Genomic DNA, 71,243 nt, shown 5'->3' on the forward strand with positions numbered 1-71,243 from the left:
ATGAGGAAATACCATCGCCTGTGTAGGGGGGTCTTGGCATCTTAACTTTGACTGGAGTTACAAAGTTGGAGATAGCATCATGGTTTTAGAGATATGAAAACAAACAGTATTTATTTTCTTAATAATTATTCATAAATTATTCCCCAACACTGAAATGAAACATTTTGTAAGGCCTTGTCCAAGGTCCTGAAAATGATTTTGCCATGACTGCTCCATTTAGTTTTTTTCCAGGCCTTTTATGCCTTTTTTTATTAGATAGGACAGTTGAGAGTAGACAGGAAAGTAATGGGTGGAGAGAGGGGGGCAGGATCGGCAAAGGGCCTCAAATAAACTCGGGTCGCCGTGAGCACAGTTGTGCTATATGTCGACGCACTAACCACGGAAGACACTACAGATCCAGAAATTTCAGGCATCTCTACATGTTTTCATAGTACAATGAACTCTCATTTCAGAAGACGAAGGAAATTGATTCCTCATTATTTGAGATACTAGATATCTAGTATTTAGCAATCAACCAAATATTCAGACAACTATGAACTTTTAATAAGGCAAATAACACAATAAAACATTGTCAGCTGCTTCAATCAACACTTCACCCTCAATCCACAATAAAAGGATGGTTTATATCGTGATTTACCAACATATAAATGGCTACAAATACTGAAATCAGAATATCTCTCAGTTATGTTTACTAGTTCATCATTCTCTTCTGGTTATAAACCAGTTGGACTAGTGTTAACTTCACTAACAGGATAATATAGATACAAAACAGCTTATCATTTCACACAGTAAACTGTGTTGAGGTTGCATTGACAGCTTGCATGAACATTAAATGTAATACTAAAAGTAAAGGCAAGAAAACCACTTTGTTTCAGAGTTTTATCAATTGTTACTGGACTCTGAGACAGCTTAGTGTTGTGTTAGCCATCCTTCCCAAAGAATAAAAAATGAGAGTGGTTTAATGTAGATGTACCATAATACTTGCTTTTTCTCTTAAGTACATGTTAGTTTCTAACAATTCAAGTAAGTCAATTCCAATACTGATAATGTTACTTATTAAAATCCTTAAAAACCCTTATAAAGGCTCATAATACTGAAAAGAAGAAAAAAAATCAGAACATCTTGGAAAAAAGTATTTGAGGTCAGGTGGTATGATGGCTGTTGTGGTTGTGTACTCGATGTCGCCTTGTCCTGATCTCCATTTCATCATCCTGTGTAAAAGTTAAAAATCATAAGTATTATGATTAACCATACAAAAAAATTAATAAATAAATAACACGTATCCAGTTATCTTACTGTATCAGCTGTATCTGCTGTCTCATCTTCTTCATCTTCAGTATGCTCACTGTGTTCACTGTTGGGATTGGACAGATCAAATTCGGATAGCACTGCATCTTCATCATAGTCTGTCTGGTACTCAGACTCCTCTGTGCGTGTTAGTGAATGTAAGAAACAAAACAAAGATGAGCAAACGGCATGGAGAAAGGGCATGAGTGAAGATCATCCATTTCTCACCATCCACCACGGCCTGCTTCACTGGCTCTATTCTGGACACTATTTCAGCTAGATCAGTGAAAGAAGCATTGGGACAGGTCACCTGGAAGGTAGATAATCATGGAATTAGTTTGTGATGCTGCATAAAAATGAGCAAAGCTCCTCCAAACCCCCTTACATTAGTGCTCCTGGATTTGTGGAATTCCTCTTGATGTTGGTCTTTGAGCATTGTCTCTCTCACCCCGCTCCGACACCACACATCAAACACGGTCTTCCCATGCTGGTAGCCAACGTCCTGCAATAACAGAAAAAAGTCATTGCTGCAGTCAAGGCCAAGGCAATAAAAAGTTTCTATGAGATGATGACAGCCCACTCACAGCAATCTCATCAAATTTGCCAAAGTCCAGTGTGCCATAGCGATCTATGGGTGGTCGCAGATACTCGCAGTAGTCGCTGTCTTTTACCATCTCCAGCTGACGCACAGAACACACATAAGCCAGACGGGTCTGAATCTCTGCCATGTTCAACACCTAAAGGATATGAAACCATAAAAATGCAGATTTTTGGATGAAACAGCTTGAACCAGTGAATGCAAGGGAGTAAAGTAATGATGGGAAGCAGTTAGGGCTTATTTTAAAATATAATTTATTCCTGTGAAGCAAAGCTGAATTTTCAGCGTCATTACTCCAGTCTTCAGTGTCACATGATCCTTCGAAAATCATTCTGATATGCTGATTTATAATCAATGTTGGAAACTGTGGTGCTGCTTAATATTTTTTCTGTGATACTTTTTCCAGGATTCTTTGATAAATAAAAAGTTACAAAGAACAGTGTTTATTCAAAATAGTAATTTGGTGTTACAATAAACACAACTATTTAAAAGTTTAGAGTCAGTAATTTTTTTCTTTCTTTTTCTTTTAAGAAATTAATACTTCTATTCAGCAAGGATGTGTTAAATGGATAAAAAGTTATATTAAACACTTCTATTTTGAATAAACGTTGTTCATTTTAACTTCTTTATTCATCAAAGAATCAAATAAAAAAGTATCATAGTTTCCAAAAAAATATTAAGCAGTACAACAGTTTAAGTTAGAAAGATTTCTGAAGGATCATGTGACACTAAAGACTGGAGTACCGGCTGAAGAAAATTCAGTGCTGCATAACAGATTAAAATTATGTTTTAAAGTATATTAAAATAGGAAATCAATATTAGAAATTGCAATAAGATTTCACAATATTACTGTTTTTTCTGTATTTTTGATCAAATACATTCAGCCTTAATGAGAAAAAGAGACTCCATTAAAAAAACATTAAAAATCTTATTGATCCCAAACTTTTGAAAGCCAGTGTATATTATGCATATTATTATTATGTCATATAGTAATTATATTATTTGTAGAAATAGACACAAACAAACGTTTTGTAATTTGTAATGGAAATGGTTTGTAATTGAATAACCCATAAAAATCCATTTATTGAACCATCACCATATATCTTCTGACCTTTACTTTTTCTGACAGAGGGTTCAAGCGTTTCCATAGCAGCCACCATCCAGATAAAGAGTCTCCATAATTAGTCAGATCGGTCTCATCCTGACTGCCAACATCAACGGCAATCACCAACTTGGCACCCATCGAGCGAGCTGTGTCAGCTTTACAGAAATTTAATGTTTAAAATACCTTACAGCATTTTAACATTTCACAATTAGCAGTTTAGAGCCGGGTGATAGGACATTCTACAATTGGCGAAAATATAAATGATTATTAAAGGATTAGTTCACTTTTAAAAAAACTTTTGCTGATAATTTCCTCACCCCCATGTCATCCAAGATGTCCATGTCTTTCTTTCTTCAGTCGAAAAGAAATTAAGGTTTTTGATGAAAACATTTCTCAATATAATGGACTTCATTGGGACCCAAACGGTTCAAGGTCCAAATGACAGTTTCAGTGCAGTTTCAAAGGGCTTTAAATGATACCAGACGATGAATAAGGGTGTTATCTAGCGAAACGAATCGGTCATTTCAAAAATAAAGTTTAAGTTTAAGTTTTATAAGCACAAATGAAAAAGCACAAAAAAAGTTTAAGTTTTATAAGCACAAATGAAAAAGCACAAAAAAAGTTTAAGTTTTATAAGCACAAATGAAAAAGCACAAAAAAAGTTTAAGTTTTATAAGCACAAATGCTCGCCTTGCTCTGTTCTGTGATGCGCGTTCGTGACGTCACATAATACGCAATTACGTGGAAAAGGTCACGGTTGAGGTAGGCGGAAGTACGAGTCAGTAGGCTTTTTAATATTAAAACACCCAGGATACGCACACGAAATGGGCATTTTAAATGATAAACTGACACAAAGACATTTGAATATGTGTATATGGTCCTCCTTCCGCACATTTGTAAACACTGACTCGGTACTTCCGCCTACCTCAACCGTGACCTTTTCAACGTCATTGCGTATTACGTGACGTCATGAACGCGCATCACAGAACAGAGCAAGGCGAGCATTTGTGCTTATAAAACTTAAACTTTTTTATTTATTTTTGAAATGACCGATCGTTTCGCTAGATAAGACCCTTATTCATCGTCTGGTATCGTTTAAAGCCCATTGAAGCTGCACTGAAACTGTCATTTGGACCTTGAACCGTTTGGGTCCCAATGAAGTCCATTATATTGAGAAATGTTTTCATCAAAAACCTTAATTTCTTTTCGACTGAAGAAAGAAAGACATGGACATCTTGGATGACATGGGGGTGAGTAAATTATCAGCAAAAGTTTTTTTAAAAGTGAACTAATCCTGATTAAAAACAGATGAAAATTTTAAGTGAGGTAAAACTTGTAAAAGTAATACTTATAATAAACTCTAATTTTGCAGCCTTAGAGTACAATAGGACACTTAACCAGGTAGGTTATTGATGTAGCCTCCATCCATGAGCAAGTGTCCATCTTTAGGGTCACACAGAGGGGGAAGGTACCCAGAGAGAGACATGCTGGCACGCACGTACCTCCACAGAGAACCTAAAAGGGCGTACGTGTTAAAATCTATGACAAAAGATGAGAAATAAAGTTGACATGTTTTAGAGATAAAGAAGTTACCATCAGTGTGCACTCTCATGGAGGAGGCAGTGATGTCTGTGGTGATGTTGAAATAAGAGATCCAAAGGTCCTACCATAGAAAGACAGACATATGTTCAAGATTTAGACTTAAATAAGAATATAATGTTTAAAATAGCCTGTATTGTGCAGTGTCAAGTGTCAAACAACTGAACCTCAATTTGTTTGTCCTGGAAGATTCCACTAATGCTGGAGTTAAATGATGCTCCAGTAAACATGGATGTCACTGGGTACGTCAAGTCTGTGATCTTCTTAAATATGGATCCAAAATCCTGTTGTGCACAAAAAAGACAACTCAGTGCATGGTTCTGCATGTACAGCATGAATAGTGTTCAGGTTGAAGGTCTCACCATGGCCCACTGGCGTGCCCTAACCGTCATACGGCTGACGCTTCGCTCTTCAGCATAGAGGGCTCCTATCAAGGAACCAATGGAAGTGCCACCAATCAGATCCACAGGAATCCCTGCCTCACTCAACGCCCGAATGATTCCCACCTGAGAGCAGCCTCTGTGGGTATAGTGTGTTTTCATATTCACACATTGGCTTAGAGTACTTAGTTGAGCATTGTGTAATATTAGTATTTTATAATAAAGCATTTTAAAGGTAAAGTGACTTTCTTTTTAAATTTCTCATCCTAGTTTCGTGTGTAAAAACTAAGTCAGTCATTTGTAGTTTGATTTCCTCAATGAATGCGAACATTGATCCTGTTATGATTTGCAAACATTGACATGTCAAAGACTGGATCACCCAATCACATGATTTTGGGGCGGGGCTACCAGTCTGACTGACAAGAGGCAGAGCAAAAGGAGGGTTTGGAAAACCTGTGTTCTGCTAGTCACACAAAAATTATACACTTCACCTTTAAACATACTTCATATGTAAGCAAAATCTGTATTAAAGATTTTAAAAGTCTAGATGATGAGCAAATATGGCCACAGAGACAATTACATGTAACATGCTATTCATATCATTGCAATTACAGAATCACACAACAGAAAAATTGTCACCAATATGTTAAGTAGATTAGACATTTTATGCCCTGTTATATATCATGTTTGACCCACCTTTAACAAGTCGCTGATTACGACTGATAGCAGGCAGGGACAGAGAGTAGACAAAGAGTCGCTATCATCGAGAGAAACCACAGACATGCTGAGAATTTGAACCCCAAAATAACACTAATGGGTTAGAATTCGCTATATTAGGATTAGTTGATGAGCACAAAATTACAAAACGTAAATGGATACAAACTTCTAATAATGCAAAGGATAAATAATTCAAGAGACTACTGAACTACAGATGATTGAAGAAGCCAACATCAACATGCTTTTGCTAGATTATGTATGTGAGAAATGTTGTTGGCAGCAGGCCACATGGATTGAGGAGGAACAGAATTACTGGTGATGAAGGGGAAGACAAATTCGTACCTGGCCCCCCCTCCTCCCAGTACCAGAGCGATAGCGTTGCCTGTCAGGATCCGAGCCAGACGCGAGAAATCAGAATGCCGGTCGGGAGGCTTCTCAAATACCCGCTGATACATCTCTCTCTGACAGGAGAAGAGGAAAGTGGGAGTTTGCACGGATATGAGATGATGAGTAGATTAGGTCACACAGGAAAAAAACTTTTGAAGAACGATCACTTAATAAAAGTGGATGGGGTCCAGCTGCATTACAGAAATTTCTTTAGTTAAGATTTGGAAAGTTCTGTTTCTTCAGTGAAAATACCATGGTTACTAAACAGATAGGATATAATTCAGAGTTAGAATGTTTCTGTAATGCAGCCCAAGTAAATCATAAATTTGTCACAGTAGTCTATACAACTCATACACTATGTTACAAGTCTTCTGAAGCCATTCGATAACTTTGCTTGAACTGTGTGAAATGTCTCGGTATTCACTTCAAATCTGGTCTTAAAATTTAGTTTTACAGTCATAGTCCCCATTCCAAAGGAATGGGATTCATTACCTACTGCATTAGCAATAAGAAATAGCTCCAAACATACCTTTTTAGTAAAGCTTTTAATATGTATTATTAGTTATATGTATGGTGAGATTAATTTGCTAAGGTGTTTTCCTGCCTATGGCCCTGGACTCCAGCATCCCCATGACCCTACGTGTGATTAGTTTATATCACTGATATTGATGTTTTTTTTTTAGTTAATTGTAAGGGAGCCCCGCACATGACATGCAGGAAAAAACTATATTGTGCACACAATTTACTAATTCATTCCCTCGTTTTAAGTAAAACTTGCGCTTAATATAATAATTTGTTCCCTCCTTTTAAGCAAATCGTGTGCACGAAATAAGTCGTTCCACTTCCTATCTGCATTCTCATAAACCGATGCCTCTCACTTAAAATGATTCCATGCAATGCTGCAACGCTTTTGAGAATGTGTGTATAACTCATTCCCAGCTCAAAATAAAAGTTAAAATTAAAGTGTTTCCATCAATAACATAACATCAGTACATAACAGCAGTAATGAGAATGCAGGCAGGAAGTGGATCAAATTATTATTTCCCAAGCACGATTTACTTTAAACGAGTAAATCGTGAGCATGATTTAGTCAAGTCATCTTTATTTATATAGCGCTTTTAACAAAACAGATTGTGTTAAAGCACTTAACAGTATCACATTGGAGGATACAGTGTCAGTAATGTATAATAATAAGATTAAACATTCAATTTTCAGTTAAAGGCATTTCATTATTGAATTCAGAGATGTCATTGTCTAGCTCAGTTTAGTTTAAATAGAAATCTGTGAAATCAAATTGATGATAATCACTAGAAATCAAGTGTCCCCAACTGAGGAAGCCAGAGGCGACAGCGGCAAGGAACCAGAACTCCCTCTGTGACAGAATGGAGAAAAAAAAACCTTGGGAGAAACCAGGCTCAGTTGGGGGGCCAGTTCTCTTCTGGCCAATTGTTTATTTATTGTTTTAATTAAAAATTTTAATGTATAAATGTATTTATGTCTATTTTATATTGTTGCAATAAGTTATTTAGTAAACCGAGGAAACGTAAATCATGCGCACAATTAGTACATTAGTAAATCATGCGCACGATTTTTCTTTTTTTTCTGCATGTCATGTGTGGGACTCTGTAAATTTTCATTTTCTTTTAAGTGAGTAACTGTTTTATGGTTTTAGTTTTAGTAATCTAAAATAAATCTGCATTGCATTTGTGGTTTGGAAACTTGATGGATTTGTCTCAGGCTTGATAACAGCATTCACATTTACAACAATAGAATGTTAACATTGGTACCAGTTTAGGCAGACTCCTCTTGGAGAAGACCCTGTGGGGACAGGACAGATGCAGATGTCTAGAGATCCAGCTGCGCATGTTGAGCCATTCTGCTGTTCCTCTTGGTGGAGGCCCGTCCTCACGGTGCAACAGGATCAGCTGCTTCTGAGCTCTCACAGCACTGCTCTCTAGCATTCTCTCTAGCTGATACCACAAACAGATCCCAAAAGCTCAGTTTACCAAACAATTGAACAGAAATGTATGTACAATCATTAATTCAATGAATTAGGCATGTCAGCCCCTGTCACGCAATCCCCTCCATGTAAAATAAATCCGTTTTATTGGGATATTGATATGACTGGAGTCTTCATCTCATGCGAGTTAATGCTTTTAAAAATAAGCTTAAAAAGCAGTATTTACCTCTTTATAGGCAAAACTTTTTTTAATAACAATTCACCTCTCCCACAGTGGGCTCCAGTTCCCCCACACCCACTATGATGATGCAGTCTGCCTGTCTGATGCAACGTTGAGTCCAAGGAGTCAGAGAACTGTCAGACTGATACAGAACAATCCGGTGGATGTCCTCTTGTTGACCCAACCAGCTTGACAAACGATACTCATGAACACTGAAAAGGAAATAATAAATGAAATAACCAGTACATCAGAGGAAACAAAACACAACATTTGACTGGAATTTTTTTTACAATGCATCCCAATTTGCATAATACCCATCTTAAATGGTATGCGAGATTAGAATGAATGCTCCCCAAATCATAGTCCACTGAAAATTGAATATATGATTTCTAAAGGCAGTAGAAATTTTAGTCTCTTTCAGTTGCAGAAAAATGGTAAGGAATGCAAAAGTTGCTTCAGTGTTTTTGTATGCATTAGTGTAAAAGTTCAATAGGCTATAAAGATTTGTAAGGTAATGAATTTAGCTAGAAGTTAACACCTACAGTACATGCAGATGCTAACGTTACAAAGGAAGTCTGTGAAATTGAAGAGCATTTATGATGTGGCAGTGCATCCCAAATCTGGCATACTGTCTTTATACATTTCTTTTAAATAATATAAGTATGTTTTTCTCATGCATTTCCCAGTGCATAGCATACAAGTGTCCACCTTTTTCTTCCTGTAAAAATGGGCTAGCCATTTGTAAAGTCTGTGGGTCTAGCTTCTGGTCTCATCCACGTCCAGCTATTTTTAGCTGTACAACATAGTTTGTTTTGCTGCTTGATATTGAAAATTGGTGTGTCTTACCATATTCATTTAGTGTATTATCTTAATAATGAACACACTGCTTTGTAGTGCAAACAGTTTTACCATTTAGGCTTCCGAGTTGAAGAAAAAGGTGAATACAACTCCAGTCTCACCTGTCCAAGGCTGCAACACCCAGGCGCTGTCTGATGATGTCACTGGTTAGGAGCAAAGTGGGGCCTAATTAAAAAGTTAAGACAGTCAACTTAGTATTACCTTTACTTTGAGGCAAATTAAGGAGGGAAACGAGATCAATAGCTGACCAATAGCACTGAGAGCATGCTGCAGCTCCAGCGTGAAGGCGGTCAAAGGCACCTCCTCAGACACAGGTAGTATGGCGACCGTAGACAAATTGGCGGCTGGGTTACCTGCTTCCCACTTACTGCTAGGTGTTTGAAAACCCAGACTGCGCACTGTGAAGATCATTCATGTGCATTAGGGAAAATACAAAACACAAACACAGAAATGTTTCACAAACACACACCTGATAGTGGACCATTCACTTGCTGCATGTTGCCCAAGATTTTCTGCCCAAGAAGATGAATCAGGCGAGTCACAACCTATGAAGGAGTGTGATGTGTTAATGTATATGCAACAGAATATCATGATGTGTTAATGATTTAATGGTCTTTAAATGGTCTAACCTGTGGATATTTCCTCTTAATAGAGTTAAGAGCTCCTTCAGGCAGTTTGGCCAGTTCAGAGTCTCGGACTGCATGGACTGTAGTGGCTCTGTTTAAATGAGTCAAAGCTTCCACCTAACACCAGCACACACATTTTTAAAAGATGGAAACTGCAGAAGGATTTTTTTATTAAACACTCCACAAAATTATCTAAAATATATATTAAAGGGTTATTAAATCAATAAAATGATTTATAATGTGCATTGTAATACATTATATCCTTGTAAATAATTATAATAAATAGTGTAACAATGAATTTATAAGTGTTATAATGTATTAACTGTAGAATTACAATTATTCGTGCAACAATGCATTATAAGGTGCATTACAATGCATAATTAATGCATTAAAACTACTTTTATAATGCATTATACATAAAGGCTTTAAGTAAAGTGTTGCCAATATAGCTTCTAAAAATATATTTGATCAACTTTTGAAAGTACACCAGTATATAGACACACGCACACACTCCTCCACTTACCACACCAATGAGGTCTCCCCGTCCATACTCTCCAGCAAGCTCTTTTTTCCCATCATCCTTCATGATGACAGAACGCAGACGTCCACTCAGAACAATGAAAGTGCTGTCTGACTTATCACCTTGTCTGAGAAAGCCAAAAGAGAAAAATTAAAGTATTACCTGAAATATATTTTACATGCACTTTCAAGTTCTTACAACATCGGAAAGGAGAACAGTGACCTTAGACATAGAGATCTGGAACTGAGAGATTGTATTGGAAAAGTGTGCTTACCTATAGACAGCCCGTCCGGCCTCCAGTGCCATCCAGTCCAGGGCAAAATCAATCTGTCGGACAAAGGAGGAGACCCTCCGTACCACTGTGTGAGCTACATTTAACACCATCCGAGGCTCAGCACGCATTATCCTAGTGGATAAAACACACAGTTGACATGTTAAGCAGTGTTCTGATACACTATACTTAATTTTATATAATTTTAAACTAAATCTTAAATTCTTGCATAATTATTTTTATTTTTATTTATTTTTATTTTGTTTTTATTGAATTATGTCCCACAAAACAGCCAAATTCTGAAAAACATTTACATAAAAAAGCTGTCTACATAGGGTTTAATAAACCCAAAAGGCTTTGGTGTCTTATTTGGTGTCTGTGCTTCATTTTCAGAAGCAGTTTATAAATACTGGAAAGCATGAAATTATGAATTTTTCTCAACAAATGATGAATTTTTCTGCATAATAGTCTTGGATTTTGTTGGATTTGTCCTTACAGCTGGTGGGGAGTACATTTGCTAGAATTTTTAATCGCCTTAAGTGAAATTTGGTGCACATCACATACTCGTAGAAGTGTGTTTTGGAGATAGACAGGAAGCAGCAGTCACGGTGTGCACGCACAGAAAAAATGAGAGGCTCTCCTGTGAGAACGGCCAGGTGGCCCACCATTTCTCCAGGGTGAGTCACAAAAAGACACGTTTCTTTCTCTCTGTCAATCAGTCTCTGGTACACATGGAGAGCTCCTGAGATGACAAACTGCACGCTCACATCCTGTCACAGACACAAAGAAGAAATGGATTCACATGTGACTTGAAATTGATAATTACACTATAGTGTAGTCAAAGTCACAGGTAACTTTCTACCTGATCTCCCTCGCTTGCAACCACAGAGCCCGCCTTAACTTGTCTCAGAGTCACCCTATCGTCCAGAAGACTGGGGTCCTGGAGCACAGTTACATTTTTAAGTTACATAAAAATCCAGGGCCAACATTATAACTACATCAAACTTCTTACTTCAGTAGATCAATTCATAAAATGCGGCGTGACCTGAAGCTGAAAAATTTTAAGCAAGTCCTTCTTGGCAGCTTGAAAAATGGCATTAACTTTACAATGGTGCATGTGGCTGGAGTGCCCCCCAGTGTCTGAGTAGTGAAACACAGCTGAAGGAGAATGTTGCATTGTCACCGACTTCTTCCGTATAGACTGGACGAGAAACGAAGGCACAATTAAGGTATACAAGAAAAAGAAGGACAGTTTATGGCATTTTTATGTGTTTTATAAAATTACGCCACCTTATGAATGGCAATAGGACTTGTAGGGGCTTCCTCTTTTGTAAAGCTTGCCCTGTCAAAGGCCATACTGTGGTCAGGAGAACCAGCTGGAAGATAAGCACACATTAGCACATGTTCATTATGAATGTATTCAACCATTTTGTACAAGGTCAAAGTCAGTACTGGGTATTTTGTCAAAGGTGCATGGTAAAGCACTACCATGGGCGCCGTCGAAAGGTGTTGACAGTGAGCGAGACTTCCTGAATAAAGCGGTAGGACTTTCTGTAAGATGCTTCCCACCATCTTCCAAAAAACAAAAGAGAAAATAAGACCTAAATGCTGTTTTAGTGATTGTTTTTGTTTACTTTAATTAGGATAATATTAGGAAAGTTTGAACAAGATTGTACAGATTAAAATTCTGCTTTAACATCACAGCAAATATTTAACTACATACACAAACATACCCTCTCCTCTGTGCATCTGACTTGTGTCACTATAACAGTCTGTTGACCTCTGCGGGACCTTTTCAGAAACTTCCTCAATTGTCTGTGAGTGCCTGCGTAGTCCTTTGCCTGGACTGGCTTCTCCTACAACAGTAGCCACTGAGACCAGTGGAACAGCTTGACTTTCCTACATGATATGATAGTAATGGTCTATTCGACATATGTACTGTAAAAAATATTGTAATACCTTAACATATTTTCCAAAAGTAGAGCATGATTTATAAACATCTTACCTTATTGAAAAGTTCGGTGGTCAGGCCCAGATAGTTGTGTAGGGCAAGAAAGGTAACTCTCTGAAGACGCACCATGATGATCTAAAAAAAAAGAAAGAAAAAAGCTGTATCCTATCATAAGCAAAACAAAACTAGTATTTCTAATAGACCATTTGACTGAGTCTCATATTTGACTTACTTGAAAAAAAAAAAAAAAAAGCTGTTCTTTTTAACTTTGTTCATCAAAGAATCCTGAACTGTGATCAACATTGATAATAATGTTTCTTGAGCACCAAATCAGCATATTACTATAATTTTTGAATCACGTCACTGCTGAAAATTCAGCTGTCATCACATGAATAAAGTACATTTTGAATCAAATAATTGCAACATTTGTGACCTAAGAGACAAAAGCATTTAAAAAATTTGATGGATTTTAGGCTTTAGGTTATACCTGAGTAACTCGGACTAGGGTCTCTGGGTATTTCTCAAAGACGGATTGGAAAGCCTGTGCAGGAAGGCGGAGAACAGTGGTTGGGGCTGCTGCCCTGGCTGAGACAGTTTTATATGGAGCTGGATGTCCCTGCAGAATAACGGGTTCAAATATGAGACACATTTTAAAACTCTGTGAGCATGAAAACAGGTCAGATGACAGACATTTGCATATCAGAGTGGGCAAAAATGAGGCCAGATGGGTTTTTACAGTGATAACGTCGAGGATGCTGAGAAGACTGTGAACACTGTCTCCAGGCAAAACGTGCTTCACCACAACCTCAGTCCCATCCTGAGCCAGGGAAACAAAAATACAAATCTATATAATAGACTGAAAACAAAGACATTTTCAGTAGGATAGATTAAAAACAGGTATTTTGTTTGGCTCTTACATTCTCATGGATACACAGATCAAGACGCCCATCCTGCACCACAAAGATGCTGTCATCAGTGTCACCTGGCCGGAATAATCCTTCCCCTTGCTGCAGCTGCACAAACACCATGTGGCGACACAGTTCCAGGAACAGAGGCTTCTCAAAATGACCCAGAACCCTGAGAAACAGACAGATCGCAACACATTAGCTTCTGAACAGCATTGCCAGACCATTAGAGCTTGGATTTTATGCGTTGTTTATTATGTAGGATAGCATGACAAGGTACCAACCTGACATTTTTCAGCATATACAGAACCTCAGAGGGCAGGTGAGAGTTCTGCATGTCAAATTCAGTTAGATCTGCTTCCAAGAGTGAAGGTGGAGGCTCTTTTGGCTGCAGGGCCGGTGGCTCCCTTCGGATACGCAGGATTCTGATAGGGAGATGGAGAGGAAGTTTAGATGGTAATGGATTGGCTTTTAAATGTTTGATTTTTCTTGGTTTGTGACTTTTCACGTACTTGCGAGCTATTGATAGAACTTTTGTTCTTTTTCTGGATCGCTTTTGAGATACCGGACCTGAGGTGACAGGTGAGGATAAGGTCTGGACCTGAATGGCCACAAATAACAACACTGCGATTTAAAATCAACCCATGACCATCACATTAATCATGTTGTTGAAAGTAACACAAGAAACAAGGTATTTTCCATATGAAGTAAGAAGTTCTGGTACCTTTCTCATTATCTTCCTGCCATAAAACATCACTTTGTCTCTTTTTCTGAAACGATATTTAGGACCTTCAGCTTGCTCTTCTGGAAAATCAAAGGAAAAATGGTTGATGAAAAACACAAAATCTGAAAACCTGGATATCAGGCATTTATATTTCACAATTTTATCACATAGCACCTACATTCTATCCCATCTCTATTATGTTTATTTTTTATATTTATGGAGCATTTGTGAAAATCATTAACAATCTCACACTCACCAAACTTGTATCTTCTGTGCAGAAAAAAGGCAACAATACTGATAAATGAAATTGCAACAGCCGCTCCAATCAGCACACCAGTCCACTGTGTTATGAGATGACAATAATAGTCATGACAGTAATAAACTTTGTCTGCAAGACAAACAATACAGACTACTCAGTCACTAAAACATAGGCAAAACTGTCAAATACCATGGTACTCTGTAACTGATCCTCTATGAAGTGCTGCACTCGAGCCTTGATCTCATTCCCAGATGGCAGCACTGCCTAGAATAAACAAAAACATAACAAAATCATCATTATAAACCACACCTTACTGCAAATGACCTCAGTAGAAGATAAAGATGATAAATAGTAAACAGCAGCATGGCTTTATTTATGTATTTACTGATTCAAAAACACTCAGGTACACACTTTCAGAAAATTCAAAAACATATTTTTTATATGTCTTACCGGAAATATACTGCATGTATCATCTTGTTCTTTTTCTTCCATATCTTACATTGAGGAGAAATCAGAAATCAACATATTTTGCACAAATCCAATTACCTATATCATGCTTATTTTATAACTCGTAATGTTCTTAAAATACACAATACCTATTAAAGAGGCATGAAGCCATTTCTATGTACATGCTTATGTTAATTATAACATTAGAATAGTTACATAATACCTATTTCTACTAAATATGAGTTAAAACCTCACACAACTGCAGCTCACTTTCCAAAATGTGTCATAGCAACAAATGTGATGGGAAAGTATTTGCATTGCCATCAAATTTATTTATTTATTTGACCTGTATTTCATAATATTTCTACAGTTTCCAAAATGTTTAAAAATGGGAACATTGTTTTAAAAAAATCTACCAAACTACAAATGAAAATGGCAGTGGGAGGGATTCTGTCTGCTCCAACCTGAGTCAGGGGATCATGTGACACTGCCTGTCACCCCTCACTGCAATCTGACACCCTGTTGATGTGATTCATGAGACCCTCAGCCAGGGGATAAAGTCAAACTCTCACCACAGGGTGAAGGTGACGCTAAAACTTCAATTTTAAGTGTCTTTCACATAATGGAAAAAACATTGGAAATGAGAATTTGATTGTTTTAGGACGGGGTGCATGAGGAGGAATGTGGCTCTGGGTCAGAGGTAAACACGGTTCTGTTGTTTACGCACAAGCCGGGGCTATAAACACGCATTTGTAATCAATTACACTGTCAATCACTGCATTTAACAAGATTGTAAAAACAATATGAGGTTGTATAACGCGAAGATGCAAATAATATCAATAGATAAATGGAAAATACCTTCTGAACAGCGTTTCCAAACTGTTTTGGTCACTCTCAATGCAGTTCGGAGTCTCCCAGGGATTCCATTCACAATGATTACACGTGTTGCCAGATCCTCCCCCAAAACTGTCTGATTAAACACCCAAAATAATCTTTTGGATTATGGAGGACGGAGAATTGCTTAATTTCATTGATCAGATGTACTCATCATAAATCATGTTTACTTTTTATTTATAAAAAAATATCGACCCTCTAACAGCGTTCTCTATTCTTTTTCTATTCTTTCAACTTATTTGATTTTATTTATTATTAAAATAAATACTTTGTATACTACGTTAGACTAAGCGATACATTGGTTCACTTACATATTATTGCTCTTTTCTTGGTTTGCATTCTGATTTTAAAAAACAATGCGACTCGCTAGAATTTATGAGTTTATTAAAACAAGCCCAAAAAAACTTTTAAAAAACGGATATGGCAACACTGCTGAGAACCAACGCAGAGCCGCTTTTCAGTATTCGCTACTCCTATTGGCTATCTCCAAGCTGATCTGACCAATCACAGTTGAATTCTTTTTCACGCTGAACGTGGGAATACAGTGATCCTCTTGAAAGCGCAGTAACACACTGTTCAAGGTTAGTGTGTCTTTTTTTTTATTGATTTCTACATATTTCATTAACTTATACTTTATATTCGGCCTGATACGTTTTCATTATTTTATCGCGATATGTGTAAAAGTGATTAATAGCTTTCATTCTTAATTTTGAAGCAGTGTTTCTAAAAACATTGAACTAGAATGCAGACCTTTAAAAGATGTCAAGATATTCATTTTGTTGTCATTCTTGCTTGATATACAAAAATACATAATTTAATGACGGTTGTAAATATATAATGTTTAGTGTTCATGCTAATTACCAACCCACAACTGCACATGGAGCATCGGTTCATTTGCTTCCTTCGTAACTTACTCTTTATATACGATTTTTGTTACTACGACTGTAAAATCATAGTTAATATATGTGTATATATATACACACATATACAGTTAATTATATATAACACTGTAATATAGTGTAACATTGTTAAAATATAATTAATTTCCAGAAGTAATGTTATGAAGTTGTTTAAAACATAATTCAATTGAACTGGTTTCTGAACAGGTTGTTGCTGCAGTTAAATCACTGTAACATGGGGGTGCTGACAGCGCTGACGCGGGGGCTTGTGAGAGGAGCCGACAGAATGGCAGAGTTCACAAGCAAGCGTGGGCCCAGGACATTCTACAAGAGCAGAGGTGCGAGACCCACTGGAGTCCTCACCTCCAGCAGGAAGTTCATACCTGTACAGGCCATGATACCAGAGTTTGTGGTGCCCAATCTGGAAGGATTCAACCTGAAACCATATGTGTCGTACAAGACCCCTGCAGGGACGGAGCCGCCCATGACTCCAGAGATGCTCTTTAATCAGGTGGTGGCCCCACAGATCGAGAGAGACATTGAGGAAGGGGTTTTCAATGAGGAGACGCTTGAGAAATATGGATTAGATAAAACAGAAGAGGGGAAGCTGTTCAAGCTACATCCCAGGAACTTTGTTCGTTAAATGACTTTGTGTTTCAGTGGTTTGCTTATGGACTGTAAACAAGTATGTGATGTTTTCTTAAACTTCTGAAGAGAAGTCATGAAAAATTAAAACCATTTCATATTTGGCTCTTCATCTGGAAATGATTAAAAACTACTGAAATGAAAAGTTTCAAACTGATATATTGCAAAACTGATATATTGCCCGTGTGCATAATTTTGTAAAGCAAGGTTTTCAAACTGGGGTTGGGGGTTAATGGAAATGTTCACAGAATTTTTTTTAAATAAGATTTAAATAAATAATAGAAAAATTTGATATAAGCTTTTGATTAAATAAACAGATTCAAATAAAAAGTAGATAAAGCTATGATTAGGAAAAGAAAACAACTGTAACTAAAGAGAAACTACATATTTTCCAGATAATATTTTACATGTATGCTAAAGATTTGAGTAAAATATAGTTTAAACAAATAAACCCACTTTTGATTTAAAAAAATAAAATAAAACAGTACTACAATTATAAGGAAAAGAAAATACAACTGTGTAGCTAAATAGAAATTTAATATTTTCCAAATAATATTTTAGACATAATTTTTCATTATGTAAGTATAAACTGCATGGATGCCTTTTAAATTTTATGATTGGGGACCCTTGCACAATAATAATCATATTTTGGGGCATTTAAAAAATGTAAAACCCCTACCTTAGAGAAACAGTTTTACAAAAGAAATACATGTAGACACTTGTATTTATTAATAGGGTTATGGTTTATTTGTTATAAAAGGTCTTTGTCTGGTTCTCAGTGTAAAACTAGAAAAGATCCTTTACATTTTCTAGCTAAAATATATAGTCAGAAAATCACACTCGGATGAAATAAAGATACAGTATCTCAAAATTGCATATACTGAATACGAAGGAATAATGTATATGTTACAGCAACACGATGCAGTGAAATGTGCAGGTCCAAATAACCTCAACGTAAAAGGATTTTAAAGCCCATAATATCAGTTGTGTTCAGGAAGAGGGAACGGGTTCAGACGGCTTCTGTTTGTCCTCTGGGTTCCAGTCCCATCTCCACACGTGCATCATGTGGTCGTAGAAGGAGCAGGTAGCCATCAGGCAGGAAAGAGACTGGGAGTCTCTAGCAGGGCTGGTGACGGGGTCTGGAACTGAACTTTTTTCTGGTAAAGGACACTGGTCAGGTATGTACCGCCCCGAGTCATCCTCCAGAGAGGTGTCGAAGCTGGCAGTGGGCGATTCATACTGGATCCTGAGATGGCCTCCAGACTCTGAGAACCCAATGCTGGTTTGGGGAGGTTCTTGAGGAGAGGGGGGTGTGGAGTTGCTTAAGGGGAGTCTGGACCAGTCTGCTCCATATGCTAAGGAATTATGTAGAATATAGGAGGCCAGAACTGGGCATGGTGCATCTTGTCCCTCTACAAACATGAATATTAGGGAGAAAAACAGCATAAAGTGGAATTCAAAATCAAGAACTGTTCAAAACTTAGGGATTAGTAAGATTTGTTATGTTTTTAAAAAGAAGACTTTTACGCTCACCGAGGCTGCATTTATTTGATCAAAACTACAGTAAAATCTCTAATATTGTCAAATGTTATTACAGTTTAAAATAACTTTCTATTTTAATATATTTTAAAATATTATTTATTCATGTGATGGTTTAGCTGAATTTTCAGCAGCCATTACTCCAGTCTTCAGTGTCACATGATCCTTCAGAAATCATTTTAACATGCTGATTTGGTACTCAAGGAACATTTTTTTTTTTTTTATTAATAATGAAAATGTGCTGGTTAATTTTTTTTTTGTGTGCAAACCATGATACATTTTAGTAAAATAAATAAATAACAGTATTTAATTAAAATAGAAATAACATGTTTCTTTTGATAAATTTACTGCATTCTTGGCATATAAAAGAACTCATTTCTTTAAAAACACAACAACAACAAAAAAAAAAACACATTGACCCCAAACTTTTGACCAGTAGCATACATTTTGTAATTGACATATAAAGAGTAATTCTTACCCATAGCTTTCTGGCAGTGGAGAATATGGAAATCATTATGCATGCATGCAGCGAGCAGCAGGTGCTCTTGTCTGGGGTGCCACTTGAGTCTCCACACACCTCCACCCACTGCAGTCTCACTCAAGGGCTGCTTCATGTTCCTCTCGTCCCAGAGCAACACGTTCTCATCATAGCTGCAAGAGGAACAAACACATGTACAGTACATTTGTCATACGTTTCAATATTGTGTGGTCAAGCGAATTCACCCAGTTGGCCAACAGAAAACTGTTTGGCTTGAAAGTAATGTCTCTGTGAGTTGTGCTTCATAAACCACATTTGTTTCCCATGACATTTCACAAATGTGACCACATTTGACATATTTCTTTCTTCTTAACGCCATAAACCGTTTCTCTATAGTTTTTTTTTTTTAAATCTATTGGAAAGTCATGGAAACCAATAATGGATTTCTTTCTTGTTGGAGCAAATCGGAATGCAAAAGGATATTTGTTATCGTCTCCCATGTACCCCAGTCGAGGGTTTTTTGACTGAGAAGTACTTACCTTCCTGTAGCTAGTATGTGCTCTCGATGGGGGTTACTGTGCATGCTGCATACTCCCATAGTGTGTCTGTGACAGGAGAGCAGTATTTACAATTGTCATTTACAATGACAGTATAAACAGAATGAACAATCATATAGAACATAAGTTAAACAGTGACTCAACAAATACTATAAGTAATGTTGCTGGCTGAAAAACCATAGCTTGTGTTTGACCTCTTGCTTGTGAAGGTAGGGGAAGAGGGACCCATTCTCAGATCCCAGCCCTTTAGTTTACAGTCATCACCACCTGGGACAGCACAAAAGTTATAACGTTCAGATAAATACTTTTACATAAAAACATAAATCAATGCAGTTTTATTTTATTTCAAAGAACAAAAATGATTTTTAATAGGGTTTAAATTACCCTGAGTAAATAAGTATACATGCAACAGCACCACAAACAACTCCTTTTGCTTGCTCGTTTTCCTCATACCTGAATAAACAATCTGTGTATCCCAGTAACTAAATGCTGAGATCCAGGCTTCAAAGTCGTGAGCTTTCCACTGACACAAAGCAGTTAAACTGGCTTCCCCAAGAGACAGTGCTGTGAGAGAGCCACTCGAGTCACTGGACACCACACGCACATCACTGCTGCAAAAACAGATTATATACAGAGACGATGCGATGCCAAATCATCAGTACATCAATGACGAGCGCACCTTACCTCTCACCTCTCCCTGTGGACCAGTCTAAAGACAAGGCCAGTCTGTCAGGACCCAACTCTGTGCTCAACTCGTACTCCAGACCACACGTGCCCTGCTACTGGAGACACAGTCCAGACAGGCAGAAGACACTTAATGAAGTACAAATACAACAATAAAATACAGCGTCCAATGTCCACAGTGTTTAAAGCAGTGGCTCTCAACCAGGGTACCTCAAAGGAATCCACAGGATGACTTTAAATTTTTATTTATTTATTTAACCTTTATTTATCCAGGTAAACTGTTTGAGAACCACTTCTCATTTACAAACATTTAGATTAGATACATAGATTGATGAATAAAAGTACTGACTGAGTGGCATGTATGAATTTCTTTCTTCTGTTGAACATAAAAAGATATTTTGAAGAATGTGGGTAACCAAACAGCTGTTGGTCTCCATTGACTTCCATAGTTTGAAAGTCAGTGGGGACCAAAAACAGTTTGGATACAAAACATTTTTCAGCAAAAGAAAGCAATTCATACAGGTTTGGAACAACTTGAGGGTGAGTAAATGATGACAATTTTCATTTCTGGGTGAACTATTAATATGATAATTAATAGGATTTAATTAATATAATATAAATAATATATTTAATATGAATATTTGAACATTAAACTTAATTATCTAACCTTATTAAAATGCTGTAAAAAATTTAAAATCATATTTATTCTAATTAACTTTTTTTTTTTTTTTTAAGTGCTTGATATTTGGGATTAGTATTGTGATTTGTCACCTGAGGTTCCATAAGCTTGTACAACTGGATTTCTCCACTTGCAGTGGCCATACCCAACATTGGGCGCTCTGATATCGGCAGGTGACACCTGACAAATTAAAACAAATAAAAACACTCATAATTCATGTTTATTGGCCAGTTACATAAAGCATTTGACTCTGCATCAACTGGCCATCTGTCAAGGGTGTTGCCTCATCTACACATGACAAACGGTGTGGAAAATGGATGGATGCCATCACATACAATAAATAACATACATAATATATACACAGGCTGTACAAAATACAGTACAATATGCATATGGAGTATGTAAAGGTGTAGGTGAAGAGTGAATTGTAGTGAGCAGAATGAATAGTGAGATTCACTTACCATTTCAGGTCGAGTATAGCAGGAGTGTCTATCCTCTGAGCCTCAGTCAGTGGAGGGATGAACGATGGTTGCGGATTACAGTCAAACAGATAAAGTCGACCGATTCTGCTCGGTGCAGTACAGCTTTCAGCGGGTTGCTGTTAACAGAAAACACCGAACTGATACCACACAATACCATAAGCTAAAGCCGAAAGATATATGCATTACCTTCTCATCGCCTTTTTGAAGTTGGTAAGTCCCACATGCCAGAACATGAGACCACTGTGGTAATGGGCACCACTCCACGGTATCAGCGCTTAACTCCGTGTCAAACACCTGCAGGGTTCGGGTTCGAGACTGCCAACCCATTTAAGCGGCTCGGCATAATATGAAGCAACTACAGTAACTGACCAAGAAATGACTGACTGTAGGCGTACTGTCAGTCTGTGACCCCTACATGCATGCAGCACGCTTAAAATGTTTTATTTAAAATTGTAATTTTATATCATTTTTTTATTTTAAATGAATGGTATATATTATAACTTAGTGCCAAATATTAGTTTCCAGGTCATAAACGTTTTCGTGTAACTTTATCGTTTTACGAGGTAAACAGGACGCGGATGGCACAACAACTTCCGGGTTGCTGAGCGTTTAAATCGCGCCCTTGTTGATAACGAGAAGCATGTAGTTGTATTTATTTATTTTATGTGATTTTACGTTAAATCAGTATGGATAAAAACTCCGAGTCAACATCTGTTCTTTGCACATTGCTGGATAAAAACGATCAGTCCAAATATGTGTTTTTTACGCAAAAGCGATCAGCGGGAGACATAAACATAGGGTGAGTTAATATGCATACTCCTTTTAAAACTAACTTACTTTAAATAATACATACACATTTAATTTTTTTGTCGTGTGTGCAGTTATAAATAAATTGTGTTTTAGTATTTTTAATATACTTATTCATATTTTTAATTGTTTTATATTTTCAGTTTTCACTTTAGATTTAGTATTTTTACGCGATTTTGTCATTATTATTATTATTATTTAAATATTTCTATTTAGCTTTAATTCATTTAATTTTTAGTTTTTGTAATTGAAGTAGTTCAGGTGGTTGCTTTGGACTTCAGGTTTTTTATGCAACAGTTGTATTTGATTTGATTTCTATTGTATATAATTAATTCTATATATTATATTCAGCTAGCCTAAATATTTCAAAAACACTAATGTTGTGCAACATATCCTAGACTTACAAAGCTTTAATAATAAAGTTGTAAAGAACCACTTTCTCAAAAAATATAACATTTAACACTTGAAAATAGTAGGTTAGTTTATGTTACATCTTTAATCAGCATCATAAACTAGTGATATTTGACTAAATAGGCTTGTAATAGGAGTCAAATGGTGTAACCGGTTACACCGCTTGACATTTCAATTTAAAATCAAATTTGACATGCATTATCATGGACACCTATGTAAGTACATGGCCTTGGTGGGAATATTTCAAATGTCATTTTTAAAGTTAATACTCATTTTCATAATAATGATGAATTATCAATGAATTTCTGTGGTCATACCATTTGACAAGTATACCTAAGAATACCTGACCATACCCTAAAAATGTCAAATTATCTCACATTTTAAAGAGAGTTACTAACCTTTGCATGCAGAGGTCCTTCTCTGGAATATAATTTCCTGTCACATGATCTTCTTGCAAAATATTAACAAAATGGCTCCTTGAATGGTGGTTACACCACCTTGACACTTAAGGAATTTGACTTGACTCCCATAATTCCCCAAATTAATTATAATATTCAGAACAACGGTGCTCCATTTACTTTTATTTACTATTAAATAGTACTAATGTATGATTATGCCAAACTAGCTGATCAGGTGTTTTGAGAATTACACCTTTTTTAAACGAGATCAAGGTTTTTACGGTTACACCACATTGACATTTTTGCAATAATCCCCCAAATATTCTCTAAAAATGAATTAAAACCAGAAATTTTATACTTGGTCCACAAAAAAGAGAATGTATGTAATTAATTTGCACATTTATTTTGAAATTTTAACCCTTTTAAATTTAATTAAACCATATGGACACAAAAATATTAGCGTCACGTCATTGACCCATATACTTTTTCTTGTTTTTATTTTTTGTTAACAGTGACAACACTAAATTACACACTCATATCAGTTGGCTACAACATTTGTCATAATAATAATAATACATAATATTATGAATTGTATATATTGCTTATAATTATATATATCACGATGTCCCGTTTCCTGTAGATTTACCAATGGTGAAGATGTTTGGAAAACACATCTTTCAGAGGAGATTCTGTCTCAATTTGTAAGGATTTTTTTTATTTTCTACATGACAGATATTTGTTTCTTATAACAATAATATGGGGGGGGGGCAGTCGTGGCCTAATGGATAGAGAGTCGGACTCGTAATCGAAAGGTTGCGGGTTCGAGTCCCCGGCCGGCAGGGATTGTATACTCAATACCACAACTGAGGTGACGACTTTACTTTACAATACGTCACGACTTTACTTTACTTTACTTTAATACAATGCTTTTAATCTTTACAGTTTAAGACATTTTCATTGAAGTCCACAGAGGATTATACCTTCAAACTCAAGTGAGTGGGAATCTGAGGGCCAATTAATGAATCAAAAATCTGATCTCTCGCTTGCCAAAATCTACTGTCCTCTCTGAGAACAGTCTCTTGTGTATGTGGACAGATGTGCGTGTAAAGCTGGCAGAGCGTTTGTGAAGCTGCAGCAGGACAGTGCTGTGCTGCATTTCGGAGCGGAGCCCTCAGACCTCAGTCTGTCCCTGTCAAAACTCAAAGACTCAGAGGGAAGGACAGAAGTCAAGGAACTGCTTTTTAAAATGGCTGACAGCTTGCAACAGCTAGAAAGTCAAGGCAAAGATATTTTCATTTATTCTACTCACTTATTTTCAAAATAATAAAACCCTGTTATACTAAACGTTTGCTATTTTATAATTTTTAGGTTCTTCATCCTCACTTAGTCCAGTCAGGAGTCCTCAGAAAAGGAGTTCTGGTAAGTTAATGCAGTAACTTTTAAGCATGCTAGTTGTCAAATGGATTTAAATAACTTGTTAAACATCCAGGGGATTCTAATAAGTCTTACAATTATTTAGTTATATTATCAATCTTAATTAAAACAGGCTTTTTTTAGTTCATTCTTTATTTTATTACAGCAGAAGTATCAGAGGTGTACTGTATATCAGCTTAATTTATACCAGAATTACTTGTCTAATTGTCCAAGCTCATTTATTGTTTTAGAATTTGAACCTAGGAAACAGCATAAGGGTCCAGTAGTAGCAGCAGTCAGAAAACGTCTTCTTGGAGATTCTCTGATCAACCCAGGAACAAAAAGGTGAATATTTTCATTGACTTCAGTCTCCTAAATAAATGAGTAACAATCTGTGAATACCTTACACAGGGTATTCTGCTCACTGACCATTTCTGTTTTGTTTATTTTATAGAAAGAAACCTGCAACAGGTGTGGCCTTTGACGACGAAGATGATGATGAATGAAGTCAACACGACCACTGAGTTTTATAAAAACATGATTGTACCTTTTTAACCAACTCAACACTATCTGTTTTTAAAATGTAACTTGGACAGAAATCAGTGTGTACTGTTTCAAGTCATCATGTACTATTTAAGGTTTTAGTAAATGACATTACTAAATGATTTCTTCATATTTTGTTCCTTTTGAAATGTGTTGCTAATAAAAAAAATATATTTTTAAATAGCTGTGTTCACTGAAAATGTTATTTTCAGCAAAAGAGTAGACAAAAAAAAAAAGAGTCCGAAAATCAATTTAACAATTTATTGACTTAATTTTTCTCTTTTCTCCCTGTTAATATTAAAAACATCAGTTCACCCCAGTTAGCACAAGATTATGGAAACAATAAAAGTAATTGAAAACAAGCCGAAAAGGTCCAGTCAATCTTGTTACAAGGGAATCCACCTGAACATGGGTATTACTGGATGAAAAAAACGTTCATAAATATCGAATCATATTCACATGTACTGAATTTACATTCCAACGCACTTACAATAAAGATAAAACTAAATCACCTCCTTAACCATAATGCTATTTTATATGATACAGAACCACACTCATGTTTGCTGGTGTCTTAAATCACTGTACATATTAATTTCCAAAGTGAAAAGCAGCTCGCACTGATCTTTAGTTAGGCTGTTGAGGTTCTCCGTTAGCAGGAAATATATTCTGAAGTGGCCCAGACGCCTGATCGTTATGTAAATAAGTGTTCAGTAGGTCAGTTTTGACATAGCTGGTCACAATTAATTTACACATTTCAAAAACTACGCTTCATTTCCCTTTGGTCATCGTACATGAAAATGCACTGAGGGCCTCTGCTTTCCTCTCTTTGAGGAGCTCCGAAATATCAATCATACTCTTTTACGCAGCGATGTCAGAAAAATAAGACACCATTATAGTACTAAGTGCCAACAACTGTGCAAGATTCAGAGATTAAGCACGGTTAGACTGTCACTGAGCGATAGGACCTAACCAACATGTACAGCACTGACATGAAGGAGTAGCATCATTTCATTTCAAATGAACAATATGATCGAAAAATGTACACTTGTGTTAAATTACAGTGCAAAGGACAGGTTTTTAATTCAAAACCTCCTGCTATTCAATAAAGGGTTCTCAGAAATACAGTAATCAATAGCAATGACCTGATTTCTGTCTATCTGTAATAATAGTGACTAAGAGTTCACCTTTGGCTTCACAGTGATAGCGTGACAATTATTATGAACTTTCTACTGACATCTAGTATTACTCAGCTTTTTACCATAATGCAACGTACATTTTCCACCGAGACAGACACCGCCGGTATCAATTACAATTCATTTCAGAATTCATTCATCAAAAAAAAAGAGAGAACCCCCTGGTTCGGGAGACACAAAAGTCAGCACAAAACACTTAAGCCGTTTACATTCAATTACAAGACCATAAACATTTCCATAGCAGGCCTGGTTCGGTACGGTTCAACTAAAGGCCTTTGAATCGGTCACGAGTCATTCACTATTGAGTGTCCGATTTCAAAACTTCAATGAAGGTGCACAGGTACATTTGCATTCTTCAACAAGAACAACAGGTCTGTTCAAAACATTTAAGCATAGTAAAATTTCTTCAACCCACAACACGACAGGCTTGTCTTTTATAGCATGCTCTCAATCAACAGAGTAGGTCCGAGTAAAGAAAAAAAGATTGGTTTCAATTCAACGAGAGGATAAACAGTCATAAAAAGAACAAGTTGCAAAGGCTGAACCCATTCGAGTCCTATTCCTTGAGGGATGATTATGTTATGACATCAACACTACAATTAAAACAATTCAACATGTGATCTGTTTAAAGATAGTACGATCATATTCAAATTTAAAGCGATACCAAAATAAACCATACGGCCGGTTCAAAGCCTATCTAAGAAATACATTCTCTTTAATTCCCATCCAGCAGGCTTGAATATAAAGTAAAGTAATATACGATTCCATAAACCATCATCTCCGAAACGCAGGAGGGGAGGCCCGATCACGTCCAGGCACCGACTGTGTCCGCATCTCTTTTCAGAGTTCCCAGAAGAGCCGTTCTCTCGCTCCGCTACTGAAGTGCAAATGGAAACAAGAACAACCCACTCACTGGGCCAGAGAGATGGATCCTCTCCAGCGAGAAAAAACGCACAAATGTCTTTCACCATACAGACACGGGTCTGAATTTGAGGCTTATTTTTTAACATCTCTCCGTCTGTGAGATTAACAGCTGTTTCAGCACAGAGTGTCCGTATTAAATGACAACTGCACCTGTGAGAAGGCAAAATAAACATGACAGAGAAATATTTTAAATAATGTAGTTTAATAATCTGCTCTTTTGAACTCTTCTCTATTCATCAAATAATCCTGAAAAAATAAGTCAGTTTCTGCAAATATATTAAGCAGGAAAACGTCTCAATTGTGATAATATAAAAATGTTTCTTGAGCACCAATTCAGCATACACTCTTAAAAATAAAGATTCTTTATTAGCATCAAGGGTTCCACAAAGAACCTTTACCATCCATGGAACCTTTTTATTCCACAAAAGGTTCTTTACAGTGGAAAACGTTTTTTAAGATTATTAAAATAGTCACACTAAGAGAAAATGTTTCTTTTAAGAACTGTTCACTGAAAGGCTCTTTGGGGAACCAAAACTGTTTTTTCTATGGCATTGCTCTGAAAACCCTCTTTTGGAAATGTTATTATTCAGTGTAATTAAAATGATTTGTTAAAGCTGCAGTCTGTACATTTTGCCTCTTTGTCGCCATCTCTGTTTGAAAACCTGGAATTGCAGTTACTTGCGGAATTATCTTGCTTGCGTGGGCTGCAAGATAATTCCGCACGGCTCCAGCGTGGATAAATATAATGTTTTGAGGTGAAAGTGTGGCTGTTAGTCACCGCACCGGTGTGGATGTTTACTGCATTTCGCAATCACAGATTCTATCCTACGCCTTGGAATATATGACCCAAATGAGAATTTTCCCCGTATATTGCCATCTGAACAAGTAAGTAACAAGTCTGCCACATTTGTTCTGACCAACTGAGGAAAAAAGCATAATAAATCACGCTACCAATGGTGATTAAATCTAACAATCGGTTAGATCATATCACACCAAACCGTGCAAAGTATTATTATTGTTATACTTTATTCTCAAATTATTAATGTTAACAACATCAGCATTGCGTGACAATGAGTATAGTGTGTATTAATGTGCAGCTTTAAATTTCTGTACAGTCCATTCGAATTTCATATTAAGAAATTCTTCTAACCCAAAAAGCAATTTATGCTCCCTTCTTACTGGTTCTCTTTAAAATACAAATCTTGTGTAATCCCAGGGTATCTGTAATCAGAAGCACATTTAAAACTGGAATATAATTTCATTCACATGTGTTTCATAAACACACAATCCTTTCTGGATTACAAATCGCCATCAAAATGATACATTTAATTATTCTAGCTGCTGTGAGAAAAGGCTAAACAATCCTCCACCTACAGGATCTTCACATGCGATAACCAAGTAGCCAGGACAACTTCTTTATGTTCACAGACGTGACGTAATGACACAGTGCCATGCTCGAATTCCCCACGAAAACCTACCCATACCACTCAAATTAGAAAACATTATTATAAGCTAACCGTTGTGAATCGGGCTAAAGGAAGGCGATAGTTTTGAATACTGGCTGGTTATGTACTTGCTCAAATATTGATTTCGGATCATTTTTAACCAAAAAAAGTTACGGACTGCAGCTTTAAGGTTCATGTGACACTGAAGACTGAAGTAATGGCAGCTGAAAATTCAGCTCTGCCATCATCAACAGTTATATTTCATAATATTACTGTTTCTATTGCTTTTGTAATTTTATTTTAACGAATAAATGAAGCTTTGGTGATAAGAAACCCATTTCAAAAACATAAAATCTCCAAACTTTTGAACTGCAGTGTAATATTTTGTTTAGTATGTAGTAAAATTTTTGCATTCTTCCATCGTTTTACAAAAGTTATTGTTAACTTGTGAGATTATTAAACATAATAATCCATTTAATTTACTTTTTGTGACATTCCAACAGCCACAGCCTGATTCTGAATCCATAAGAAATTTTATTTGCTCTATCATTTTTTAATAGAATAAAGCTTTCTAATAACAAATGTCTTTATAAAATAAATCATAACCAAAGTCTCTTGCAGACTTAATTGAATTATCTCTTCAAGTGAAATATAGTTTTTATGTGCCTGTGTCACAAGTCTTACCCTCTCTTCCTCAAAGCTGATCAGTCCTTCATCATCATCACTCTCAAGTTCTTCTGGCTCTTCACTTACGAGGGCATTGAGTTCTGTGTTAGTGGGACGCGGCCGGAGGATGCTGAGCAGCCGCTGCAGTGGCGACTGACCAGCACTAGATGGGGAACTTTCTTGTTGTTCTAAGTTATCGCTTTGCTTTTTTGCAAAGTTGACAAAGACCTAAAAAAAACGAACAGAAAATAAGAAAATACTACTTTTATTGTTACAGTATGTAGCTTTTGAATTCATATTTAACACATTTAGTTAATCGATTGCATCAATAACTAATGTCTGTTCACTTTCAATATTGACATTTTTCTTTCATTATTAGTCGCTGAGGTATACTTACGTTGTCCAAAGTCGTCTGGCTGACAGAATAATCTTCGATGCTCAGCACTTCGACCACCTGCTCCATTTTGCTGAAGACCTGAGCCAGAGAGATGCTCTCTGACTTCAGCTGGTACTGAATCTTTGTGTGGTGCCGCTCCTTATGTGAAAGAATACGCAGAAGTTTACCATTTTTACTGCAAGCAAAGCAAGCTCAAAATATACGCACGTGTACACTTAGTTTTGTCAGCACGGCATAAAAACACCTTGTGAGAGCTTCTTGCGACTTTGAAAACTCATTGTCTTATATATTACAATCCAAACTGACAACGTGGAAGTACTTGTACGGCCATCTGTTTTGGAGAAATTTCAGCTGATGCATGGCAAATATGAAATATTTGCATTTCCAGTCAAACTCTTGTCCTTAAACTTACCTTTACATATGTATTTCCAGTCAAAATCTCCCCAATCTCACCTTTAGGATGGCCTCTGGAAAATTCCTGTTGAAAAAACGTATCACTTCCTTGATGCTAGCGGTGGTCTTAGTGCGTACTGTTATCATGTATCCATCCCCAAATCTGAAAAATAAATTAATTAATTAAAGAACAAACAGTGAGTCGGCATTTTATAAGACAACTGCACTCCTGTATCACATATTACAGTGCCTGAGACTTTTCAAACCTGTTTTTGAGATGCTGGATGCTTCCTAGGCACTTGAACCTGCCGTTAACCATGATGCCCAGTCTCGTACACAAAGCTTCACACTCCTCCATACTGCAAACAAATACATCAGCACATTAGTGTTATTAAAACTAAATGTAAAACAGAAATTAAGATTTATAGTTACCACACCTGTGTGATGTCAACACCACAGAGCGTCCGGTCTTGATGATGTCAAGAATCAGATTCCATAAGAAACGACGAGCCTTTGGGTCCATACCCGTGGTGGGCTCATCCTATAACCAAAAACAACAGATCACGGAAAAATCATGTTTAGACCATTTTACAGTAATTAAACTCATCTTAGCTGCAAAAAGTCTTGTTTTAAGGATGTTTTGATATTCCTTACTGGAAAACATTCAATTGCTTGAAAAACTTTTCAATCCGCTTAATTCAATACCTTGCATTTTTAATACTGAAAATGAATCCGTAGTGCCATTAGCATAGCAACACAATAACATCAAAATGTCCAAAATAAACCATAAAATAGCACAAGATAATGCTTGTTTATTTATTTATATATTAATTACACATACATTTACCAACATTTGATTGAGGTTTATGCTTAAAGAATCACAAATAGTGTAAAAAAACAATAAACTTATTTCGAGATAAACTCTGCATTCTGCCAAAAATACCTTGCATTTTAAGCAATTCAAATTAAGCAATACAGTCGTTAGCATACCCTAGTGAAAAATAAATATACTAAAATGTATTTTAAATACATTTATTTCATGTTAAGTATAATACAAATATATTTACATATGTATGTGCTTAATAAAAATACACTGCAATTGTACTTCCTCTCAGGATCCGTCTCTCTGGCCAAGCGAGTGAGACATTTTTGTTTTTAAAATAGTGTAAAAATAATTAAGAAGGCTTATATATATTTTTAATCATAAATCAAGACAAAATACTGATTAAAAATTATTTTTTGCAGCAGTGAGTGTGGAACAGAATCAGATAAAAAATCTAACCAGAAAGATGAGTGAGGGATATCCAATCAGAGCAATAGCTGTGGAAAGTTTGCGTTTGTTGCCTCCACTGTATGTGCCAGCAGGTTTGTCAGCATACTTGGACAACTCCAACTTCTCCAGAGCCCACTTAACCACCTTCAGGACACAAAGAGAGAGTGAATAAGACAGTGAGATCTTTTATTCTTAACTACAAGAACGATGAATTTCAAACTGCAGCTGACAATTATAGATTGCTGAGTGCTCTTGCACTTTTTAAACTGATTTCAAGAGAGCTTTCAGGAGCTCTTATACACACTTGACTATCACTGATAAGTGCAACACAACCTTTAACAGAATGCTGTGTGACTACACTGTGTGTGTGCTTGTGTGCTCACCCGTTCTTCATCTTTCCAGGGGATGCCGCGGAGGCGTGTGTACAGCTCCAGATGTTCTCGAGCAGTCAGGTCATCAAATAAAGCGTCAAACTGAGGGCAGTAACCGATGCTCTGCTGCACGTGTAAAAGCTCCCGCAAGATACTGCAGGATAATGAGAGACTCATTCTGACCAAGCCATTCACATTAGTAGTATATATGCAAAATAAAGAAGAAAATTAAGCTTTAAATCAACAACACAGAACTGCATTAGGGATAAGCGGTAATAAAATTTAGACAATAAGACTGGTTTGAAGTATATTTATTTTTCTTAAATCTTGGGAGAAGAATCCTTCTTAGTATATATATATATATATATATATATATATATATATATATATATATATATATATATATATATATATATATATATATATATATATATATATTTTTTTTTTTATTTTTTATTTTTTATGCTTAATAAATTACCAATTGGGTAAAAACAATCAACTTAATTTAAGACATATTCTATATTCTGTCAACGAATAATTTGTGTTTTTAATACTGAAAATTAATCAGCAGTGTTTGTTATCACAGCAACACGCTAACATCAAAGTTTCCAAAATAAAACACGAAATAGCCTACGATAATGCTTATTTATTTTATACACATAAATTTACCAACATTTATTGGGGGTTTATGCTTGAAGAATCACAAAATAGGGTAAAAACAAACTTATTTCAAGATATACTCTACATTCTGCCAAAAATACCTTGCAAATACCTTGAAGTCCAACTAAAGATATACTGAAGTATATTTGATTGTGCTAAAGTGGAATTATTGTAAGTACACTTCAGGTACACTTTAAATATCTTGCATTTAAAGACCGATATTATTCAAAAGATCATAAAATCCTCATCAACAGGGACATTAAAACACATTTTTCATATTAAGAAATGTGCATTGTGCACAAGAAGTTCATAATGATTTTTATATCAGTAAGTCTCAAACAATATGCCAGTAAATATGTTAATAGATTTGAACTATACTTAGTATGCAATAAATGTATTTTAAATATATTACCTTTTTACTAGCTAACATCAAAAACATTACAAATAATTTACTTGAGAAATTAAATTGTATAAGCTGAGACTTTTTTTAAATTAAGTTTATTTTTCTTATGCCTTGGAAAAATGTTTTTGCCTTGTTTTAATATATAAACAAATATAAACAAATTATTGGTTTATGCTTAAAATATAACACAAAGAAATAAAAAGAATTTGATATATATTCTATATTCTGGCCAAAAATGGAGAAGGATGAGGAAGAGAGGGAGGATTTAGAAATTTGTTAACACATCAAAGCTGGTCTGAATGTAGCACCTGTGTCCCTGAATAAAAGCCTCTCCCCCTGTTGTGCTCTCATCTCCAGTCAACATTTTGAAGGTGGTGGTCTTTCCTGCCCCGTTCACTCCCAGCAGCCCGAAGCACTCCCCAGGACGGACCCCAAGACACAAACGGTCCACCGCCAGGATCCGGCCCATCTTGCGAGACTTGTACACCTGTGAGGAAACACAGGCTCTGAGGATACTTTGAGGACTGAACAATGGGTTCAGGTCAGATGCACTGGGTTAAGGGAAAGTTTTAAAATGTCATGGAGTGTCTGACCTTGGTTAGGTTGTCGATCTTCAGCATGTCATTGTCAGCATCTCCCCTCAGTAGTCTGCGTCTCTCACAGGCCACATCAACATCATCGTCCTCAACTGGCTGACTGTTGACAGGCACTCTCCTTCAGTGAGATGAAAACAGTGACCTTTAGAACATTTTCATTTTAAACTGTCAAAGGCACACACATGCTGTAAACAAAATCACACTCACTGGGCTTTCCTGAGGAAGTTGTACTGGCACAGAATTGTAATGAGAAAGCCGACGAAACCCTCAATGGTCATTGCCACCAATCCCCGTGTCACAATGTCCCATTCAAATGGAGACTTCACCTTATCAAACTGGCCTGCAGGGAAGAGAAAGCATTTAACCATCTGAAAAGAGCAAATAACAGCCCTCAACGATGCCTTGAGATGAAGAATGCATAAACGCACCTATCTTGGCGTAATACTCATTGATATACTCATTATAGGCCATCTCCATTAATCCATGACCCAGGTTATAATTGGGAAAGATGAGAAAACAGGACTTCAGATAGCTGTTTACCAACTTTAGATCCTGTGAGGTAAAAACAAACAAATAAATGTATATTAGTGATAAAATGTTACATTGTTATATGATTTTAATAAATGGATACAGTTGAAAAGGTCAAGATTACTGAGGTGGGACAGGCAAAAATGTCCATTTAAAGGGATAGTTCACCCAAAAATGAAAATTCTGTCATTGATTACTCACCCTCATGTTGTTCCAAACCTGTAAGACCTTCGTTATTTTTGATGAAATCCAAGAACTTTCTGACCCTGCATAGACAGCAACACACGTTCAAGGCCCAAAACGGTAGTAAGGACATTGTTAAAATAGCCCAATCGAAGACTGACACAGAAGAGAAGAAATTGTTAAATAAAGTTATTATTACTTTTGTTTTCTTTGCGCACAAAAAGTATTCTCGTAGCTTCATAAAATTACGGTTGGACCACTGATGATTTGAACTTTTCTGGGCCTTGAACGTGGTAGTTCTGTTGCTTTCTATGCAGGGTCAGAAAGTTAGTTAAACTTTATTGTTCGTTCTGCTTGTCACAGAGTGGAAATTTGTCTTTGACATTCGTGACATAGATACATACACGTTAATACTTAAAAAAACACATCACACATTAACAACACAACGTAAAATTACACAACTTTGGGCAACTGGCTAAAAATAAATAAATAAATATTCCATTAAATCCATTAAACACTGTACTACCAACCACTCTCTTGCATCTCCTTCAAACAATAATTCGATTTAAAATAACAACTGCCATTGGGACAAATTTTTTATAAGCATTTCTTCTGGCCAGAGGAATTTTAAACCTACACACTGATGGATGGAAGCATTTCAAAAGTAGAGTGGAGGGGATGAGTATGATCTTTAAAAATCCCAATTGCTGTTTTTTCCATAAAACAATCAAATAAGACCTGAAGTGAATGTTGTTTATAGCCAGTAATCTTATTTGCCTGATTAATTATTTGTGAGAGTTTGTTCTTCTGTTTAATGAGACAATAATTATATGTAAGAATGCTCTCAATCATTGACCTATATACACATAGAGTCTGTGTACTAACATTAAAGCTCCTTAATTTCCTAAGAAGACCAAGGCGCTGTCTTGCCTTCTTATCATGTCATGGTCTGTGATTGAATCTCGGTCATTGCTGCATTACTAACAGTGGACTCATTTAAATGATCAAATCTTGAATAAAAAATATTAAGATCATTTGCAAAACCATAAGAGTCCTCACATTGTTGCCTACCCATTAATGTATTCAAGCCCTTCCATGCCTCTCTTATATTTCCTGTTTTGAATTTCTCCTCAACATTCTCTTTATATTCCCTCTGTGCATCTTTTATCTTACATTTAACTACTTTATTTAACTCCTTTACCTTCTGCTGATCATTCTGCAAGAAAGCAATTTTCTTCATATTTAAATAATGTTTTAAATCTTTGTTTATCCATGGCTTATTATTTGGATAAATTGTGACATTCTTGGTTTGAACAACCGAATGTACACAGAAATGAACATAGCCAGTTATTGTATCATTCAACAATTTATAATTACTACAACAATCGTGATAATTAAAAAATAAGTCCCATTCCGTACACTCAAAGCAACCTCTTAATTGTTCTATTGAGTCTCTGGACCATATCTGAACCTGCTGAACGGCAGGCTTATTCTTCTTTAATAGTTGCCCATATTTCGGTAACAGATGGATAACATTGTGATCCGAGCATTCCAGAGGTGGATGTAATCTTGGCACATATGCACCTTCCACATTACCAAAACATTTATCCAGAGTCTTAACCAGTCTCGTCGGACAGGTTATATATTGCTCGAGATTTGGATCTCAAGAGTAGATACATCACATTTATTGAAATCTCCAAGCAGGAAGACTGGATCACTCGCAGAATTACACAGCGCAATGTTGTAACTAGCAGCTATGCCTTCGGCGGCCAGAGCAAAGTTTGGTCCCGGCACATAGACTAAAATAACTGTTATTTGTCTGAATTCACAAGGTAAATCATATGGTCTGAATGAGACAGTCAAAAGTTCATAATGAACTGAGCAATGTGTTTCACGTACCATAAAGTTCTTCGCCCACCTACTGCTAACGAACATACATAATCCTCCTCCAATGGCTTTAGTTGATTTGACACAGTCACGGTCCAGACAAATGAATGAATATCCATCCAGATTTATATCGTCAATCGCCTCCGTCAGCCATGTCTCCGTGATGCAAATCAGGTTAGCTCTGTTGAAGCCTCTGTTATACTTCACCAATGCTGTAAGTTCGAGCATTTTGTTTTGGAGCGAACGAGGATTAGTTAAAGTTATAGTTGGAAGAGGGAACCGATTGCCACGATGTTTAAGTCAGTTTCGGATTCCGCCTCTGGCACCCCTCCGCTTTATTTTCTTCTTTCCATAGGTAGTTTGTGTGCAACAAATTATTTCAGAAGGGGCATATAGTAACTTTAGTAGAGTTTTAACATTATATCGGAGTCTCATCAAATCTTCACGGCTGTAGAAAATCGTCCGCATCAATCCGTTGTTCCTTAAATTTCCCAAATCCACTCCATCGCCCAATGCACAAACACAATCGATGATGCATTTTAAAATCCAAAACACAACAAAAAGCTTAAAAAGCATATTGCTTTTAAAACATAGACTTTAAAACAAACAAACAAACAACACGAGCACACCAGTGTTTGGGGTCACCTTCGCATGCACCCCCGGAAGTAAGAGAAAGCTCTCGGATTTCATCAAAAAAATCTTAATTTGTGTCCCGAATATAAACAAGGTCTTATGGGTAAGGAACGACAAGAGGGTAATTAATAACAGAATTTTCATTTTTGGGTGAACTAACCCTTTAAGGTGGTGGGAGTGAGATAAATAAAGACATAAAAAAAATAAGTTCTTCTGTAGAGCATGAGCTCAAAAGAATGTTGTCATACAGCTTATACACACAATTTATACACATGCCATGCCTTCAGTGGTAAAAATTTCTCTGTCTGACCTACCTTGTCACGCTCAAACAGCTGTAGGAGGAAAGTGGCTACCGTGGCTGTGATGCCAATGAAGAGATTGATGACTATGAGGAAAACATAAGCTGTGCTGGGCACCTCAAACCAGAAAGAGGCTGGATACATAATGGGGGTTATAGACCAGCTAGAAAGAGAGAGCGAATTGTGACATTTTATGTAGCATTTTAAGACCTGAATAAAACTGACAAAAAAAAATGTATTTATTGTCTCTCCACGTCTGATTGAGTCTTCATACAGAAAGAGCTTACCCATAAAGGAGGAAGAGAGAAAGCACTGCTGGGAAATTTGTAGGTGACGTGTACGCAGGAAGGTCAAACACAAACAGAATTAGGACACAGCACGTTGCTGGAACCAGGTAGTTCAGCTAACGAAGAAAAAACAAAAGAAATCTGTGTGTAAACCAATTTAGCCCTCAGGACTGTTCTTGTTTGTGAATAGACACCAAATCCCATACAGTCTCTCCTTCACCCTACCATGTCCCATATGTAGTTTGCTAGCCAGTAAGTGACAGGGTCACATCCGCTGACAAACTGTAGGTGTTTGGCCTTGGTGGATTTTTCTGCTACCAGGAAGACTACGAAGCTTGCTGGCACAAAGGACATGGCTACAATGATGAAGATGGCAATAACCACATCAGTGCCCTGGAGCCTAGAAGAGCGGATATGAAATCAGAAATAAGCAATGAGTGTTTGAGGGCTGGAACAGGAAGAAAAGAGGAGAGTAAGACTTACAGATAATCCAGAGAAAGACTGGCACTGGTTCTGTTCATGGGATGATTGGTCACTGTGATGCCTGTGAACGTTTGCACATATAGGATTTTCAGTACAACTAAATCTTTATGACAAAAAACAACAGAATGAAGATGACTTCTTCATAGAATTCAGTAAAACATGCACAATTAAATAGAAAAACAATTGATTCAGACTCACCGTATGCAGCAGGGTTTCCTTTACTACTGGGCAGATTGGCTCTGAGGATGGCATTGTTCAGAACATTTAGGTAGGTGGGCATACTATGGTACCCTTTGTTATTGTAAAGCACCTGTAGAGTAAGACAAAAGCATTAAAATTACGATGAAATACTAGCTCAGAAACATATATCAGCTATAAAGGGTAAGTATGCTCTGACTTGCCTGTGAGGATCGCCTCACTGCTATTTTGCGCACCATAGGTGAAGTTTTTCTCCCAAAGGATGCTGGGACAGATTTCTGAATGTTTCCTACAGTAAAGCCTCCATATCTACAGGACAACACCAAAAACATGCAGTTATTGAGTTCTTGTCAAAAGAATGAGAGGTTTAAAAAAAGCCTTAATTTAAAAATGTATGAGAATTTAAAGTTGGTATGAAATAGTAACTAGCTATTTTACCTATTCAGCTATTTTACCTATTTCATTTTATAAATGCATTTTATTGATCTCACTGTAAATGATTAATTTATACATACGTTTTATTTTTTAAATAAAAGTAGCACTGCAATTTTTTGCCTCCATCAAATCAACAACCAATACATTAAAACAAGATCGCCCAAGACTAGGGCTGGGCGGTATATCGAGTTTGTACGATATATCGATACGATATGAGGCAATACAGTTTAGATCTATATACGGTAGGCTACAGTAGTTTGAAAACGAGCTCATCTGAAAATACAGCGGTGGACACAGACTGAGCTACTGCGGAGAAAGTGCATAATACAATTTGTTCTAAACACGTGACAAACTTTATATGAAGGAAGGGTTTTAAAAGCTCGTAAGTTATAGAAGCCTAGAGTTTAGTTTCAGTTTAAAGCGGCTCTGACAGAAAGGCTGTGTGTGCCGCTGACAGAGACTCGTGCTGTTTAATGTGTCTGAGATGCACTGTTTTCCTAAATGCATAACTTACATTTCACAGGCATATACTATAACCTGTAAATGTTAGAAAGCCATGGAAATATTTCCATTTTGCTATCAGAAGTGCATTAGCCTTCTGCTTTGAGATTCTCCGCTAAATTTACAGACTTCATTGAACGAGCGCACCAAACAGAGCGCAATAATTCTGACTAAAATATAGCCTACATTTTGCTGAAATATTTGTAGTTGGACAATAAATGTGTCATGTAGAATTTTAAACCTACAAGTAAGTGTATTTGTATGATAGCACTAACTAAAGTGACTGTAATGGGGTAATCAAAACAGCCTTTTTACTCAATTAGTCTGTGCTTTTTTTATTATTTTCATTTTTAGTTCAGTAAATTTAACTTCTGCTTTAAAAGCATTATTTTTGTTTTTAGATTGCAATGTTACAATGTTAGAATGTAATTTTAACCCTTTTTAACATAATATATGGTTACATTCACTTACCGAGATTTGTACCGTATACCGCAAATCAGCCAAAAAATACAGAAATATGAATTTTTGTTCATACCACCCAGCCCTACCCAAGACCTGTCGCTACTTCTGTTATAAAGCGATTTTAAAAGGAGTCATATTTTGTATCCATGTTCAAAACCCAAAATGTCCAGTCTGTCTAAAAAGTCCATTAATCAAAACTGCACTGCACAAACAGTTTGTTCAGAAATGTTGATTTGTGGTGATGTCATAAGGATGAATACACAAATGAGCAATGATATTGTTCCATATTAAAAAATATTCAGTATTCAGCAACTTGGCCTGCTCCATCACTTTGCTGGCATTGCAAAGATGCTCATTAAAAAAAACATTATTGGACCTGGCTGCAAACCCACTAATTCAGAGTAAGCAGTAGCAAAAAAAAGCCATCTTAATTCTAAAATGCTATGCAACTACTAGAAAATTAATTCAATCAGTTAATAAATGAAGTAAAATATAATATTATTCCTTTGACATGCTTTCAGAAGATTACCTGTGTAATCTGAGACGATCAGAGGTGTACAGGAGATATTCGGACACATTGCGACCTGTGATGTCCACCAAGATGTCTCCGGTTACTACCTTCATAAGGGGCGGTCGACCCCCAACTCCACTGGGGCAGGAGAAGCCCGTGCCCTGCATGGAGCAGATACAGCGTACCGGCTCTCGGATGGTCAAGGGCAGCGTGGGGGGAGACGTTGCCATCTCTGTGGGAGCACAGCAGGGTGAGAGGAGCCTTATCAAATGAGTGGAAGAATCCATATTACACAGCTTCATGGAAAAAGACAGAGTCGGCACACAGGATTGTTCTAGAAAAATCTACATTATGCAAAGAAATACATTTTTCACTTTTAGCAATAGTCAGCAGATGTGCGGCACAGGAGTTATTTTCAGTTTTTCCTATTATCATATCCAAAGGTGCATAACTTTCAGTATCAATTACTATGTTTCATTCTTTTACATCTGTTAGCAATTTTTTTTTTAGCTTTTTATTGTGGTCATAGTTTTTGTCTTGTGATGAAAATTCATACTAAATTAGAGTTTCATCGAGATGTCATATTCATTCAATTTTACTCACAATTACTAAAATGACGTCTAATTTTTGTCCAGAAACAATTACAATGTATTTCATTTAAAAAATGCTAAATTAAACCAAATATTCAATCCTTTTTATATATTAATGATAGTATTAGGTTTTTTATACTGTTCTTACACTACTGTAAGATGTTACTACTGTAAATACTTTTCGTTCTACTAGGATGTATTAAATTGATTTTTTTTATAATGTTACAAAATATTTCTATTTCAAATAATAATTTTATATTCATCAAAGAATCCAAAAAAAATAAATAAATCTAAGTTCCCACAAAAATGCCAAAAAAACAGTTTTATCTATATTATCTAAAAACTGTTTTAAACATTTATAATACTATGAAATGTTTCTTGAACACGATTTCTGAAGGATCATGTTACACTTGAGACTGGAGTAATGGCTGCTAAAAATTCAGCTTTGCCATCAAAGGAACAAATTACATTTTAAAATTTATTAAAATAATAACAAGAAGTTATAGTGAAAGTGCACCAGTATCTACATTTTGTCAATTTTACAATGTGCTGAGCTTTGATGAAAAAACAAAACAAAAACATGCATATTTAACCATACACCACTCTGTAAACTCTCACCTCGGACAGTCGTGGGAGGAGCGGCAGTGTAGTTCCAAAGGCCATCTTCAAAATGCGCATCTGGGTCATCTGAGGGGGCAGGAGAGGGTGGCGGGGGCACAAAATTTGATAAAGGCACACCCTGTGTGAAGGAATCCAGGCACATAGAGTCAAAGTAGCGGGCTGCCAGGGTTTTGGAGTTGTTGGCATATGGATTCAGGGTTTGGGCCAGTTGGTCCAGAGTGCTGTTGAAGGGAGTTTTCAGTACACACGTCGCACCAACTCCAGAGGGTAGACGCAAGGTGTTAGCAATCCTCTGTGGACTGGCATCTGGAGAAAGTTTACTCCTGGAGCAAAGAAAGGTTGATAGGGATTGAGAGAGACAATGTCTGTGTCTTCATTATAATAAAAAAAAAACCCTGTAGATATTTAAAACAAAATTTCTTGTGGCTGACCTGTACTGAAGCCTGTCTTCATTGGCATAAGGGATGAAGTTTCCACGAGGCTGTGTATAGTTGTGATACTGCGATGGAGACAGCATCAGGGGAGGAAGGTCACCTACAGAGCCAAAGAGAGACCAACAGAACAGTCTTCACTTAGGTTTAATTAAGATCGGCATCATTTTTTGTGCCAGATAAACACTGCTCTGATTAAATTGTATTATCTTCATAATTATATTTTTTAAAATGATATTGGCCCTTAAATTAGTTTAATTGAGATCTAGTGGTTCTTTGGTAGTACCTTGTACTACTAGCAAAGCTTTCATTTGTAAAGTATTTAATTCACTGGATTCTTTACATTTTAATTGATATAAATTATAATTAAATCATTTAAAACTTATGTAGTATACACTACGGTTTAAAGGTTTGGGACTAGTAATATTTTTTAATGTTTTTTGAAAGATGGTTTTATGGTTATCTAGGCTGAATTTTCAGTAGTCATTATTCCAGTTTTCAGTGTCACGTGATCCTTCAGAAATCATTCTAACATGCTGATTTAGTGTTCAAGAAACATTCGTTATTATCAGTGTTGAATATTTTTGAGGAAATCATGATACAAAAGAACAGCATTCATTTAAAACATATAGATCTGTAGTAACATTATAAATGTCTCTCCTGTCAATTTTTGATAAAAATGTATTGACCACAAAATTGTAAACAGTTGTTTATATAACATGATATGTATGCTTACCATGATATGTACCATTATACAGGTCCCTCTTATTTTGGTCAAATATATTGATATAAATTATTTATGCTGTGATACAGTATTTTTTCAACCTACATCCTCTAGAGGAACAGAACATACAAACAATCACAACACAAGGTGCATCATGTCCTTACCAATCTCAGGCACAGATAGAGCTACAGTCATTGCCACACAGATGAAGAAAGCAGGCAGCAGGATCTGTGAGAAAATGCCCTTGGTGTTTCTCTTCGCGCAGTGAAACCTTTTCACTATCAGCCCGTGAAACTGCCGGAGTTTCAGCCACCAGCCCTCAAGCTTTAAGCTGCCCTGGCCCTCGTGTATGGTCGGCTCCGGAGAGGACTCTTCATCTGGAGAACAGAGGGTATATACCATATACACTGAGCGGTAGGTAATCTTTATGGTTACCTACAGGCCATTCAGAGATGCATTTGTCTCAGACAGACTTCCGCTTTGTGTCCAAAGGCGGCAAACAGCACTAGACACAATGTTCTTTCCAAAAGCCTTCAAGATATAACCACAAAAAGAACTGGTTCCTAGTGAGTTCCTTCGCAGTCTACAAACACAACTACCAACTGAGCTATGAAGAAAAGCGTCTAAAATATCAGTGTAAATAAACTGATAAAAATAATGATCAATAATTAGGGCTGTTGTTTAAAAACATTTAATACAAATGATATGCGATATATAATTTCTGTAATTAATGCATTCGTTTTTTTAAAGAAACTATATGATAATGTTTAATCATTTAATCAGAAATGACACAGACCACAATAAAAGGTTGTATAGATAGATAGATAGATAGATAGATAGATAGATAGATAGATAGATAGATAGATAGATAGATAGATAGATAGATAGATAGATAGATAGATAGATAGATAAGAAATTAAATCTACATAATGTGTGTAATTATGTTAATGTGTTTCTAATCATTAGTTCTAATCACTTTTGGATGGTTGGTTTTTTAGAAATCACAATGAAATAGTTACAATGTCAAATTGAATAAATGTGTTAACATAAAATAACATTGATTAAATTAATTGGATTAAATAATAATCATAATAAAACTGTTAATAATTGAATAATTATTAATTTATAATAATAATAATGATTATTATTATAATTCTTTAATCCAATTTACTCACCTCTGAGACTGGTTGAGTCAGGATCCTGGCCATTGTCAAATAATGGGCAGTAGTCTCCATAGAAGTCAGAATAAAGGCCCCCTTCATCCCCTCTCACTGAGCCGAGAGAAGAGCCGGACTGTAGGGATGCTTGGCTTGGACTCAGCCTGGAGCACATCATCAGGTTACTGAGCTCCACCTCTGGCCGGATCACAGCAGCAGCTGGTGCCCCCTCACACTGTGGCCCTCCTAACAGATTAGAAGGCTTCCCAGCTGACGCTCCACCGGGAGAGTCCTTCATATCTGACGGAGAAAAATGAGAGGGAGACATGAAATGTGAACCATAAATAAAATCTCATGGCTTTAGATGCATTGCTTTAATAGATCTGTCTGACCATCTAACCTGCATCGCTGTTCTCCAGTGAAAGATCTTCTTCTGATACTTTCAGAAAGACTTCCTCCAGTGTGGTGTCCATCACACCAAAGCTGGTCAAGGCCAAGCTGTCCAAACTCTGCTCCAGAGCCTGAAGAAAATACACCAAAATATGGGCCCATCAGTGAACGCTTTATATTCAGTTTAATAAAGATTTCAAATTATGTCTTTCCAACGGTCTAAAAATGTTTATGTGTAAGCCTACCTGAAACAGCCTCTCGAAACAGCCTTTCTTGACAGCCTCAGACGGTAGGACATAAGAGAGCTCAGTGTTGGAGTCGGACACCAACAGACAGGAGGCAACATACTGACGGATGAACTGTGTCACTCTGCTCTCTGAACATGGAGATATGGAAGAGGCGGGAGACTGGCTTGACTGATCTGAGAACAAACAGAAACATGATGTTTGGTCATGGCAGATGAAAGAGCAGAAGGAAAACTAAGAGATTTTTCGTCTGCTCTTTTGATAATTTAAAGGAACAAACAATGAAATGAGGAACAGAAGAACCATATAAAAAATATGGAGATAAAACACATATGACAAATAGTAGGTTCACAGAAAAACGAACAGTGTTTTACATTGTAAAACAGACAGAAGTGATAAAAATGTGTATACATTTATAATGCTATTTTAGTATTATTTATATACTATTATTATAGCTTTAATTAGTTTTATATTTTCAGTTTCCATTTTTATTTTAGATACTATTTGATTTTAGTAATTGTGTAATATAATTTGCTTTTGCTTTTTTTTAATATTACTTTTTTTAAGTTAAGTAAATTTATTTGAATTTTATTATTTTTAGTTAATTTTACAGTTTTAGCTTATTTCAGTTGGTTGCCAACAACACTTTTAATTTCCATTTAGTTTTTCATCATCTAATATTTATATTTTATTTCAGCATTATTTCAATAAATTTTTTTGATAGTTTAATAACCCTGATTCATAATTTTTGAAGACATCAGGACATTTTGGTAAATTTACTGATATGAGAGTACTGAGAGAAAAATGGGGAATCAAATAGGGAAATTACGTGAGCTGGACTCAAACTCATAATGCCAACATGCCATCTCAGACATTAATAATTACAATTTTCAAAAATGTGCACGTCCACAAATGAGAAGACACATATCCGCACATATACCTGCAGTGTGTGAGTCACTCTGTTTCTTGACAAGTGTAAGTTTGTAGCCATCTCCATATGTGCTCTTGAGGAACAGGGGGGAACCGCAGCACTTGAGTTTACCATGTGAGATGATGGCAATACGGTCTCCAAGCAAATCAGCCTCATCCATGTGGTGAGTGGAGAGCAGGATAGTGCGACCTGCTCACACACAGATTCTAGTTTTGGACTGATCATATATTTGGAAACTAATGACCGACCCCAAATTTTAAACAGTATTTATGATTAGTAATGATAGGATCACCTTGTTTATATTTAAGGATGAGGTCCCAGATTGCTCGACGGGCATACGGGTCCACTCCTGCCGTGGGTTCATCCAAAATCACTGCCCGGGACCCACCTACAAATGCAATTGCCACAGACAACTTCCTCTTCATCCCCCCAGACAGAGTCTGAACCAGACTGTGACGCTTGTTGGACAATTCGAGATCCTCTATCATCCTGTGAATTCCGACACACAGCCTTTATGAACTCAGAAATGGGTACGATTGAGTAAGTGTTAACAAAATGTGAGTGCGTTAACCCACTTGTCCATCTCCTTCCGGATATCTTCCTCGGCCATGCCCTTCAGACGCGAGTAGAACCACAGATGTTCCTCCACACTGAGCTTGTCGAACAGAACATTGTGCTGGGGACACATGCCCAAATTCTGCCTGATGCGCTCCATCTCTGTGCGAATGTCATGGCCATATATGGTGGCAGAGCCAGAGGTGGGTGGAAACAATCCTGTGAGTATGGACCTACAAGAGATTCATTGGATACTAAATACATTTTCTGAAAAACACATCGGTTTCATACATCATCCAACCTTCAGGTCATAGAGTGCTATTGTGAGAATAAATAAGCACAGCATGGGTCTAGAACCACCCTGATACTCTACGAAACACAATATCCTAACACTCACATAGTGGTGGTCTTGCCAGCCCCATTGTGTCCCAAGAAGGAGACAACCTGATTCTCATGCAGGTTTAGGCTCAGCTTGTTTAGAGCCAGTTTTCTGCCCGTCTTGTAGACTTTGGTTAGTTTGTCTATGCACACCACCAGCGGCAAGTGACTGGGTTCTTCTTCAATTCCACGAGTTTCCTCTGAGCAACAAACAATCATAAATTTAGTAACATGCCTAAAATGATCTCAATAAGTTACATTATTCTTAAGCAAAACATTCTAACTTCAACAAAGATTGTAAGCTGATAATATGATGGAGGGATAGAGGGAGGGTTGGAGGGATGGATGGATGGATGGCGGGAGGGATGGATTGATAGATGGAGGGATGTGATGGAGGGACAGATTGATGGATGGAAGGAAGTGTACCTGAGCGTCTGTGTTCCATAGCACAAGCCTGGTCCTCCTCCATCACGCTTAGCCTGGTGCCGCCACCCCACGGCCAATCCCACGTCTCTATGCGGCCACTTCCTAACCAATAGGATTTCTGCAAGGGAAAATACCATGGCCGGGGCAGTCCATACATCCCTGGAGGAGAACATTACAGAAAACAAAACCAAGTTTGATACTGAATAACAAGAACATGGGCAGTGTTTGCACTGCACATTAATGACATCACTGCAGCTTACCTGGATGCACAGCCTCTATATACCAGGTCAACACACCATATACAATGGCATCAATGGTGAGCATAACCATGGACAGCAGAAGGTTAAAGTCATCACCCTCTACAGGTGACTGGTTGAGAGTACGCCACTGGATTCCAACCCCAGCAACTTCATACAGGGCAAAGTACTTAGATCCCAGACCGAATGCTGTGGTAGACATTAAAGACTGCAGAAAGAGAACCACTTGTTTACCGAAGATCAATAGACTATCAAAATGGAACATGAAAGGGATTCATGGGAAGCCTTCATACCGCTATGCACTTCTCAAAGGCAGTGATTTTGTCGTGAGCCACCTCTTCTCTTATGGCCACATACATATACGGCACATAACTCAGGAAGTAGATGATTCCTCCACATGCTGAAGCCAGTTTGGCTTTGGAGTACAACACCGACACAAGGAAACTTCCCAAAAAGGAAATGGAGAGAACTTTCACATAACATCAACAACTTTTGACTACTGTTCTTCATTGAAAAGCAATGTAAATAGAATGAAACAGCAAGTAAACATCAGAATATGGCTCCAGTACCAGAACATGATGGTGGCAACGGCATAGATTGTGAGGAAGAGCCAGATGATAAAGGGATCGCTGTGGAAGAGGACTTTGCCGTATTTCAGTATGGCAGTGAGGGCCGTCACTGAGATCGAAAGCTGCACGAATCCTGTGATGAACCAGGCCACCCAGTGCACTGCATTATTCAAGCCCATCATCTTCATCACCTGTGGAAAAACACCTTGCATCAACCATGGCACCAGTCTTGAACTCTCTCAGAAGTTTGTTAGTGACACCAGTTTGTTTTAAAAAAAAGTTCAGTCTATTCTCTCACCTCTTTCAGTCTTTGCTCCTTCTCTGCTACAATGTGCTGGATCATCATGGCTACAGAGTAGACCCAGGATATGACCATACACAGAGGCATCATGTGCTCGATAACAAACAGAAAACTGCAAGAGGAAAAACCTGTTACAACTCTTCACCTCCACAAGTTGATACATTACTAGTTGTGATCCCTAAAATGCAAGCACTTGTACAGTACTCCACCAGTGCATCTCTAGTATTAACTTAGAAAATTGAAATTTTATACATCATGAAAGTATTATATTGATCATAAGTAACACTAAAGACATTTATAAATGTCAGAAAACATTGCTGGGCAGGGTTTCTTTTTTAGGATTCTAGCAGTTTGACAGTCACGGATCATGGTTTTTCCCTGACTGTGACTTTATATTTCTAAATGATAGTGATACTGAAGACTCCTGCTGAAAATTCAGCTTTGCCACCACAAGAATAAATTGCTTTTAAAATTATATCATTTTAAATTGTAATAATATTTCATAATATTACTATAATGCTTATCAGATTATTGCAGTTTTTTAGTGAGCATAAAAGACTTCTTTCAAAAACATTACAAAAACCCAGTTTAAGTAAAAAGTATTGTTTTACTAAATAATGGCAACCTAAACCTACAACCTTGAGGCAGCATCAGGCAGTATTACTGAGATACCTAGAATACCTTTCTTGAGGATACCTTTGCTTGCAGTGGTTAGGATTCTCTTCAACTGCTTTTTTTTCTCCACAGTAAGATGTCTCCAAATGCGCAAATGATACAAAAGGTCATAAAACCTAAGATGTTTACACTTTATGACTTTCTAAATTGGCTCTCCTTTAACAGCAGTAACACACATTAAGTTTTTCCCCCCCAAAAATATACCCACATCTGTTTGATCTTAAAGGTTTTAAGTAGATCAGAAGCATCACAGCATAAAGTAAACTGCCCTAAGATGATTCTGTGATTGTCCTCTTTCCCCTGAAGGAGACTGACTAATGCTGTGTCATCTGCAAATTTAATGCAGAGTGGAAGTGGAGCGGGGACCTTGCGTGATTTTGCCTGGAGTGAGGGATGTTTTTTTTTTCTTAATATTAACATCTGTGTTCTTTCTGGCTTTGAGAACATTCAGATCCCACTCTATAGTATGTATAACACACATTAACACAATACAACTGAACATCTGCGATTCACCATGTCTTAAACACAGCATTTTAGACTATGTATATACAAGATATACAACTAAGGTAAAGACCAAGCTCACTCGTCTCTAGTGTAGCATGGATAGGGAAACATCTGCACGTAGTTTCCAGGCTCAACAACATCATGGCCCACAAACGTGTTGATGATTGCCCGCTCAATCATATCTAAGAGGAAGAAACATGGAAAATGTCAACACAGCATCAAGTAGACAAGCTGAAGCTGAATTTACACACTGCAGCTTTACGCTGAGGGAAAGCTTTGATCCTCTTGGCTTTTCTGAGCTCTTAAATAAGTGCTTCCAGAAATGCCAAAGCAGCACTTTACTGACTGGTGCACCAAGCTTTAAATAACCAGGTACACATTTTACCAGAAGAACTTTCATTTAAAATAAAACATCAAATTCATTCCACTTTTCCCATGCCAATTCAGTACTCTGTGGATGTTGTTTCGGAGTGAGCGATTTATTGCTTTGTCAACAGCTTAGTAAAGAATTTTGCACAAATGGCAGAACTAACACTCATGAGTTTAGATTACCACTCTGTAGATGAAAGCAAGATCTTTCACTGCCAATAAGATCAAAACTTTAAAGTGCTCACAGCTAAAGTAATTTACAGTAAATGCAAAACAATATCTGGTTTTGGATTTCCTATGTAAAATTGTATTATAGGTGAAAGGACAAAGTCTTGCTAAGTCTTCTTATCATACCTTGGATCCACACAAAGCCATAAAGGAAGTAGAATTTGCCACCCGTGTTCGGCCCAGGGCGCCAATAAGCTCGACGGATTTCATTTGTTTTCTCTGTGAAGCTGGAGTTCTGTCGAATCTTGTACATAACATGGGGTGGCAGAGATCCATCTTTGTTGGTCTGGAAAATCACACCTAGAGAGGATGCACAGATTAAACATATGGCTACTGGCTACATTTAACAAGGTATGACTAAGGGCTAAATGAATCATGCAAATGTAATTTTAATGGGGAATGGATGGGTCAGTGTCTCAAACCTTGTTAAGAAATAGCTGAGTCATATTACACTACAAAATCATATGAAAAAACTAGCATTTACATAAAAAATTAAGCCTGCATTGCATTTTGATATTATCTTCGGGACAATTTTATATCTCTAAATTCTCATCACAATAAATGCAATAAAAGTGATCGCTCACTTGCAAAGACTGAGACATTGTCCTGGTAGGCCTGGTTCAGTGTGTAATTGACAATGCTCTCTTCATCAGGGAAGCCTTTGAAGATATCCACACTGACCTGAGGCATTCAGAACAGATTTAGTTTTAGAATAAAAAAATGTGTTGAAAAAAGTCAGAATTATATTTATTTATTATTCATTTATTAATATTAATTTATTATTTCTATCAAAATGAACAATGCAATCAAATAAAAAAGGAAATAGTTGTATTCATGTTAATATTATTCAATCTCAAAACAGACAACACAAGGTTTTTTTTTACAATAGCTATATAAGATCGGACAAGTTAAATCAAATTCTTCTCCAGACCTTTGACATGAAGTTTGTCCAACCACAGGCAGCATTATCAATGGTGTGCAGCTGCTCCAGTAGAGTGGTTGTGTTTGGCAGGGTGAAGTTCTCCTCCAGCAGACTGTTCATCAGCTCACTGTCTGAGACGTTCAACAGTTCATGGTGCTTCTTCAGGTCTGCAATGAACTACGACATAAAGACAACAAAAGACATCAAGCACATGGACAACACAAAGTGCTATTTAAACTAAAAATTCTTAAATTAGCGACTGAAAGACAAAATGTTACCTGCTGCAGCCACATCAGGTGATTGTGCAATTTACCCTCCTCTAGGAAGGTCCTTAATTCAGCTGAGATGTTGAGCCACACACGGGCATAATGAGTCACGTTCCCCACAAAAGCAAATGTTTCATTGGCCTAAAGAGAGAAAAAAACAAATCTGATCAAAAATTTTACAGCTATTCAAATAATTGTCTATTAATTGGGTACAACCGAAATTAAATGAAAGAATGACCAGCAGGAAGTTTAAAAAAAAAAGTCATTTGGATTCAGGAGTAATCAATTTGCAATTTTGCTCACTGTAAGACTTTTTCAGCCTTGAAACACCTTAGAGTCTGGACTTGCCTTTTGTATGACCTTGTCCACTTCCGAGCCAATGGGAGAGTAGAGGATTTTGGGATTTGTAGTCATGAGATGGACAAGTAATCCCAAGTTCCTTTGTTCTTTGCTGGTAAAGCCCAGGGAACTCATATTGCCCTGTTTCAGAGCTTCTGGCTCAATAATCCTGATAAAACAATAAAGATTATTGTAAAAAAGTAATTTCACATTCAGAAAGGTAACACACCGTGACACTCATATACACACCTGTTATTCCCACAAAGAATGGGCTGAAGACCTGCCCACAGTTGAACAAATGCAGAAAACTGTGATCTAGGGTTTTCAGCCTCTGCCTTATTTCCTGCAGTTCCCTCTCCTTCCTCCACAGGGCTGTCTGTTGTGTTGGGACCCCATGTTGTTGTGTTGGAGCTCCAAGAGGTGTTGTTGGCTATAGGAGGAGGCTGGTGGCCTGTACAGGCCCCTTTAGGGAGCAGTCTAGCCAGACCTGACAGCAAATCCACATCCCTCAAGAGCCGTTCTACATCCGCCAGGTTCTTCAGCAGAGCGCCGAGATGGGATTGATCCAAGAGACCGGATAAGTTGGACTGCTCCAGACGCAACTGGGGAAGGAGGACAGGACCGAGTGACATACAGAGAAAGGAAAGAGGAGTAATGCTTAATCCTAAGTAATATGTACAGTATCAGTGTTTCTTCAACTAATGGCCACTTTTTGACTTATACACTTTCTTAAACACTCTTTTTATACTCTCAATAGTTTAATTTGTCCACTAATGTCCAACTATATGGGACAAGTCTTTTTTCTCTGAAAGTAATGAAAATTCCTTCCACAGTGTAATTTACAGCACATCTAAAATTCTATATTGTGTTTAATAGCACTCTCTGCCCTTTTTATTCAATTACGGTGATGGAAATTACATTTTTAGCAATAATGAATGGAATAAAATGACAGATTCCTGTGTATCTCTAAAACTAGTTTCACAGTTAGCTTTTATATATCCCTAAATCACAAAATAAATACACAAATAAATGGCAAAATTATTCGATATGGTCCATTAGAACTGGGACTGTTACTGATAAATAACACACAAAAATATTAATGTGTTTAATTTCTTTATGTATATGTATACACTGCCCTCCAAAAGTTTGGAAACGCTCTAGAAAAGTGGGGTTTTGGACAATATTGACATGAATCCTTTGTAATTTGTGATAATTTTGCACTGATAAGGGACAACACAAACTACAAAAACATATTTTATTACATAAACAGTTTATACATATCAAAATATCCACCATTAGCAGCTATTACAGCTCTGCATAATCTGGGCATCCGAGCTGTCAGTTTATTCAAACATTGACTTTGAATTGGTAATCAATTGTTGAAGCTATAGTATTAAGGTGTGCTGACCCAAAAATCTTTTAAAAACCTGTTTAAACCAGTAACCAGGCATCACAGCTGGCAAAGGGGCATGTCTGACTTTGACATGTATATATTTCCATTATTATGTTGTATTGCTGATCTTCAATGATAATGTCAAGTTACTTTAATGTATTTGCACCAAAAAATGATAAGGATTTATGCTGATATCGTCCAAAACCACACTTTGCCAGGGGTGTTTCCAAACTTTTGGAGGGCAGTGTATGTATGCATGTATAGGTTATTTTTTAATAAGAATGAACCCCTGGAACATTAAATGTAAATACAAAATTGTGTCTGTTTAAGATGTGCCGTTCTTGCATGTACCTGATCAAACACTCTCTGTGTATCGATCTGATCTCTCAATTCTTCACTTAACTTCCCGAACAACTCCGCCCTCTGTTCCGCCCTTCCACCACAAACAGTCATTCGATAGGCCTGCAAAACTGCCTGTTGTTTCTCAGGGACCAATAGGATTTTGCTTATCTCACTGTTCCCTCCTTCCCCACAAGTGAGGGTTTCAAGCACTGCACCAGTCAACAGAATCCCCTAAAAAATAGAAATAAGTGTGAAAAATAAGTTTTGTGAGGTGTTGTTATTAAACTGAAGAGTATGATTTCTGCAGACCAAATAAAAAAAAAAAAAAAACTATTTAACATTTAAAAGAGTGGAGTTAAAAGGTGGAGTTGCAGACCAACCTCCATCTCACGCAATGCTTGAGGATCAAATTTTTGGCCTCCTCCACCTCCAGCAATCCCAAGTGCCTGGGACAGGACTTTGAGCAGAGCTTGACGGTGAGCAGCTTTGGTTGGGTCTCTCAATGCCTTCTGAATGAGACCCCCCTCCAAACTACGCCAGCCTCCAAGTAACTGCTTCTGAGCATGAACGAGAAGAGAGACTGAAACATTGTGATTGTTTTGTAATTGCAAGGTTATAAGCAATTGCATGCCCTAATTAGAAAGCCCTTCACAGCAAATGACTAACTACTACTACCTATAAATATAGCAGGAGCGTTTTGTCCCTGTTTTGAGTAGGCGATGTCTATGCAAAACAAATCGGCACTAGAAAATGATAAATAGTCTAAATTTACTTTTTTTAATTAAAATGCTTAAACTTGACGAGACTGGTGTGACATTAACGTGCAAACATCATTTCAATTGGCCCAGCAGCATGAAATGTAACCGGAACTTAAGAATTAATGAAAATATGAACACACCCAACCAAAAAAAAAAAAAAAAAACCATGTGGGAAGGGACTTTGCCTCCTCATTTCAGTAGTCTGCTACATGGCGCTGATGCATAGTGAGATCACACCTAACTCTCTACTGAATCCAAATCAAAGTATGGTATCGGTTTCAAAACTAATTTTTATGCCTGTTAAAATGAATAGAATGCATATTACTATATTTCATATTTTCCATCTATTAAGCATTCTAACAATCTGATATCTTACCCTCACAACCTCTCTCCAAAAGCCTTAACCCAAAGAAATGCCAACAAATCAGCAAACACACAGCAAATGCTAAAGAAAAAAAAATGTGATGCCTGCTTCCCTGACTCTTTATTGCTCTTTACAATCTCGAGGGCTAGGCCACAGACAGGTGATTTCTCAGGACTGTGTGATATCTGTCAAGTAGTAGGTACATTATATGTGTGGGATTAAAAAAAATAGCTTACAGCAGCTCAACAAGTATGAAATATGAATGAGAAAGGCACTGCAGCAGCACTGGTAATGCATTAAGTCTGTAAAATATGGGACAACTATTGTATCATTTAATTATTGCAGACTTGCATTACTGTAAGTTTAGTGTTTGCAGTTCTTGTGCATTTTAATGAAGTCTAAGAAATATAGAGTCAGTGTTATTTTTAAACCAAATTTTTATATTTATTCAATTAGAAGCTGCTGTTATACAAAAATGCTTTGAGACATAAAAATAAAAGAGAATTTTATTTTTGCAAAGATAAAAAAGTGTGTAAGAAAAATGCATTGCTCCATAAATGCACCTTTATAGAATGCATTTTATTTATGAATATGCAATCCGTTATAAGTGTCAACCACACAAAAACTGCAAAATATAATAATTACAATTAAAAAATTTGGGTGTGGTCATACAGTAAAACAGTAGTTTTACTATATTTTCTATGTTAATGTACTTAAAAATGTTAATTATTCCAGTGATGCTAAAGCAGAATTTCAAGCACCATTACTCCCGTCTTCAGTGCCACATGATTCTTCAGAAATCATTCTAATATGCTTGCTTGCTTGCTTGCTGCTCAAGAAAAATATATTTGTTCAAAACAGTTGTTCTCTATTTTCACGACTCTTTGATGAACAGAATGAAATTTGTTTATTTGAAATGGATTTTTTGTAACAATGTAACAGTTTCAATGGTGATTTAATTCATAATTTCTAAATAAAAGTATTTTTTTCTTTTAAAGTAAAAATGACTGACCCTAAAATTTTGAACAGAAGTGTATATACACACGCACAAGAAAATGTGTGTTTCCGTCATTCTGTACCTCAAGCTGCACAAGCTTCTCTCCAGGACTGTGGGGTTCACGCTGTCCTTCATCTTTTTCTCCTACTTTTGATCTCACTTTAGGATACGTCCCAAAGATGAGATTATACACCTGAAGAGCGCACACACACACACACACACACAAGCTCAGATTTAGAAACTCCTATCTCACACACATACTTTAAATAGCCAGAGTAGAGAAGAAACGAAACTCCCTGAGGAAAATTAAGATTTCATTCGGAAACTCACAAGAGCATATCTCAACACTTACATCGACCACAGCACGTTAACCCGACACATTAAAGCACGTTACGCTGGAGCTCCTCTGCCCTAAAGCATCAGATTCTATCGCACGTCCTCGCTCTCTGTTGTCATGGAGCAGAATTGTTAATGGTGCTCTAAACCCGAGCTGAGACTCCAAAGAGGATGAAAGAGGAAGAAGGCTCAGAGGAGCATGACGCTGAGTCATGATTTGGACTTCAAAAGCACTGCTGTCTGACCTGGGTTGGAGGAAAAAGGAAGTTGAGGTGAGAAGACAGACCTCTTTCAGGTTGATGGGGGAGGAGAGCAGCAGGCTGGCGGTATCGTTTGGCAGGGAAAGGTTTCTGATCAAGAACTGCTGGAACATCGACTGGTTCCTGAGGACACTTCCCACAGTAAAACCTGAAGCAGAGACATGCACAAAGTTTTCATCAAAGAAAATTGTATTTGCTGCAGTTGACGTATATTTACACTACCGTTTAAACATTTGAGGTCAGTAATTAATACTGAAAGAAATTCATACTTGTATTCAGCAAGGGTGCAATAAATAATTACAAGTGACAGTAAAGAATTTACACTGTCATGTTCTTTCAAAAGCTTAAACATGATCAACCTCAAATTTTGAATGGCAATGTAGATGCTCAATACAATTTATGGAAGTACAGTGTAAAACAATTAATGTGATATTTAAAAAAAAAAAAAAAAAAAATCACATCAGTTTCCTCTTTCACATTCATACAGTATGAATAAAGGTGCACAGAGAACAAAGTCCAGTATGACTGTGACTTTACTATCTGTTTACTTTATTATGGTACCTGGAAGAAATCAGTCCAATAGCACTGAAAATGCCAGATGTCTGCCGCTTTGGGTACGTTTGTTTAAAATGTTCTGCTGTATGGTTGTTTTCAGTGTGGTCTATGACTCCCTTCAATACATGGTTAATAAAATCATCATACAAATGCTTACTGTATGATTATATACAAGGTAAGTTTTTAATGCCAAAAGTATACATAGTGTTTAACAGAATATACACTATCTACAGTTGAGCCACATGAAAACATGCATTTGAAACTGCATCTGAAATTTGTGTTTGAAATGTAATAACAATGTGATATGAACACAAAATCCAGCAGAAACAGTATTACTATTTTACTAAAACAGTCATTTGCTTCTAATTTCTAATTTGCATGTATGGTTATGATCAAGGTTGGTATATGTATGCATGTGTTTTCTGACCATGGCTGGTGTTGTAGTGGCTCTCTAGAGGGCCTTGTGCTGAGCTCAGACTTTCAAGGTGCTGCTGCAGTGACTCCAGCTCCTCTCCCAGACTGGGTCTGTCTGATGTAAACAAGTGATTCTGCTCCACGACTTCACTGATCCTTTCTAACAACTGAGTCACACTGAGAAACAGGAGAAAAAGAAAGGTCAAAGAAATGAAATAAAAAGAAAAGAAGAACAAGAAGAGCAGAATAAAAAGAGAAAGGCAAATCGTATAAGCGGAGTAACCAAGTGAAGAAAAAAACCAAAAGCTTAGACCAGTGTGGTCCAGACTGGCCGATACTGTTTAGAGAATTAAGTTATAGATAAAGTATTTTACCTCACAAACCTATGTTTATATCTCACACCAAAATTAATACATTTTTAGTTATATTTTTAAAATTTAATTCTAGAGCAAAACACCAAAGTCCAGAAAAAGAATCATATCAAGATTTAGATGTTGGCATAATACTGTATCACCAGGTCCTTGCAGAGTTATTTTAGGATTACTTGTGTAATATTACAGTTAGGGCCGGGACTTTAACGCGTTAATTTAGATTAATTAATTACACAAAAATAACGCGTTAAATTTTTTTAACGCATTTTAATCGCACTTATTTTTGCACCGCGGAACGTTTCTCACTGGATGAGTTTCGGCGGACCGATTATACTGGAGCACCTACTAGCGTTCAGACAAAAGACGCAAAGAACGGACTTGCGTTCTCGTGGAGACCGGTCTTGCCTATGAGGCGCCGGGCTTGACAAAAGTCAAGCGAACACGGGGAGAGTGCGCGAGAGAGAGCTTCCTTGGAAGAACGAACTCGGAAGGACGCGAGAACACAGAACGCACACTTATGAGAACTGAGATGTACTGCGTTCCTGCTTAACTGACCGCATAATCTCAGCATAAGAAACGGCCAATGAGCAATCAATATTACAAAATGTCATAACTTATTAAAACATTTCATACTATTATAGATATTACTTTCATATAATTGTATTGTTTTATTTTACAGCGTTATATGTTTTACTGTTAAGATTAATTTTAATATGCCAATAAAAATGCAGACTTTCTCCGGGTCTTATAACTTTATTAAAATTAACCAAAACAAAACGATAAATGTTTACTTTCAACTTGAAGAGCCGTTAAGTATTTGTGAGAGCGACTTTAAAGCTTACAGGCTTCCGTACACCGGCCACCCACAGCGTTTTCTGGGATTTCTAACGGCTCGATTCTCTCAAGTCTGCACTCGATGCATCCTCAGTTTCAAGAACATATCCGGGCACTTTCATGCATCCTCTGTACTTGCGTTCTTGAGAATTGGAACTGAACTTCGACGGTTAATGATGACGTAGAACGAGAACACAAGGACGCAAGATCGCTGAAGAACGCATATTGAGAAACAGCCAAAAACAAACCACAGTGAACATGGACAAAGAAGCTGATGAGACCGCTTTGGTTGGCCCTGTGGATGGGAAATTTAAAAATCCATATAAAAAAACTTACTTCTCACTGTTCTCAGGTCAAATATTTATATGCGATTAAAATGCGATTAATTTCGATTAATTAATTACAAAGCCTCTAATTAATTAGATTAATTTTTTTAATCGAGTCCCGGCCCTAATTACAGTATATTCATATTTTGAATTAGCTTTTTTACATTTTAAGTTTTCATTTTAATTTTAGCTTACATTTTAGTCATTTTGTAATTTTTTTGGTAATTTTTTATATATTCCTATTTACGGTGAATTCATTATTTCAGTTTTAGTTTAATTCATTTTATAACATTTTATTTCAGTTAGTTGCTAAGGCAACATTTCCATTTTTTTCTGTTTGGGTTTTTTATAGTAGAATTTTTTATAATTTTATAACTAATACATACAGTTTACACAGCAATGCTATATATGTATGTATGTATATATATATATATATATATATATATATATATATATATGTGTGTGTGTGTGTGTGTGTATTTCAATGAAATCTATTTTTAAGAGATTTAGTTTTAATAACACAGGGTCTTTTGAGATGCATTAATACTGATTAATAATATCACTGTTGATCAATGATTTTTCTAAGTCGTAAATAAAACAAAGATTATTGGAGCATGTTTTATAATTAAATACTATTTCATGGTTAATTCTATGTGTTACTTGCTGTTTCTTTGAAATTTACTGTGAAATTACTAGAAATTTCTGAATTCTGCACCATTTTTTCCAGTGTAGTTTTGTGTTGGTCTGGCTGATGGATGAGAATAGCCATGCTCTTTACCAGCAAAAGTGAAAAACAACTCTAGTAAAACTGATCAAGGAGGCAGTCTGGCTACTTAAGCTACTGTAGCGCACTCCTAAACCCAAGAAATGCTGCTGACCAGTCATGCTGAGGTCATTAGTTATGTAGTTTTATCACTACAATCCATCAACCGATCAAATCACATCTAAACACAAAGACAAGATCCATTGCACAATCTAACAGCTCGTAAGATCACTATTACAGGTGGTGATGGTGACTGCTGTTCACACCATATAATGAGAACTGAATCCATTAGAGCCCATCTTAGTCTTCGAGAGAGGAAAAATCAGAAACAGAGCGTAGGTGGACTCACGTGGAGTTTTTATACTGCAGGAAGCCAAACTCATCCCGCTGACCATCCGGACACAAAGACTGCATGATGGGAATGATGCCCGCCGAGGTGAGAGGGGCCGCGCTGTAGAAGGCTGGACAGAACCGGGGAAAAACAGACCACCAGGGTGGCGGGACGGAGAGGATGGAGGTGACAGAAAAGTGAAATCCAGTATTGCAATGAGGTTTAAATGGTTTTGACGAAGGTGCAGGTGTTTTCAGATGTAGAGGAGAGGAACATAAAACAGAGCAGTGTACGGATGGAGATAAATATTTATGGCCGGGAATATGAGTGAGTGAGTGAAAGAATGAGCGGGATCATAGGATGCAGGATAATAGAACAAACAAAGGGAATGATATTTTCCAAGGTCCACGGATCAAAGATTTGGGGAGAGATTAAAAGACAGGGAGAGAAAAAGAAGCAGCCATCACATATCAGAGAGCAAACACAGAGTCAGAGAGGGTTTCAGATGTCAGATCGCTTCGATTAACTCCAAGTGACCTTCAAATTATTCACTTCACAACGCACGCAGAGGTTGACCGGACAAGCTGTCACTGAAGCAGAGAGAAACTAGCATCGCTGCGTAGCACGGCTCTTCTACACCCACATGCTGCCAGTCACGTCTTATAGAACACAGGAGTGGACAGATGTGTTTAGATGACTCACTTCCCCACTGCAACCTGCTCCTCTACACACTTGATATGGAGTCAAATATCAGGGCTGGGTAAATCATCATATTTGTCTCTCAAAGGCCACAAACATTATAGGAGTGACAACCATGGATCAGGAGTTGCTGCCTTCAAGACCTCCTGGGAATTTCCAAGTTCAGAAATAGTAATTTTGCCATGAAGTGAGTGATTCTGGTGAAAATAAAATGCAGGCTGGCAATTTTATAACAAAAGGGAGGTAGGTTTTTAGCACTAGATAAACAAAATAGCAAAGTGCAAAAGCTGCACATCAATTTTTTTTCAAGTAAATATTCAAGTGTTTTCAAGTAAGCTTAATATATTATATTTAATATACTAATTTTTATATATATATATACAGGACCTAAATCTAACTTTTTGCCACACCTGCCTTTAAATGCAAGATATTTAAAGTATACCTAAAGAATAGTTCTACTATAGACCATTTCAACGGATATTCGGCGGTATAAGTGACGTCTTTGTTCCTCGGACGTTTCCGCTTAGCGTTTGATCGCATTTAAAACAATAGGGGCAGGCGATTCCTGCACAGTGGGATTGCGATTAATTTATTTAATCCTGCTGTTTAAAATGTCGAAATTAAAATTAGATCCTTGTTGCTCGGGGGCTGGGTGATCCCTCTGGGCTCGAACTAACATTAATTTATAAATAATGGGAAATTAAAGGGTTAGATGTCTGAGAAACGTGCCTGGATTGCAGCAGTGAAGAGAAGCAGAATAGACACTAGCAGTTCACAGCGCACATTTCTATTCAGGTAAGGAAAAGTTTTTTCCATTTAATTCTTTGTATTTATTTACGTTAACTCTTCAAGTATTTTTTATGTTTTTGAATGAAGTCTCTTATGCTCATCAAACATCCATTTATTTGATCAAAAATACAGACAAAATATAATAAATTTTTTTGTTTTAATATTCTTTATATTTATTTCTGTGATGCAAAGCTGGATTTTGATCAGCCATTACTCCAGTCTTAAGTGTCACATGATCCTTCAGAGATCATTCTAATGTGCTGATTTGTCAGTGTTGGAAACAATTGTGCTGCTTAATATTTTTTCTGGAACCTGTGATACTTTATACAAGATTGATTGATTGAATCCTGACAGGAATTACAAATAAATGCTGTTCTTTTATTCAAAGAATACTAAAATTATCTCAGTTCATAAAGAAATATTAAGCAGCACGACTTTTTCCATCACTGATAATAAATCAGCATATTAGAATGATTTCTGAAGGATGACGTGACACTGAAGACTGGAGTAATTATGTTGAAAATTCAGATTTGATCACAGAAATAAATTATATTTTAAAGCATATTAAAATAGAAAACCATTATTTTAAATTGTAATATTTCAAAATATTACTGTTTTTGTCTATATTTTTGATCAATTAAATGCAGGCTTGAGACTTATTTCAAAAACATTAATAGTGGCCACACTTTTTACCTGTATGTGTGTTTACAGTAAATGTGCATAAAAACATACATACCCAGATATATACTGTATGTAGTGTGTGTGTGTGCATTTATTAATCTGCATGTAGGCTATACGTTTATCTTATAAAAATAACTAATAAAGGTTTATGCAAAAACCATAGCCAGCATTGAATTGCATTCATCTTGTTTATTTGTAACCACATGATGGCTCAGATAGAGCTTTCAAATGCTTTCTAGCACTGTTCCACAGCAACAAACTTGACCAAACTAAGCACACATTATAAAACGAATGAAATCAGTAATAATGGCATGAAGTGATTAGCTTACTAGCATTCATTTAGTGTTGTAATAAACATGCATGTTCTGTAAAGCTGCAGTGAAACTATATGTATTGTGAAAAGCACTGTACAAATAAAAATGAATGCGTAGACATACAGACTGACCCAGCAATGCAAGTGAAATGTCCACCAAAAACCTCCCCGGACATCTTAGCACAAACCATGATAAGATCGTAAGTAACACTGTTTGTCTTGCTTCAGTTTAACCGAACATAAGACCGATGTCATCCATTGTACAAACAAATGATCCCAACTTTTCTGCTGAGGAGTTAATTATAAGCATCCCGACTGCGATACGCGTTTACCGCCATCTCTCGTGTACATGTACGCAGCATCAGTCAGAGCTGTCCGGAACACTACTTTTAAATGTTCTTTGTAAGTTTGCACCTCAGTCATATTTAAAGGGTAATTCTAATTTTTTAATAAAATACCTAACTTGCGTTTTCGCTAGACTTAAAAAGGATGCGCTGTAGGTTTGATAGATCTGAGATTTAAAAATGGCGCTACCGGAAATGCTTCAGGACCAGACATGCGCAGTAGCGCTCCAACGCCTTCGTTATGGTTTACGTCCTTGAAATGGTCTATAGCATAATCAAATATACTTCAGTATATCTTTAGTTGGACTTAAGCACCACTTCTGCACAATTAATGTGAATTAAGTACAAAATTTCAATTTAGCAGACTTTAAGTATACCAGTTTAGTATACCAACAGTACAATTACAGGGTATTTTTATTAAGTACATAAATGTATTTGTAGTATACTTAGCATGAGATAAATGAATTTCAAATACATTTTAGTATATTTATTTATTTTTCACTAGTGCATATATACAGTATATTAACAACTTGCTTTCTTTACGATTCTTTAATTTACTATTCTTAAATCAATCATCGACAGCCGATAGTTTGTCCAATGATCACACAGGCTGTGACATTTGTTCACTTCACAATTCACTTACTGGAATACCACTACCTTTCAGATGGCACTTCTCTAATACAACAATCCCTTTCTACAAATTTGCCCTACATTGATCTGCTAATGACTAAATTAGGCCTATAACTGCTATAGAGATTATTTAATGAAGCCTTAATTAATGAATGGCTCTGTGAGATGTGATCCTCCATTAGAGTATCAGTCAATTCAAATTCAGCTTTCGCCTCCCTTCACTTTGGCAGTCCTGACTGAAATGTAAACAAGAGGCAGCTGGCACTCACGGAGGGATCTAGAAGGTTACTTAATGGTAAGTGCTGACTCTTTTTCCTTCCCTAAGTGTTTTGTCACTGCGGCGTGTGGCCTGTGACTGGCAAAGAGAGAGCCTGGCCGCAACATGCCACTCTGCTTCCCCCAGACACAGCAGCGTTAGCTAAACACCGTTCGCCATCGGCACCAAACGTCCCTTGATTGACGTTAACACTGAGGTGTGTTATATTTCTGCTGTTCCAGTGACAGGTTGTCTGCTCACAAGAGGTAGCTGTGTTTATTGCCTCGGTTTCCTAACTCTTATTTCTGACATCTGCTCCCGCTCCGCAAACACAGTTGAGGATTAAAAGAGCAAAGCTCAGTCAGGGGAAATAACCTGATGGCTCAGTAAGTGGATGAATTCAGTATGTGTGTGTGTTAGACAATTAGAATCAGTTCATTGGTTGAAGAAAGCACAGATGTGTCATTATCAAGACAAGGTGTTTGAATAACGTGCCGTCGTAAGAAAGGTCCTTCGTTCACAGTGGGTTGTGGATTAGGTTAGTGTTCACAGAGACATATGGGGGCCCAACACCTAAACCTCTTACACCAGGCGTGATGCAATAAAATGGCAAGCGATAAAAGCTATGCTAATCCGAGTTTCTGAAATCAGCTGTAATAACGACTAGTTTCCATTTCTGCAGCATTGTGACTAATGCTTGAAAACGCCCTAGGTGGAGTGAGGTTTTGGATTACATCATCATGATATTGTAGAATATTATTACAATTTAACATGTTTTGTTGTTACAATGCTTTATATTTTATTATATTTTAAAACATTATTTATTTCTGTAATGGCAAAGCTGAATTTTCAGCAGCCAATCTTTCATTAATCCAGTCTTAAGTGTCACATGATCCTTCAAAAATATAAATCTTTCGTAACATTATAAATGTCTTTTCTGTCAGTCTTCTTGATCAGTTTAATTAGTCCTTGCTGAATAAAAATATTAATTTATTAAAAAAAGGCTTACTGACCCCAAACTTTTCAACAGTAATGTAAAAGAAAAATGTTTGTGTACTTGATGTTACTTTAATGCATGTATGCTAAGAAATGGAGGATTTATTCAATACTGTCTAAAACTCCAATGTAGGGCATTTCCAAACTTTTTGTGGCCACAGTATATTTAAAGTAAAAATGGATGGGTCTTCAGTGTGGACGTACAAATTTCATATCGCTGGAATCTTGATGCATCACACCTGGTTATGTCACAATGTTATTATTATTTATTTATTTTTAATACATCATGTGCATGTGTATATGTTGACATATGGGCAGGCTCCAGTCATCTGCAAGTAGGGCTCGCTGCAGCCCACAAGATCCAGGGGGCGTGGTTGGATCCACATCTAGGGGGTGGAGATGGGTGGATTTAGGGATCAGGGGGTGGAGATTGGTAGGTTTAGGGGTGGAGATGGGTGGATTTAGGGATAAGGGGGTGGAGATGGATAGGTTTAGGTATATGTAAGGTGGGAGGAGTTGGATCTGGATCCAACCACGCCCCCTGGATCTTGTGGGCTGCAGCGAGACACTCCTCGTTATTTGTGCCCTTTTACCATTAGATTGATGCATGAGACAGTTGATATGACAAACTACAAATTAGCAGCACAATAAACACGTTAAGAGTCCACAAAAAAAACGACACACAATTAGAGGACACACAGTGAAATGATCCCACATACTCAAAAGAGTTAAGAATTCAGCCAAACACACACACACAAATAAAACAAAAACATTTTGACTTACAGACTGTTCCAGCATGCAGTTAACATGCACGATGAGGAAAAAATATAGAATGAAAGACAGAGGTAGGTAGAGAGAGAGATACAAAAGTATTGAGGACAGACAACAGAAAGAAGTACAAATAAAAAAAACATGGTGTGATTTCAGCATTGAAAATAACAGACATTGTGATGACATACAAATGAGGGTGTTCTGTGAGAGAAAAAAAATACTACATGGCTAAAGCTCTGTCTAACAGCCAAAAATCTTTGCAATCAATGACAGATTGGCAAAGTTGTATGAAGCAACCACAGAGAAAAAAAATGCATACATTTTCATATTATTATAATGAACCACAAACAACACAATAGTTTGTCCAAAGAAATGAAAATTCTGTCATCATTTAATAATCACCTTCATATCATTCCAAACCTGTATGAATTTCTCTTCTTCATTGGAACACAAAAAGTGATGTTAGGCAAAATGTTTTGCTTTTTCCATACCACGAAAGCTTAACGTTGTATAGAAATTGTATAGAAAAGAACAGTCAGGACATTCTGTAGTGTAATTCCTTTGGTGTTCTGCAGAAGAAAGGAACCCAGACAGGTTTGAAACGAGCATGAAAGTGTATAAATGATGAACGAATTATAAATTTGAGTAAACTGTCTCTTTAATTACTGATAAAGGGCCTAGTCTAACTAATTCAGACACACTTACACTATTGTATTGCATATGTGAACTTCATAAAACCCCAAGTAACAACAGAAGTGATCTGACCACTGGAGGGTGAGAGTGAGCTGGGTTGGGGTAAGAATCACCTTACACTTCCTTCATCTCCTACTCTATCCTTCTCTCTCTGTGCTGTCACTTAACTTACCTTTTTTCACAGGAATGGCCGGCTTCTTCTGCCGCAAGCCCAGGAGTATGAAGAACAGCACCAGAGGGATAAATATCTCAAATGCAAGAACCCACTGCAGAGATAACCATACAGAGAAACATGTTATGAAAGCCACACTAGCCACTGTGGCTGCTTGTGGTTATATGCATATATCATAGTTGATTCACTACAGCTGGTGTGAACCTCTGAACAATGGATGGGTCTTCAGTGTGGACGTACAAATTTCATATCGCTGGAATCTTGATGCATCACACCTGGTTATGTCACAATGTTATTATTATTTATTTATTTTTAATACATCATGTGCATGTGTATATGTTGACATATGGGCAGGCTCCAGTCATCTGCAAGTAGGGCTCGCTGCAGCCCACAAGATCCAGGGGGCGTGGTTGGATCCACATCTAGGAGGTGGAGATGGGTGGATTTAGGGATCAGGGGGTGGAGATTGGTAGGTTTAGGGGTGGAGATGGGTGGATTTAGGGATAAGGGGGTGGAGATGGATAGGTTTAGGTATATGTAAGGTGGGAGGAGTTGGATCTGGATCCAACCACGCCCCCTGGATCTTGTGGGCTGCAGCGAGACACTCCTCGTTATTTGTGCCCTTTTACCATTAGATTGATGCATGAGACAGTTGATATGACAAACTACAAATTAGCAGCACAATAAACACGTTAAACACTCTGAACATCTGATAGGTCACACTAAAAAGGTTTTCAACAGTGATAATAATTATAAAAAAAATGTTTCTTGTGCACCAAATCAGCATTTTAAAGAGATTTCTGAAGGATCATGTGACACTGAACAAAGAAATTTATTTTTGATACAGTATTGGTGATTTGTGAGCATAAGTATATGTATAAATAAGTATATCTATATATGTATAAATATAGGTAGTAAACATAAAAATACAGTACATTCTTTCATAATGGGGCCAGTGAAAATGTTGGCTGGCTCAAGTGGATAAGCAGGCAAAACAATTTCAGCAAATCTCATTGTTGAGGGCTTGAGGCCTGCCAACCGATGGAGTCCAGTGTCAGAGATTGATCCAGTAAATACAGACTGGCCAATTGAAGAGTTTGCTTAACATGCAATATTTGATAGTGGGTTGGCCAACAGACCTGATAGTGCTTCCAAACAGCCCGTTCCAACAATTATTAAAAGAGGTGGAAGAGAAATGAAAGATATCACATACACGTTCACACACACACACACACACACACACACACATACTCCACAGCAGGTGGTTGGAAAGAGATGTCAAATGCTTTCAGGCACATTGTTTAAAGTGTGCAAAGTACAGCAGAAAAGCTGCATCTTCCAACATTTACCTTTGCATTATTTCCACTACTTACACTACTTATTTGCTCTCTCTCTCTCTCTCTCTCTCTCTCTCTGCAGGAGGCTCTTTTTGGGCAAATCTGAGCTGAAGTTACTGAGATATAAGCTGTTGGTTGAAGTGTAGACTATGATTATGAACTCACAGGGTTATAGCCGAGGATGCTATTTATAGCTGAACTGAGATCAGCCTCTTATTCTTCCTCCCTCTACGAAAGCGTGCAGCTGCCATCTGTGCTTGACTGAGAGAGGCTGATCTCAGATCAGTATCTAAGGGCATCCTGTCCCGACCACAATGTGTCTTTCACTGCAGCACAGCATTACGCTGACCCCACATCCCATCTCTGTTGACAAGTGACAAGAGAAGGTGCAGAGGTTTTTCTCTCGCTGTTTGACATTCTCCCCATCTCTGCCATTTCTGAAGGTCACAACAAACAAGAAGCTCCTTTTACATGCATCTCTCACAATACACAAAGTGTGTTTGACACGACACACAAAGCTTCGCTTATGAGACCCTCGGCGCAGAGCACGGGGGGTGTAAACACCAGCCAAAGAGTGCTTGTTTCTTTTTAGAAAGTCCTGTGGCTTATTTAAGCTTCAAAGAGGCAAAGAAAAACATTGCTTCACTCACAGTCAGTTTTAAACTGTAATTTGTATGTTGGAGGCTGTTCATCTATTATTTATGGTGCTATTGTGTCTGCCTATGAGCACTGCTCTTACACTCAAGTAAAGTCAAGACTATTTGTTTAGCGGTTTTTTTTTTCATATATATATATGTCTTCTCCTTTCTCTGCCCGTCTCTCCCCAGACAACTCAACGGAGCCTGCATAATCAGATAAAACTCATATGCATAAAACACCATTTAGCATTCATAATTACATTCTAACCAACGAATGCAAACAGGCCCCACAGTCACCTGGGATCGAGACGCCGAGCGCTGTTTGTGTTTGTGTGAGCTGTGTTTTTGAAACGGGTATGTTTTGTAATTATTATATTGTGCGTGATCAGAAAGTCTGTGTGTTTCAGCGATTTTTCCACTGGTACGAGCGCATTTATTGCTTAAAACGACAGCAATAGCACCAATGTCCAATAAAATTAGTTACATTTATTATTGGAATACTTACTGATGCAGTACCTAATGCAGTAGTCAATCGCTTTAGCAACACTTTTTATGGTTCATCCAATCAGAATTTAGATTCCATCCCTGTTTTTATATCTGTACCTGCTTGTAAGTGCAAGACTTGGACATTAGGACTGTGTAAAGCTGCTTGGCGAGACACATGTGACTGTTAAAAGCCTAATTATGTTCATATTCTGGGCTCCTCACATCTGCACTTTTCAAGATGATGTTTCAATGTGATAAATGGCGGATGCTGCACGTGCAGCGGTGTAGAGGGACAACGAATGCGGGGCAGTTTGTCTCGCCAGCTGCTTGCAGACAAAGACGGAGAGCTGTCCAAGTCAAGAAACCCTTGCTGATTCTTCTGCTTCTATCAGGTAACATTCACCCGAATCCAGGCCCTGAACTGGCACAACTTGAAAACCCAGATGATCTAAAAGCCAGCAGTGGACTGCGTCTTATCCATCTAAATGTACGCAGTTTAATTAATAAAATTGATGCAGTTCGCGTCTGGGCAAACTCGACTGATTGTGACATTACCTGTCAGAAACGTGGCTGAAATCATCAGTTACAAACAATATGATTCATATTGACGGATATAATGTTTTTAGGACAGATCGTGCTAAAAAAGGAGGGGGAGTTGCAATCTATGTCAAAACGGCACTCAGCTGTACTCGGATAGAGTCCATCAGCAAGCCAAAATGTTTTGAACTGTCCATAATTAAGTTACACTTCTCCAGCGGTGCTGATTTTATAGTAATGGGATGCTATCGTCCACCATCGGCATCTCATGAAGCTTTAACATTGCTGTTGGACTATATGAAAAAGTTTTCACTTTGTATTGCTGGGAGACTTGAAGACTGGTTAACTAAATCTTCAAAATCATTTGTGATGCTTTGAATTTGTCACAATTAATTAATTCTCCAACTAGGTTGAATTTAAAACATATGGACAAGTCCACATTGATTGACGTTATACTTACAAATTCTCCACATAAGTATTCCTTTAGTAATGATGTTAGTGAGTGACCATTGTACAGTTGCCTATATGAGAAATTGTAAACTACCTAAATATAAGTCTAAGTTTATTTTTAGGAGAAATTATAAAATTTTTAGTGAGCAAGCATTTTTACATGATCTGTATAATAGTGAAGTTTTTCATGCATGTGATACGGCAGATGTTGATCTGGCATGGAATTATTTTAAGACAAATTGTTTAGCTCTGATTAATAAGCATGCACCTCTAAGAAGATTTAGAGTTCGTGGTAAAGACAATCCATGGTTCAATACATGCCTTTCTTCTTCTATTAGAGAAATAAATATTGCTTGGTCCATGGCTAAAAGAACTAATAGCACTAGTGATTGGGAACAATTTAGGTTACTAAGGAATAATGTACTAAAATGATAAAAAATGCAAAAAGTGAGTATTATCTTAGTATGATAAATAAAAATTTTAATGATCCTACTAAATTTTGGAAGCTGATAAAATCATCAACTGGGTCTATTTTGTCTCCAGTTGCTCCCGATTTTCTAAGGGTAAATAATGAAGAAATTAAGGATAAATATAATATAGTAGAAGTTTTTAATATACATTTTACTAATATAAGTTCAATCACTTCATCTGGCTTCTCTGTAGATGTAGATGGTAAGGATATGCGCAAGTTGTGTAAGAAATGTTTTTAATTTTCTACCTATTTCCCTGTCTCAGGTTCATAAAGCCTTGATAAGTCTTGATTGTAAAAAGTCTGCTGGCCCTAATCAAATAGAGCCTTACTTTTTAAAAATTTCTGCAGACTTAATAGCGAGACCTATTGCTTCTATTTTCAATTTAAGTTTAAGTAGTGGTCTGAAACCAAATTCTTCGAAGTCAGCGATTATTCGGCCATAATTATCGGCCTATTGCAAGATTGTCTGTTACAGCTAAAGTGTTTGAATCTATGGTAAATGAACAGTTAAAAGCACTATTTGTCAGCTAATAATATTTTATGTCAAACTCAATCAGGTTTTAGATAAGGACATAGTACTGTAACTGCTACAATGTCAGTCACTAATGATATAATAACTGCATTGGATGATAAAAAATCATGTGCTGCACTTTTTATTGATTTATCAAAAGCATTTGATTCCGTAAATCATGATCTTTTGTTGCAAAGGCTTAAATGTGTAGGTTTTAGCGATATAGTGTTGAAGTGGTTCTCTAATTATTTGACTGGAAGGACTCAATGTGTGTCCATAGATAATTATGTTTCTGCTCCTTTAATAGTGAAGACAGGTGTTCCTCAAGGATAACTTTTGGGGCCAATTTTATTTTCTATCTATATAAATGAACTTGGTAAAGGAGTCGAGCCAGTAAATGTACACTTTTATGCAGATGATACTATTCTCTACACTATGGCTCCATCTTTAAAAGTGGCAATGAACTCTTTACAGAATGCTTTTAATTCATTTCAGACTTCTCTTGGTAACTTAAAATTAGTTTTAAATGCTAAAAAAAACTAAATACATGATTTTTACTCGGTCCACATTACAATTAAATGATTTTGTGATTGAAACTTTAAATGGTACAGAGATTGAAGGGGTTGAATCTTACAAATAGCTTGGCATCTGGCTCGATGATAAGCTGACTTACAGTTCTCATATCAATAGTCTTTTAAAGAAATTGAGACCAATGCTAGGTTTTTATTTTCATTTAAAAAAGTGTTTCTCCTTTGATGCTCGAAAACGTTTAGTACAAAGTAGTCTTCTATCAGTATTGGATTATGGTGATATAATTTGTATGCATGCACCTCAGACTGTTTTGAAAAAAACTGGATGTAGTTTATCATGCTGCTTTACGATTTGTCACTGGTACAAGTGTTCGTACACATCACTGTAATTTATTTGAAATGACAAACTGGACTTCCTTGTGCTTAAGGAGAAAATGTTGATTTTTATTTTAAAAGCTTTAGTGGGTAAATTACCACAGTATATATATAGGTTGCTGGCATACTGCACAAATATTTATAATATATACTTTTTCTAATTATGGTTACATATGGAATCTCTACCATCTCTTGTTACGTGATAATATCCCCCCTTATTATCATCACCACCCCGTCCCGTATTCGCCGCCCTTCACCAGGCTCCCAACGATAGTGGGTGTGTGAGAGAGGAGGGGCGCTAAAACAGCTAGGGCTGGCGGCGTGTGATGAGGTGCACCTGATGTGAATAGAGCCTCATCACCGCCGCTGTTTAAATGCCGAGCGCGCCTCTCCTCGGGAGAACGGTCTCTTCCACGTGCATGCACACTGGTGTCCTCGTGGGTCCAGGAAGGGAGCGTTGAGAGCGGATGGAAAACCGCACCCGTGAGATGGCTGACGGGCCAGAATGCCGGGCCGTCGAAAAACCCTCGGAAGTGCCGTGGACAGAAGATGGACGAAGCCGCTGATGGGAGCACGTGCGGCCACCGGACTCCGCCCCTTACCTGGACCCTTCCTTTCCGAACACTGCCCTCCTTCACGAACCCCACAGCACGACGAGGACACCAGACCC

General features: G+C 37.0%; 5 protein-coding genes across 9 annotated transcripts; 2 read left to right on the forward strand and 3 right to left on the reverse strand.

The window, feature by feature from the left end:
* Positions 1-227: 227 nt before the first annotated feature.
* On the reverse strand, positions 228-15,758 carry pnpla7b (patatin-like phospholipase domain containing 7b). Of its 4 annotated transcripts, none has more exons than XM_079419455.1 (36): positions 15,673-15,758; positions 14,818-14,861; positions 14,557-14,631; positions 14,365-14,449; positions 14,109-14,188; positions 13,897-13,985; positions 13,669-13,809; positions 13,397-13,556; positions 13,216-13,296; positions 12,967-13,095; positions 12,534-12,614; positions 12,262-12,427; positions 12,017-12,100; positions 11,819-11,904; positions 11,574-11,729; positions 11,391-11,468; positions 11,093-11,298; positions 10,532-10,663; positions 10,261-10,384; positions 9,741-9,854; positions 9,581-9,656; positions 9,360-9,509; positions 9,213-9,276; positions 8,297-8,465; positions 7,861-8,043; positions 6,029-6,147; positions 4,952-5,108; positions 4,757-4,873; positions 4,584-4,653; positions 4,389-4,505; positions 2,997-3,145; positions 1,872-2,024; positions 1,673-1,789; positions 1,516-1,597; positions 1,297-1,427; positions 228-1,211 (listed from the first exon to the last, which is right to left on the reverse strand). In XM_079419455.1, the coding sequence occupies exons 2-36, from the start codon at positions 14,857-14,859 to the stop codon at positions 1,143-1,145; spliced, it is 4,032 nt and encodes a 1,343-aa protein (XP_079275581.1). In that variant the 5' UTR covers positions 14,860-14,861; positions 15,673-15,758; the 3' UTR covers positions 228-1,142. The 4 variants fall into 4 exon arrangements, with proteins under 4 accessions (XP_079275581.1, XP_079275580.1, XP_079275579.1 ...); XM_079419454.1 differs by having other exon boundaries at positions 11,981-12,100; XM_079419453.1 differs by having other exon boundaries at positions 4,389-4,653.
* A 474-nt stretch (positions 15,759-16,232) lies between these two features.
* mrpl41 (mitochondrial ribosomal protein L41) lies at positions 16,233-17,424 on the forward strand. Its single transcript, XM_079418874.1, has 2 exons — positions 16,233-16,289; positions 16,815-17,424. Exon 2 carries the CDS (start codon positions 16,843-16,845, stop codon positions 17,248-17,250), a length of 408 nt encoding a protein of 135 aa, XP_079275000.1. The 5' UTR covers positions 16,233-16,289; positions 16,815-16,842; the 3' UTR covers positions 17,251-17,424.
* Positions 17,425-17,978: 554 nt separating this feature from the next.
* Positions 17,979-22,256, reverse strand: dph7 (diphthamide biosynthesis 7). Of its 2 annotated transcripts, none has more exons than XM_079419569.1 (9): positions 21,858-22,256; positions 21,651-21,787; positions 21,282-21,369; positions 20,511-20,605; positions 20,280-20,437; positions 20,021-20,093; positions 19,809-19,874; positions 19,270-19,442; positions 17,979-18,664 (listed from the first exon to the last, which is right to left on the reverse strand). In XM_079419569.1, the coding sequence occupies exons 1-9, from the start codon at positions 21,996-21,998 to the stop codon at positions 18,243-18,245; spliced, it is 1,353 nt and encodes a 450-aa protein (XP_079275695.1). In that variant the 5' UTR covers positions 21,999-22,256; the 3' UTR covers positions 17,979-18,242. The 2 variants fall into 2 exon arrangements, with proteins under 2 accessions (XP_079275695.1, XP_079275696.1); XM_079419570.1 differs by having other exon boundaries at positions 20,280-20,434; positions 21,858-22,137.
* On the forward strand, positions 22,246-25,598 carry LOC306871550 (protein PAXX-like). Its single transcript, XM_079419571.1, has 7 exons — positions 22,246-22,470; positions 23,928-23,988; positions 24,230-24,279; positions 24,383-24,567; positions 24,656-24,706; positions 24,952-25,045; positions 25,155-25,598. Exons 1-7 carry the CDS (start codon positions 22,358-22,360, stop codon positions 25,204-25,206), a joined length of 606 nt encoding a protein of 201 aa, XP_079275697.1. The 5' UTR covers positions 22,246-22,357; the 3' UTR covers positions 25,207-25,598.
* LOC306871548 (ATP-binding cassette sub-family A member 2-like) lies at positions 25,490-59,121 on the reverse strand. The gene is made up of 47 exons (XM_079419568.1): positions 58,912-59,121; positions 56,282-56,445; positions 55,326-55,447; positions 54,786-54,896; positions 52,965-53,141; positions 52,594-52,815; positions 51,099-51,451; positions 50,859-51,018; positions 50,523-50,651; positions 50,254-50,421; positions 49,907-50,003; positions 49,449-49,622; positions 48,805-48,907; positions 47,544-47,658; positions 47,246-47,436; positions 46,970-47,120; positions 46,680-46,884; positions 46,420-46,578; positions 46,013-46,193; positions 45,636-45,848; positions 45,353-45,549; positions 45,070-45,249; positions 44,130-44,305; positions 43,895-44,015; positions 43,513-43,794; positions 42,502-42,714; positions 41,614-41,716; positions 41,180-41,505; positions 39,990-40,203; positions 38,266-38,371; positions 38,063-38,174; positions 37,865-37,925; positions 37,607-37,781; positions 37,382-37,497; positions 37,110-37,257; positions 33,993-34,116; positions 33,772-33,904; positions 33,562-33,682; positions 33,277-33,455; positions 31,918-32,059; positions 31,544-31,678; positions 30,699-30,802; positions 30,528-30,620; positions 30,322-30,424; positions 29,869-30,006; positions 29,490-29,699; positions 25,490-27,510 (listed from the first exon to the last, which is right to left on the reverse strand). Exons 1-47 carry the CDS (start codon positions 58,974-58,976, stop codon positions 27,475-27,477), a joined length of 7,308 nt encoding a protein of 2,435 aa, XP_079275694.1. The 5' UTR covers positions 58,977-59,121; the 3' UTR covers positions 25,490-27,474.
* Between the last annotated feature and the right edge of the window lie 12,122 nt (positions 59,122-71,243).

This window comes from Barbus barbus, assembly GCF_936440315.1.
Source record: "Barbus barbus genome assembly, chromosome: 6".
Taxonomy (NCBI): Eukaryota; Metazoa; Chordata; class Actinopteri; order Cypriniformes; family Cyprinidae; genus Barbus; species Barbus barbus.

Excerpts from the sequence above, each read along its gene's own strand:
- dph7 (XM_079419569.1), bottom strand. The coding sequence starts at position 21,998 with ATGGGTTGGCAGTCTCGAACCCGAACCCTGCAGGTGTTTGACACGGAG. Across the intron at positions 20,094-20,279 it reads TACACAGATTGTTTATTCAG|GTGGTGATGACTGTAAACTA; the intron begins GTATGAGGAAAA and ends GTGCTGTCCCAG. Across the intron at positions 19,443-19,808 it reads CACATACTAGCTACAGGAAG|CTATGATGAGAACGTGTTGC; the intron begins GTAAGTACTTCT and ends TTCCTCTTGCAG.
- LOC306871550 (XM_079419571.1), top strand. The coding sequence starts at position 22,358 with ATGGATAAAAACTCCGAGTCAACATCTGTTCTTTGCACATTGCTGGAT. Across the intron at positions 24,280-24,382 it reads GATTATACCTTCAAACTCAA|ATGTGCGTGTAAAGCTGGCA; the intron begins GTGAGTGGGAAT and ends GTATGTGGACAG. Across the intron at positions 24,707-24,951 it reads TCCTCAGAAAAGGAGTTCTG|AATTTGAACCTAGGAAACAG; the intron begins GTAAGTTAATGC and ends TTATTGTTTTAG.
- pnpla7b (XM_079419452.1), bottom strand. The coding sequence starts at position 14,859 with ATGGAAGAAAAAGAACAAGATGATACATGCAGTATATTTCCG. Across the intron at positions 13,810-13,896 it reads GTTCTATCAATAGCTCGCAA|AATCCTGCGTATCCGAAGGG; the intron begins GTACGTGAAAAG and ends TCTCCCTATCAG. Across the intron at positions 1,212-1,296 it reads CAGCAGATACAGCTGATACA|GATGATGAAATGGAGATCAG; the intron begins GTAAGATAACTG and ends ACTTTTACACAG.
- LOC306871548 (XM_079419568.1), bottom strand. The coding sequence starts at position 58,976 with ATGCAGTCTTTGTGTCCGGATGGTCAGCGGGATGAGTTTGGCTTCCTG. Across the intron at positions 37,782-37,864 it reads AGTCTTTCTCTGGATTATCT|GCTCCAGGGCACTGATGTGG; the intron begins GTAAGTCTTACT and ends CCGCTCTTCTAG. Across the intron at positions 37,258-37,381 it reads TCTCTCTTCCTCCTTTATGG|CTGGTCTATAACCCCCATTA; the intron begins GTAAGCTCTTTC and ends CTCTCTTTCTAG.
- mrpl41 (XM_079418874.1), top strand. The coding sequence starts at position 16,843 with ATGGGGGTGCTGACAGCGCTGACGCGGGGGCTTGTGAGAGGAGCCGAC.